The sequence below is a fragment of the Lactuca virosa genome, chromosome 3 (genome assembly GCF_052849685.1).
Source record: "Lactuca virosa cultivar CGN04683 chromosome 3, Lactuca_virosa_CGN04683_v6, whole genome shotgun sequence".
Classification (NCBI taxonomy): domain Eukaryota; kingdom Viridiplantae; phylum Streptophyta; class Magnoliopsida; order Asterales; family Asteraceae; genus Lactuca; species Lactuca virosa.
Genome location: NC_136428.1, coordinates 98,082,930 through 98,155,018, shown reverse-complemented (window position 1 = coordinate 98,155,018; position 72,089 = coordinate 98,082,930).

Here is a 72,089-nt window from a genome sequence, read left to right as displayed (position 1 = left end):
CTTTGGCAGTTTCAGCCCTTCCAGTAAGAAACTTTTCGTTTAAAACCCAAACTTTTCGCAACTTTTACAATTTTGGCCCAAAATCCAAAAAGTTTACATTTTTGATCCTTGTTTGGAAAATAAATCATTTTAACCCCTGAATTGGTTTTGTTTACCCTTTTTATCCCCTGTTTTGAGGAGTTTATCATTTCAGTCCCTTGAAAATTGTGTTTTTCGCAATTTTGGGCTCAATGGGCCGAAAAGCCTAAAAATTGGCCCATTAAGCTACAAATTACATTTCTAGTCCTTTGAAGAGCATAATATTCATAAGAACATTTATTTTACTTGTTTTGACTCTTTTGATCCTTAAGAAAAACCGTGAATGGCGATTTTAACCCAACTTTTGTTTATTTGACAAAGTAAGCCCAAAAATTGGTTTTATGTTGCAATATGTTGATTTTAATCTTAGAGGGTAATTTTCTTGACTTGTTTAGTGTAATATATCTTAGATCATGTTTGTTTTCCTTCTTGTGCCATATATCTTGAGATTTCTTTCCTTTTTGTTTACATATTTAACACGTAAACACATAAAATCACATGAAATCATACATAACATACACATACACATAGATCTACACATTTTACTTGTATTCTCCCCCATAAAACTTGTGAAAACCGAAAAGAGAGGGGTATGAACTCACCTTGAGTTTGTGGGTTCGGTTTTGAAGAGAAATGGAATAGTTTGATGTTATTTTCGGCTTTAGCAAGCCCTCCTTGGATAGATCTCGAACTTATGGAGGTTTTCTAAGAGTATGATCACAAAATGCTTAGAATGAATGATCTTATCATGGAAAGGAAGTTATACAACTTAGAGGTGTAAGGACTTACCAAGAATTGATGATTTTTGATGATGAAACTCTTCTTGAAGATGTTCAAATTCTCGAAAATTTGAGAGAAGATGTAAGAGTGTTCTTGTAAGTGTTTGAGAGAATTTGGAAGAGTGTGGGTGTGTGTGATGTGTTCTCGGCCGAAGACAAGGGGAAGAAGAGGGAAGAGAGAGATAAGGATGTGATGGATGCTTGGGAACATGAGATGGTTGCATGGAGGTATGTGTTGTTGCTTGGAAGTCCATGGTGTAATAAGGAGGTGGCTAACCCTCCTTATTTCATGAATTTCTATTTTTTTTTGTTTTCTTCTTGGGCCGAGAAAGAGGGAAGAAAGAAAATAATTTGGGCCTTTTGTGCTTAAGTCCATATTATGGGCCCATTTTGATGATTTTCGACCCAATTGGTCTTTGGAGATGGTTCACAGTCCAAAATAAATCAAAGTATGAGTTTTATGGCCCTTTGGGGTTAATTAAATTTGTTATGGCCCAATTAGGGTATTTTATTTCATTCTAGGCCCATTATGGCCCAAAATGTTAAAATAAATGAAAGTGGGTCCAATTAGAGCCCATTTAAGAGTTCTAAGCCCAAAATAGTCAAATTGGAAGCTTATTGGTCCATTAGGCCCAATAAGAAAATTCTAGTCCAAAATGGACTTGAACCGGGATTTTTAGGGTTTCCAACTTTTGTTGACTATTTGAAAGTTTGTATAGGGTATTTGATGGAATTTTGTTGTTATTGAATAAACACCATACATGTTTTCTAGTTTTAGCCACAATGTCATTCTTTGTTAAGTGTTTTACAAGGTATCAGAATTCCTGGTTGTGACATCATCCCCCCGTTAGAGGGAATTTCATCCCGAAATTCTTTTTAAAGTTAGATTCGAGAATGTAAGAATAGATGAGGGTACTTCTGCTTCATTTGGTCTTCGCGTTGCCATGTGAATTCTGGTCCACGTTTCGCGTTCCACCGAACTTTCACAATCGGAATGCGATTTTGCTTAGTACGTTTCACTTCCCTGTCCATGATTTCGACTGGTTCTTCGACGAACAGGAGATTCTCGTTGATTTCGATTACTTCTAATGGAATGACGAGAGTTTCGTCGGATAAGCACTTCTTTAAATTGGAAACATGGAACACGGGGTGTACACTGCTGAGCTCAGCGGGTAGCTGCAGTCTATAAGCCACTGGACCTATTCGGGCAAGAATCTCGAAGGGTCCAATGTATCGAGGGTTTAGTTTTCCCCGCTTCCCAAAACGAATCACCTTTCCAGGGAGAGACCTTTAATAACACCCTATCCCCGACTCTAAATTCCATGGGCTTTCGCCGCTTATCGGCGTAGCTCTTTTGTCTGTCTCGTGATGATTGCAGTCGGGCCCTGATTTGAATTATCTTCTCGGTCGTTTCGCGTATGATTTCTGGTCCCGTTAATGCATTGTCTGATGTTTGTCCTTTTGCTAACTGAGTGTCTCCTACCTCAGCCCAACACAATGGTGATCTATATTTACGCCCGTACAATGCCTCGAAAGGAGCGACTTTGATGCTTGAGTGATAACTGTTATTGTACGAGAATTCGATTAAAGGCAAGTGGGTATCCCACGACTTTCCAAAGTCTATCACACATGCGCGAAGCATATCTTCTAGCGTTTGGATGGTTCGCTCGCTTTGCCCATCCGTTTGTGGGTGGTAGGCAGTGCTCATGTCAAGTTGTGTTCCCATAGCTTTCTGAAGCGATTACCAAAAGCATGAAGTAAACCTTCTATCTCTATCCGAGATGATAGATATGGGCACTCCATGGAGTCTCACGATTTCCTTGATATAGATCCTCGTCAGAATGTTCCATCTTGTATGATTCTTTTATTGGCAGGAAATGAGCGGATTTTGTCAACCTATCAACTATTACCCATATGGCATCCAAACCATCAGTCGTCTTGGGTAGTTTGGTCACAAAGTCCATAGTAATCCTTTTTCCATTTCCACTCGGGAATTACTGGTTGCTGTAGTAATCCCGAGGGCTTTTGATATTCCACCTTTACTTTAGCACATGTGAGGCACTTGCTAACGTAAGTGGCAATTTCTGCCTTCATGTTAGGCCACCAATAATGTTGCTTGATATCCAAGTACATTTTATCCGAACCCGGATGGATGGAGTATCGTGTCTTGTGGGCTTCATTCATGACTACTTCTCTGAATCCCCCAAGTTTAGGGACCCAAATGCGGTTCATGAAGTAATATGCTCCGTCCTCCTTCACTTCGAGTTTTACAACACTGCTAGTTATGCCTCAAGGCAAATCAAAACTCATGAGGTCAATTACACCACGCACGACCTTGAATTAGGAGTAGTGGTGTTTGCTTTGAAGATCTGGAGGCACTACCTTTATGGTACAAAGTGCACCATCTTCACCGATCATAAAGGTCTTCAACACATTCTCAATCAAAAGGAGCTTCACATGAGACAACGGCAATGGGTAGAACTGCTAAATGACTACGCATACGAAATTCGTTATCATCCAGGAAAGGCCAACGTAGTAGCAGACGCCCTAAGCCAAAAAGAATACTTGGGCCGCCGAGTAAAATCATTGACCATGACCATCCATTAACACCTGTCCACACAGATCAAGGAGGCACAACTAGAAGCCTTGAAACCCAAGAACGTCGCATGTGAGGCTTTGCGGGGAATGGATAAAAACCTTGAAGTCAAGGATGACAGAGCTCGTTATCTCATGAACCGAATCTGGACACCGAAATGGATAAAAACGTTGTCATGAACGAGGCTCACAAGACCAGATACTCCGTTCATCCCGGTTCGGACAAAATGTATCTGGACTTCAAGAAACTTTATTGGTGGCCAAACATGAAAGCAGAAATCGCTACCTATGCGGGCAAGTGTCTGACTTGTGCCAAGGTCAAGGTAGAATACCAGAGGCCCTCGGGTTTACTACAACACCATTTGGGTGATCGTCGATAGATTAACCAAATCCGCACACTTCCTACCAATAAAAGAGACCGACAAGATGGAGAAGCTAACAAGGACGTACATTAAAGAAATTGTACGACTACATGGAGTGCCAATATCCATCATCTCCGATAGAGACAGCAGATTCACCTCATGGTTCTGGAAGCCACTACAAAAGTCTGATGGAGCACTACATCAATCCTATGGTGTACATGCAAACCCTAATAGCTTTGGATCTAGTTTGTCTAATGAACATGCAATTGATAATCCAAAGCCATAAACCCTAGATCTAATAAACTATAACTGAAATTAGGGTTTAGATCTTACCTTTGATTGTTATATAGCAATAACAATCAATCCTTGGCTTCAGAAAGCTTAGTGCCTCAAGTGTTGCACCTCTAATGGAGTCACAAACACCACTAAGCAACTTGGATGAAGAGGGAGGAGAGACGAGGCACCAAAAATGGCTAGAAACCCTAAAGGAAGTATTCCCCACCTTTTTGGGGCCATAAGGGTTCCTTATATATGCTGGCTATTAGGGTTTACATCTAGGAAACCGTAATCTGACTGCTTAAGCCCTAAGCAGCCCATGGACTCCCTCTTTAGAAGCCTTGGACGATTTCTAATGAGTTTCCCCATAGAATTCGTCCACTCCAACTTCTATGGAGTCCATTAGCCCATCTATGTAAATATCTTATAATTACACAATAGTTCCCTTATGTTTAATTAATCTCTTTTAGCCAAAAATTAATTCTTAATTAATTCTTGACTAATATTAATTAAACAATATGATTTCTCCTTTAATATATTATTCTCATAATATATTAATAAATCATAATTAAACCTTTCTCTTCTTAATTCATCCTACATATTGCTATGGTGAAGGCAACCCAAAAGGACCATGCTCATAATCGGGTCAAGTACATACCAAAATTGTTATGGACTTAGACACTAATCCAACAGTCTCCCACTTGGATAAGTCTAATAACTATTTTGTATAACTTCAGAACCTGATCAGCAATCGTAGATTTCAAAAGCCGCTGTCAACTCTGATCTTATCAGATACGTGTGTCCTTTAGATAAGGGATTATATATTCCTCCATTCTCAAAATATCGTATAGACACAAGACATGAATTTTAATCTTTCTCTCTATACTGTTTCCCGACTTCCGATTTATGACGACTGATAACAGACTACAATTGAACACATCAACTTAGTCCCGGCTTGGCCAAGCGCTTAGGGTGTCATCACTAAATCATCGAGGGGCCCACAGATATCGCTTTTATCCCACTTTGGGTAAAAGGAATGGATAAACTTCGACTCAAATGCTCGCTTGCATTTACTGATCGAATCACACACAACAATAAGTTTTATAACACCAAGTTACTGGTACGTTTTCTTATTATCAATGCGCAACCGACCAACAAATAACAACTCACACGTCTCGGTTTCAAGAATATACAATGTTATCGTCTCACAATTACTCATGATAAAAGCCATGAAGTAATTCAAGTGAGCGTGGGTTTGATCCAATACTCTAATCTTATTAAAGCACTCATGAACTCTACAGCAAACTTGTGCTATCTATAAACACTTAGACAATCTACAGATAGATTCATGACAGTCTTCCTTCATACCTACTTCCAACGTATGACCGACTGTGGAGGTTTGAATAACCCATTTATTTTGGAAGTCAAAACATGCAAAGTGAAACACAATAATAATATTTATCCTATATGGCCCCAAAACTTTTGAGCGTAAATAAAAACACTTTTATTTAAACACCATATTGATTACTCATTATTCATTGCTTACTGTTTCAGAAAATCAACTTATTACTCGAATTATAACCATAATTGTCCCATGCTCCAAGCATGCACACTTTGGTTTCCTATGGTCCATACTTTGTGAAATAGATCAATTGAAAACTTTTCCAATGAAACTCATTTCACAATCCCCAATCCTTATTATTAGTATAAGAATACCAAATTCTTGTCACGTTTAGATTATGCCAGATTCTAACATTTTATGCAATGATTCTTTCATAATGTCATAGCACAAAAGTCACCAAGACTCGGCTAATGAAATTACAAGGTATTCTATTGGAAATTGTTACAAGACAATTCCATAGACGTGAAGTCTCACATTCAAAGTACATTCCTTTGAACATCCTTCTCGCATAAAAGTTTCTAATCTAGACATATTTCTTAATATCCAACTCCCATTAATGGAAACATTTCCATATTTGCCATATGACAACTCATTCTTAATAGAATCTTATCTATTCATAATAATGTCAATATAGTCAATCCAGTACTATACTTCCAACTACTCACAAGCGACAAATCCTCAGTGAACCTTAAATCGTCCTTTGATAGTTGTTTAATTATTTTAGTCAAAACCGATTCTAGTCCCTTTTTCCCTCTTAATGCCCTAGGCATTTGGAAACTTTTAGAATGGTCAAATATTATAGCATATGCAATCGATCCTATACCCGAAGCGTATTGGACACGGTGCATAATGTCTCACATAAAGACGTGATACTTTATCATCCTTCTGCCATAATATTTTATGTGCCATGTTCCCACTATTCGAACTATGAAGAGGGATGCCATAATCATAATCGAATATTGAGAATGCACTATGTATCCTTGACTAAATTTATTAACATTTCTCGATCTAAGCTTTAGAATTTTGAAACGAAGTATAATATTCTCTCCCTTAATTATAGCAAAACAACTTTTCAACCCTTGCAACTTTGCAACGTGAATCTTTGTTTTCTATAATTAATATTGCTAACTTGCAATACTTACCACAATAATCATGCTCCCACTATCATGATGATTATTTTCTTACCAGCATAACACTTATGCTCCCACTAGCTTTGACATGTATTCAGAAAACAATTGAACTTCCAGAAAACAATGCTTATTGAATTCCTTAAGTTCATATTTCTAATACCTAATGCTTTGATAAGCCTTTTATCTAAGCTTTTTAAGCTCATACACCTTTGCCTTAGATATCTCACATGTGTGTCTAAACAATTCAGAATTTATGTTACTAAGTCCCAAATGTTCATACCAATTGCCAAATCTCACAATTCGAACTATGAAAAGGGATGCCATAATCATGATCGAATTTGAGAATACAATTTTCACAATTGCTATCTTCTTAAAATCTCTCTTAGTGAAAGCATTTCCTCACAATCATTTTCATGAAGGGGGGAAACCTTATGACACTTAGATTTTATGATGTATGTGTTCCTATCCATGCGAATTCGTTAAAACGAAAGTTTGCAACAAATCCAAAAAACCATATGTACTAAACTTGTTCAATCTTGATTTCTTGCCTCATGGTAACACGAGTGCCCAACATGTCTTCCAAGCAACTCACCCCTACATATCAATGTACTTTCCATTGATCAAGTTGCTTTGTCTTTATGCATTCAAATGAGAACTCATACAACTCACATACATATTTAGCTTAATTGGAATGGCACAGAAACCTCAAGTCGTGCGCTAGTGATGATTAACTAGGTTTACTCTTAATTTGTTCTTGAAACTTTTCAAGACCATTAAGACTCCCACTGACTCCTTGACATATAAGATTCTCTTGTCAAGAAACATTTCTTGACAAACAAATATTCAAGAGTTAGTGTAGCCTTTTGTCAAGTTTAACACTTCACACAATTGGTCCTGGTTGGTCTTTGTCTTATCCAAGACATCACAACTTACCAATTTCAAATGTGCAAGAATAAGAAAACTTTTCCAAATTCCACATTTGTCGAGTGTTATTAACCTACTTAAGACTTGTCACTCATGTCAGAATCTTGACTCTAAGACTTGATATTGGAACGAAGTATGATTGACTTCTTGATTTAATCATTTCTACAATTCTCGATTCCTCTTCTTAGACATGCAATTGCACTAAGACTCACTTAGAGCATCAATTGAGATATGGTTCTTAATCATTAAGACTTATCATAAAACACAATAAAAGGTACTCTCCCTTCTTCTTAGAATAGAGAAACTTTTATCTTTCTGTCTACTTGATTCTTCTTATTCATTCTGCTATTGATTGAAACTCTTTCAATCAACTCAGAATTATACTTAATCTTATAAGTATAACCATATTTACTAAACTTTAGTAAATCATGACGAATATTTTTATCACTCTTGTGGTGGACTTGATCAAAGCACAATCTAGTGTACTTGATCTCCCAGTCCTTCTCTTGACACTTTGTCAAAATAGTCGAATTTCCAAATATGAAGTTTCTCATTCATCACGCAACCAAGTTGTATGATTCCAAGTTTCTGTCCAATTGAAACTTGGGCGATGAGAATCTTCCTTTATTTGGCAAATTCTCGACATTTCCACAAATAACATAATTAAGAATCAAATCCATTATTGCTAATAATAGAAACAGTTAAACATCAATTTTTCATACACACCATTGCAAGGATAAATAAATAAGATAAAATCAAAATTTATTTTACTGCGGAAAAAATTTGTCCTTACAATGTAATTCAACTGAAAAACTATGCTATTACATATTTCTTATCAATCTATTCTAACTCTAGAGCAGCAGCTCAAAAAATCTGATCTTCGAATCCATGCGATCGAAATCCATTTCTTCATGATCAGATTCAGCACGCTTCTTCCTTAGGCTTCCTCTCTTTTCTTTGATCCTGCAAAACATCAAAATGTAATCTTATCACATCATGTATTAAGAATCAAAAATAGGAACTTACAGAGTTAGATAATGGATTTTACCTGAAGTAGAGCCATATTCCTTGACTCTCCCATCTCTTAGATTTGTCAGGTAGTTTGGGCAGCTTCGTCTCCAATGCCCCTTCTCTAGGCAATAAAAGCAAATGGACTCCTTTGGCACAGCATATGGGACAATCTCATGCTTAGTCCTTTCTGGACTTCCAATGTTGCCAGTGTCCATTAAAGTTTGGGAGTTTGATTCACCAGACAAATTTGCTTGACCAGCACGCCAAATCATTGCTGATTCAGCAGCTATAAGCAAATAGGTGAGATCAATGAGGGTCACGTCGTGTTCCATCATATAGTACTCTCTTACGAACTCACTATATGATTCAGGAAGCGACTGAAGAACCCAGTCAACAGCCAACTCACCTGAAATCTCGACACCGAACATCCTTAACCTGTCAATGTGTGACTTTATCTCCAGGATGTGTGCACACACAGGTTTCCCATCTTCGTGTTTACTTGCCAATAGGGCTTGAGTGAGCTTGAATTTTTCAAGCCTTTGAACTTGTGGGTTAGGGAGAATAATTGGAGGAGGTGGAGGAAGTGAAGCATGACTCTCATTTCCTTGATCGTATCATGGAACGTCATCTTCATTTGGAAAGCTTGTTCCAAGGGACTTGGGAAGACCATTGTAAGATTTAGACATCTACAAAACGGGAAAAAATTCAAGTTAGTTGATAAGAATCCTTGATGTAACACCCAAATGGAACATCAAGGCTAGGATCCAACACAATATTCTACAACCTAGAAGAGGGATGTCGTAATCTAGTTGCAGAACATTTGAAGGTAGGTAAATGACGATTTACCAATTCCCACCATGAAAAACAAAAATTGAAGTTTAAGTTTTAAATGAATTGAAACTCCTAGATCTTTTGAGATTCGTCGAACTTTTCAATGGCATGTTTAATCTCGATTATGCCCTTCAAATTTGCGACTGGGATGCCGAGGATCACAAACAAGGTGTGAATAACCATACGAATCTACGTGATGCACTCAATGATACTATCACCTAATCAATGTGCCGGTTAACCACACACGCTCCATTGATCTATGATAAACATCGAGCCACCCTTCACAACAAATGTCAACCCCAAATTAGTGTGTCGGTTAACCACGCACACTCCACTAACGTTTGACAAGGGTGCGAAGTGTAATTCCATGGATTAGCATACAATTTCACATTTTGCCTAAAGTAACTAGAATTTGGGAATTTGTAAAAGCATGTAGTTACTTTGTACTTCATTATACTTATAATGGAAGGTTTCGTCCTTATCCTACCCGTTCGGCTAACGACCCTCCACTAGTCAAGGGTGCGGTGGGTAAGAGTGGATACCCATTCAATCGCCATTTTATAGGCAATTTCCTTAAACACCCCTTATAGACCAGCTTCATGAATGAGGCCTACTAACGGTAAGACTGACTGTTTACTCATACATATACAATATTAGACTTTTAATGTTACATATAGTATAAGGGTGTATTTTATACTTTTAAAATACTAGGTGGTCTAATTTAATAAATTATACTTTTAATTTAATTAAATGTAAACCAAAACTTTATGGATTTACTAACTCTCTTTTAATTATACACTTTAATTAATTAATAAAACCATAAGGGTGTAATTTGAACTTTTTCAAAAATACGAGGGTTTTAGAATATAACATTTCAAAATTAAACTTTTAATCAACTTTTAAATTCCAAAACTTGAGGACAAGTTTTGAAACTTTTCAAAACATTTTGGATTAGAATTTAAATATTTCAAAATTAACTTTTAATCAAAAATTTAAATTCCAAAACTTGAGGGCAAGTTTTTAAACTTTTCAAAACATTAGGGTTTAACTATTTAAATTTCAAAAACAAAACTTTTAAGATCAAATTTAAACTATAAAACCTAAAGGGGAAAAATGAAACTTTTCACAAGATAATTCAAATCTAAATTACAAATAATCAATCTTTATCTAATAAAACAAAAGATTATCTAAATTTTGACAATTATCTTCTATTTTGGCAAGGATAATCTCCAAATATTGATAAAAATCGGATTTTATTAATAAAAAACGTTTTAGGTAATTATCCACAACCAAAATAGGTCAAAATCCCGAAATCAGCTCCATCTGACTCTCTGACTCGTCGAGTCAGGCTTGGACTCGTCGAGTTCACTATGGACTCGGCGAGTCACCCAGTTGACTCGGCGAGTCAAGTCGAAAACCTCAAAAAAATTCGATTTTCAAATTCACTAACAAACAGCCCTAGGCTCTGATACCACTGATGGGTTTTGAGCACTACATCAATCCTATGGTGTACATGCAAACCCTAATAGCTTTGGATCTAGTTTGTCTAATGAACATGCAATTGATAATCCAAAGCCATAAACCCTAGATCTAATAAACTATAACTGAAATTAGGGTTTAGATCTTACCTTTGATTGTTATATAGCAATAACAATCAATCCTTGGCTTCAGAAAGCTTAGTGCCTCAAGTGTTGCACCTCTAATGGAGTCACAAACACCACTAAGCAACTTGGATGAAGAGGGAGGAGAGAGGAGGCACCAAAAACGGCTGGAAACCCTAAAGGAAGTATTCCCCACCTTTTTGGGGCCATAAGGGTTCCTTATATATGCTGGCTATTAGGGTTTACAGCTAGGAAACCCTAATCTAACTGCTTAAGCCTAAGCAGCCCATGCACTCCCTCTTTAGAAGCCTTGGACGATTTCTAATGGGTTTCCCCATAGAATTCGTCCACTCCAACTTCTATGGAGTCCATTAGCCCATCTATGTAATTATCTTATAATTACACAATAAGTCCCTTAAGTTTAAATAATCTCTTTTAGCCAGAAAATTAATTCTTGACTAATATTAATTAAACAATATGATTTCTCCTTTAATATATTATTCTCATAATATATTAATAAATCATAATTAAACCTTTCTATTCTTAACTCATCCTACATATTGCTATGGTGAAGGCAACCCAAAAGGACCATGCTCATAATCGGGTCAAGTACATACCAAAATAGTTATGGACTTTGACACTAATCCAACAAAGTCCTTGGGAACCAAACTCGACATGAGTACATCATACCATCCCCTGACTGACGGGCAAAGTGAGAGAACCATTCAGACGCTGGAAGAAATGTTGAGAGCTTGTGTGATAGACTTTGGTATAGCTTGGGATACCCATTTACCACTTATCGAATTCTCATACAATAACAACTATCACACTAGCATCAAAGTCACGCCATTCGAAGCCCTCTACGGACGCAAGAGCAGATCACCTCTATGTTGGGATGAAGTGGGTGACACGCAGTTATCAAAGGGGAAAGTTACAAAAAGCACTCTCACCGGCCCCAAGATCATACGAGAAACTACGGAGAAGATTGTGCAGATTCGTGAACGATTAAAGGCATCTCGGGATCGACAAAAGAACTATGCAGATAAGCGACGCAAACCCTTGGAATTCCAGGTTGGTGCCCTCGTGCTGTTAAAGGTTTCACATTGGAAGGGGATGATACGTTTTGGAAAATGTGGGAAACTGAATCCAAGGTACATCGGGCCGTTCGTGATCCTTGCTAGAATCGGCCCGGTAGCATACAAACTTCGACTGCCACAAGAACTCAGTAACGTGCACCCCACCTTCCACGTATCCAATCTAAAGAAGTGTCTGTCTGACGAGGCTCTTGTAATCCCACTCGATGAAATTGAGGTAAACGAGAGTCTACACTTTGTAGAAGAACTTGTGGAAATCATGGACAGAGAAGTCAAAAGGATGAAACAGAGCCGCATACCCATAGTGAAAGTCCGTTGGAATGCCAAGCGAGGACCTGAATATACCTGGGAACAAGAAGATCAAATGAAACATACGCACCCACATCTTTTCCCTAGCTCATGAATACCCACTCTAGAACTAATTTCAGGACGAAATTCCCTCTAACGGGGGATGATGTGACAACCCTCAAGTTTGGTCAAACAAAGTCAACAAAGAATCAAGCGAGTCAACAAAATCAAAATGATTAAAGCCCAAAACCATTGGGATTTCGGTTACCACTAGACCGAAATCACATGTAATTTCGGTTGGGCCATGACCGAAATCACCTTGGTGATCTCGGTTTGGCTAGACCAAAATCACATGTGATTTCGGTTGATGCCTTGGCCGAAATCTCCTTGGTATTTCAAAAAATTCATGCCACTTTATTGGTGGATTTTTTTCCCAACGTGATTAATTACACAAACCAAGGCACATGTCACTTCACCTTATCCTTTTTGTTCCCTATTTAACCCATGCCAAGAACCTTTCCAAACATCCTTCGTAATCCATCAGTTGAACATTCTCTCCATTGTTTTTCTCTCAAGATCAAGACTACCTTCCAAGCATTTTCCAAGTTAATTCCTAGAATTTTTTGTAAGCATCCCTTGATTTATCTAGTGATCTACACTCTTTCATGCTAATATCACCTCATTTACACACATTATTATGTGCTAAAAACTCATAGGATACGACTACCCTCAAGTGTTCCAAGCTTGAAGACTATCGCTATCACATTTTTATCCCACCACAATCACAGTCAAGGTGAGTTCATACCCCTACATTTTCCAAGATTTTCTATGTTATAGGGGGGGGGGGGGGGGAATACAAGTAAAACACAAGAAAACTTGTGTTAAAAATACGAAATGGTTCTATACATTTTCCTACCGTTTATACAAAACTGTTAAATTCATAAATAGTTTTGCGTCAAAACTTGTGAACTTTTCATACAACGTTTTACTAAAAATACAAAACCACGAGAAACGATTACAAATAGTCTAGTTTATTCTTATACAAATATATATATATATATATATATATATATATATATATATATATATATATATATATATATATATATATATATAGGGTACATACAAAGGAATTCATCATTTCAGTGAAACAATTTTTATAAAGTATTATAGGTATAGTTTTGGGGGCATTCATACTATTTTACCCTTTCGGGACAAAGAAGTAATTATTTAGAAGTATAATTATTTTTACACTATGTAACCACCATGGAAGGGTAATACTTACATTAACAAGAAAAAGGGTTTTTAGCACACGTAAATCGGTTGATACAATTTTGTGAGACATTTGGCTTCACCGTACCTACAAGAGTACACATTAAGTCCTGCATTATAACCAGAGTCTCTTGTAGGGAGAGCGTGACACTTGTGTATAGATCTATACGAGATTGACAACCCCGCACCTGAGCTGCTAGCTACAGTTAGACTGGCCAGTCTAGGGTGTCAAATGTCATAACAGTTCCGACGCCTGAAGAACGTCCTAGCAGGCATTTCAGTCATTAGTATGGTTATGATAAATAACTTGGGGTATTAACAAAACATTTGGTTTATGGGGTAACATACATTAAAGTAGTTTTACATAAAGATAAAACTTCATAATACTATTTTCCAGTACAACACTATTTACATTTTTAGTCTTTGGACTTAAGACTTACAACTCATTTTAAAGAAAATAATGGATTTTCTGAAAGTACACTCTATCATTGTTCAAGGAAAAACTACCGATTTTTCTCATACAAAACGCCTATGAACTCACCAACTTAATTTTTGACACTCTTTTCAAAATTGCTTGTATTCTTAGGAAATCAGTGAACAGGTAATCAAAACATTTTTGGGGATGGAGCACTACATCATCACGTCCTATATTTTTGTCATATGTATTTGATGTCAAACAAACAATGATTTGAATACAATATAGACTTATAAATTATCAATATGATGGTTGTATGGCTTTGATCATTATTATTCAACTGTTATGATACTGTACATGAAAGTCATCCACCCCCAGACGTTTCCGCCGTTTCGCGGTTTGGGGGTGTGACAAGAGGCATTGACCATTAGACTATGACCTTGAGGATTCGACCTGCCTCCCTGTGTTATCCTTTAGTGCAACCAAAAAGTGAAAATATTATTTGCTTAAATCATTTGCAACATCGGTTTAAACAAACTGGCGTCGTTGCCGGGGACACAGTGCTTCTAATAGTTTGTATGCCAAGAACTTTTCGTATAGTTAAACCTCTAGTTTTTTATCCACAAATTGAGAAAAATGAAAGAAAACTGAAGAAAGGAGCAGCAAACCAAAAACAATCGATTGTTTTCTTTGGTTCATCATCTTCCTTACCTGCAGTAATCACCACACCACAGGAAATTCCGTTGTTTAATGAACCAGAACCTAGTTTTTGATCATTTCCAAAAGTACCACCATCCTCACCTTCCAAAATCCCATTTAAAAAAATACTCACCAACACCATAACCTTCAGAACCCAACACCCCAAAATCAACCATGAGTGGAGAGGAAGCAGAAAAGACTCTCAGAGAATAGGCAACACAAGAAATTAATCAGTAGACTCTCTTCATCACTTTTCTAGAAGCCTAGAATTTCGAGTTGAAATCTGGGTTGATACATCTTCTCCCTACATTCAGAGACTTAGAAAACGAAGAACCATATAAATTCCTCAAGGAATTTCATGTGGTTTGTTCCGGAATGAAGCCACATATCATTAATGAAAACCAGATAAAGCTAAGGGCATTCTCATTCTCATTTTAAGACTCAGCAAGAGAATGGTTGTACGAGCTCACATCCGAATCAATCACCACGTTGTAACACCGTAATTTTTCAAACAATTTTTCACTTTTAAAAATATAATTTCATTCACAAATATTCTCAAATCTCAATGTATCACATCTCAAATCCTTAAAAACACATCCCAAGATCAAAATGTATAAAACTCCAATAGTGTGTACTTATCATGCCGGCGCCTTCCCGCGATCCTCACTGGTACCTGAAACACATAACACAAAACACTGTAAGCATACATGCTTAGTGAGTTCCCCAAAATACCACATATAACACATATTAGCCACTCGAGGCTATAACTCTGTGGGCCCACTGGCCCTAACTCTGTGGACCCTCTGGTCCTAACTCTGTGGACCTTCCGGTCCTAACTCTGTAAACTCTGGAATACACACAACATAAATCACATAGAAATAATGTAGTGCAACACATCACATACATAGCATACAAGATACTATGTCACATAACTCTACTTACCACTCAAGGTAAAGTATAGTGAGAAGACTCACCTCGGGTAACTGGGTAAATCTCGAACTCGGTAAAATCTGGTCTAGCCCCCACCTAATCACATGGAATAAGCACTCTAATCAATACAACCGTCAAGGCTAGACTAATCCCTCTCTTAGTACTCTTAGAAGGGTAAAAGACCATTTTACCCCTCTCATGCCTCAAAGACCCTAACATTGACCAAACCCTAAAAGTCAACAAAAGTCAACGGTCAAACTTGACCTAGACTCGTCGAGTGCACTCATGAGACTCGGCGAGTACATGCATGTCCTCTTCGTCCCTGGTCCTCACTCGACTCGCTGAGTCAACCCTACACTCAACGGGTTATTACAGATCGCGAATCGCGGGGCAATCCGACTCGACTCATCGAGTCCCTTATGGGCTCGGCGAGTTCTTCCCATGAAAACACTCAAACAATCTTTTGAGGTCAGATCTGCTTCACCAACCAGTAGATCCAACCTCCTAACACTCGAAAGTCACGTAAAGGTTCAAACTTTACGTTCATGCAATGCTTATAAGACCAAAAATGGAGAAATAACCATTTAAATGGGGTTTTACTCTCAAGGCTCGCATGAAAGCTCATAAAGCTGGAAGCTTGGGACCTTTTGGACCTCTCAAGGTCCAGATCTATCATCTATACCCAAAGGGACCTCATATGCTTCACAATCTAACTCAAAATTGTGCAAAGGAAACCCTGGATTCAAGGAATCTATCAAATACACGAAATTGGAAGGAACTTGTACCTCAAAACGTGAATCTCAGTGTGAACAACACAGATCCAAGCTCCACAATCAGCCTAACTTGTTCTACCTCCTTCCTTCTTGCTAAAACACACAAGAAATGGTGAGTTAGCCTTCCTCTTGCACCACAAACGATCTCTCTGCTCTCTAGGGTTTCTCAGGGGTGAAGTGGCCGCAAATAGAGGCCATAAAGGCCTTTAAATAGGGCTCAGGCCCTGAGATTTAGGGTTTCACTTTACAGCGCAGACTCGCCGAGTCCACGCATCGACTCGTCGAGTCCCTCATTAATCCAGACAAGAATTCGCGATCCTACTCGGCGAGTCTGAGCGCCTACTCGCCGAGTCCCTCCCTAAAGCTCAAGGAAATACTTAACATAAGATACCTGGGAATCCGGATGTTACAATTCTCCCCCACTAGAATCAGACTTTGCCCTCGAAGTCTTGCTCAGCAAACAACTCTGGATGCTGCTCCCGCATCTCCAACTCCGGCTCCCAAGTCAGCTCGGACCCTCTTCGATGTTGCCACTGGACCAGCACCAGGGGCACCTCCTTGTTTCTCAGAACCTTGATCTTCCGATCCCGGATCGCGATTGGCCTTTCAGCATAATTCAGGTTCGCATTCACTTGAATATCCTCCAGCGACACCACCACCGACTCGTCGGCTATACACTTCCTCAACTGAGACACGTGGAAGGTATTATGAATCTGGCTCAACTCCTCGGGTAGCTCTAGACGATATGCTACCTTTCCCACCCTCGTAGTCACCCTGAACGGGCTAATATACCGGGGCCCCAGCTTGCCCCTCTTCCTGAATCGAATCACTCCTTTCCAAGGGGACACTTTCAGGAGTACGAAGTCTCCCACCTGGAACTCAAGCTCGGATCGTCGCCTATCCGCATAACTCTTCTGGCGACTCTGAGCCGTCAACAACCTCTGTCTAACCTGTTGTATCTGCTCGGTCATCTGAAGCACTATGTCAGTGCTTCCCATCACGCGCTGCCCTACCTCTCCCCAGCAAATGGGAGTCCGACATCTCCTCCAGTATAACAAATCGAAGGGAGGCATACCAATACTCGAATGATGGCTGTTGTTATAAGAAAACTCAGCCAACGGCAGATACGTGTCCCAACTTCCCTCGAAGTCCAACACACATGCTCGGAGCATGTCCTCGAGCGTCTGAATCGTCCGCTCACTCTGCCCGTCCGTCTGTGGGTGGTAAGTGGTACTGAAATGCAGCCTCGTACCCAACTCCTCATGGAACTTCTTCCAGAACCTGGAGGTGAAACGTACATCTCGGTCTGACACAATCGAGATCGGTACTCCATGCCGCGATACCACCTCCCTCACATACAACTCTGCCAATCTCTCTGCAGAAGAGCTCTCACTGATAGCAAGGAAGTGAGCGCTCTTCGTCAGCCGGTCGACAATCACCCAAATCGCATCGACACCCTTTGCGGTCCTTGGCAATTTAGTGATAAAATCCATGGAAATTTGTTCCCACTTCCACTGGGGAACCTCAAGTGGCTGCAACTTGCTGTGCGGACGCTGGTGCTCAGCCTTAACCCTGCGACAGGTCAAGCACCTCTCAACAAACCATGCAACATCCCTCTTCATACAGGGCCACCCGTAATCTTTCTTCAGATACAAATACATCTTAGTGGCCCCGGGATGGATCGAGAACCTCGATCGGTGCGCCTCCTCCATCAAAGTGGTGCGCGTCCCGCCTGCATACGACACCCAAATCCGACCCTGAAAGGTCATAAGCCCACGGCTATCGGTAACGAACTCAAGTACCTGTCCAATCACCCGCTCTCTCTTGCGGTTCTCCGGTCTCACGGCCGCTGCCTGGGCCTCCCGAATGTTGTCCAACACCGGAGTCATCACTGTCAATCTCAAACAAACATCTCGTATCGGGGCACTCTCCGCCCTGCGACTCAGGGCATCAGCTACAACATTAGCTTTGCCCGGGTGGTACAGGATCTCACAATCGTAATCCTTTACCACGTCCAACCATCTCCTCTGGCGCATATTCAGATTGGGCTGATCCATCAAATAATTCAAGCTCTTGTGGTCCGTGTATATGGTACACCGAACCCGATATAAATAGTGACACCAGATCTTGAGGGCGAACACAACTGCCCCCAACTCCAGATCGTGGGTGGGATATCTCGTCTCATGAGGCTTCAGCTGCCTCGATGCATACGCTATCACATGCCCTCTCTGCATAAGTACTGCACCCAACCCTGATATCGATGCGTCACAATACACCACAAAATCCTCCATCCCTTCCGGGAGGGCTAACACCGGGGCTTCGCATAACCTCTGGCGAAGTGTCTCAAACGAGGTCTGCTGCTCCGGTCCCCACGAAAAAGCCACACCCTTCCGGGTCAACCTGGTGAGAGGCACGTCGATCTTGGAGAAATCCTGGATAAATCTCCGATAGTAGCCAGCCAACCCCAGAAAACTCCTGATCTCGGTAGGGGATCTCGGCACCTCCCAACTCATCACCGCCTCAATCTTGGCCTGATCGACCAATATCCCATTCTGGTTGACGAGGTGTCCTAAGAACTGGACCTCTCGTAACCAGAAATCGCACTTGGAGAATTTGGTGTAAAGCCTCTCCGATCTCAGGCATCACCACGAACTCGTAATGCCCATAACGAGTCCTGAACTCTGTCTTCTGGATATCCTCATCTCGCACCCTCATCTGGTGATATCCAGACCTCAAGTCTATCTTGGAGAACCAAGATGCTCCCTGCAACTGATAGAACAGATCATCAATCCTCAGCAGTGGGTAACGGACCGTTAACTTGTTCAACTCCCGGTAATCAATGCACATCCGATGTGAACCATCCTTTTTCTTGACAAAAAGGATCGGCGCTCCCCACGGCGAGCTACTCGGTCGAATAAACCCCTTCCCCAGCAGCTCCTGAAGCTGCGAGGATAACTCCTGCATCTCTGGCGGCGCAAGGCGATAAGGCGCTGCCCCCGGAACCAAATCGATGCAGAACTCTACCTGCCTCTCGGGAGGCACGCCCGACAACTCCTCGGGGAAAACATCCGGGAACTCACGCACTATCGGGACCTCATCGGCCGACCTCGGTCTCTCTGCATCTACTCTCGTATCCACCACATAAGCCATAAAACCACTACAGCCCTGCTGTAGGCTCTGCCTCGTTCTAGCGGCCGAACAAAATGCTGACCCAGAACGGGTACCATCGCCATAAACCGTAAGAACTCCCCCACTAGGGTCTCGTATGGTCACCAACTGTCGCTCACAGTCGATAACCGCTCCAAACCTGCACAACCAGTCCATGCCCACGATGACACAGACATCTCTCATCGCAATCGGGACCAAATCAATCGGAAACTCAACGTCGAAGATCTCGAGTACACATCCTCGGATCACATCAGTGGCATACACCACTCTCTCGTCAGCTATGGAGACTCGCAAAGGTCGACTCAACACCTCTCGACAGATACTGATGTGCTGACTAAAGGCTAACGACACAAAAGACCGAGTCGCACCCGAGTCAAATAACACCAAAGCAGGTATATAACTCACAAGAAACGTACCTACGCATATCATAATATAAGCATAACACCATAATCTCAAAATAAATAGATGAAAGAACACATACCCGCCACAACATCTGGTGCTGCACGGACCTCCTCCGCTGTCAACTGGAAGGCTCTCGCGCGAGCCTTTGGCGCCTCGGCCTCACTGGCCGACTCTCTGCAGCTCGAACGGCAGCAGGGGCAGATCCCTGTGATACTCCCTGGGCTGACCCCCGCAACTGCGGACACTCAGCCTTCCGGTGTCCGGTCTGGTTGCAATGAAAACAGACTGCAAACCCCTTGGGGCAATCCTTGGCCATGTGCCCCTCCTTGCCACACTTGTAGCAAGACCCTGCTCTGCAAACCCCCTCATGACTCTTGTCGCACTTGCCACAAGTGCGGCTCTTCTGGTTCCCTGATCTCGAATCGGCGGGCTTGGCCCGCTTGGCTGCCGGCTGGGACTGTGTCGGTCGCCGATCCCTCCCTTGAGACTCCGCCTCCTCCCTGGCCTGAGTCTCGAGCTCAATCTCCCTCTTCCGGGCATTTACCTGAAGCTCGGCAAATGTCCGGTACGCCGAGTTCGCCACGAACTCGTGGATGTCTCTCCTCAAAATGCTCAAATACCGACTCATGCGTGCCTGATCGGAAGACACGTGCTTAGGGCAGAACATCGCCCTCTCATGGAACATCCTGGTGATCACTGTAACAGACTCGGTACCCTGCTTGAGGGTCAAGAACTCCTGGGCCAAACGTTCCCTTTCCACCGGGGGAACATACTCATCACGAAACATAGCGGTGAACCTCTCCCAGGTCACCGCGGCAAGCTCTGCAGAAGAGTAGTGCGCTGTCACAAACTTCCACCAGTCCTTCGCTCCCAAGCGAAGCTGGTTCAGCGCGAACCGAACTCTCAGATGCTCCGGACAAGAACACGTATAGAAGCATCCCTCAATATCAGAAATCCATCTCATCGCAACGATTAGATCCTGCGTCCCATCAAACTCTGGTGGCTTCGTGTTGCTGAACTCTCGGTACAACAACGAGTCACCCCCCTGCGGTCTCGCAGCAGCGACGGCTGCGGTGGCTGCAGCAACAGCAGCATCAGTAAGAGCAACGTAACGCTCGTCAAAAGTCTCGATCGGGGTGGTCTTGATAGACCGAAACATCTCTGGTATCTCGGATCGGATGGCAGCAGCCACCTCCTCATGAATCAACCTACGAATCTCCTCATCACTAGTACCACTGCCTCCTGGATGGTTGCGCGTCCCAACCATGATGTCTCTGAAATACAACACAAAAGAAATCAGAGACTCGCTCGAGTATACTCGCACTCGATACCCAACGCTACTTGCTCTTTAGTACCCTAAGGATTCTTACTTGGACTGGTCACCGATCCGGTGTTTCCAGTAGTACGGGCCCTTATACTACCTTCCACAGCGCATTGGTATTCACCCCAAGTCCTCCTCCTAGGATCCCAGATCACAAGTACTCTATATCTCACTAAACTCAGGCTACTCTCTGGTAGACCACTCATAAGCTCCTCGCTGCTACCTACTTACTCTCGAAGTATCTCATAGTAGCAATAACTCCTAGGCTAAGGCATCACAAATCAGGCCCACTCTAGTCCTAACCATGAATACCTAGCCTACCCTAGCATGCATAACATACCACATAATATCTCATAACACATAATGTAAGGGTATTTTGGGAAATCACCGTTCGGGCGCTGGCTGATCGTACACACTGCTCTGCTCTGCTCTTTTCAAAATCCTTTTACTCTTTTAGAAAAATTTTGTTTTATTTCGAAAAATTCCTCAAATCCTCAGTTTGAGTTCAAATGCGCTCGAAGGTGCATCCGAATCCCTCAAATCAAGGCTCTGATACCAACTTGTAACACCGTAATTTTTCAAACAATTTTTCACTTTTAAAAATATAGTTTCATTCACAAATATTCTCAAATCTCAATGTATCACATCTCAAATCCTTTTGGACCTCTCAAGGTCCAGATCTATCATCTATACCCAAAGGGACCTCATATGCTTCACAATCTAACTCAAAATTGTGCAAAGGAAACCCTAGATTCAAGGAATCTATCAAATACACGAAATTGGAAGGAACTTGTACCTGAAAACGTGAATCTCAGTGTGAACAACACAAATCCAAGCTCCACAATCAGCCTAACTTGTTCTACCTCCTTCCTTCTTGCTAAAACACACAAGAAATGGTGAGTTAGCCTTCCTCTTGCACCACAAACGATCTCTCTGCTCTCTAGGGTTTCTCAGGGGTGAAGTGGCTGCAAATGGAGGCCATAAAGGCCTTTAAATAGGGCTTAGGCCCTGAGATTTAGGGTTTCACTTTGCAGCGCGGACTCGCCGAGTCCACGCATCGACCCGTCGAGTCCCTTATTAATCCAGACAAGAATTCGCGATCCTACTCGGCGAGTCTGAGCGCCTACTCGCCGAGTCCCTCCCTAAAACTCAAGGTAAATACTTAACATAAGATACCTGGGAATCCGTATGTTACACACGTGGACTAAACTCTCGAAATGATTTTTTGAAAAATATTTTCTAGAAACGCGAGTTTCAAGCCTTTGTCGCGAGATCCTTGGTTTCAAACAAGGAATACCATTACATACATACTAGGAGAGATTCAAAAATTTGTTGGTTTGATGCCTGCAACAAAGGATAAGTGATTATCAGTTCTAAATTTGTTTTTGCAAAGGCCTGACACCCATGGAGCGATGTCTGATAAAAGCTTCAAGTGGCGGTTCTCTAGACGATATGACACCAACAGAAATCCAGGAGCTGATCGAGAAGTTGGCTATTGAGTCAAAATACTATAGTAATGAAGACAAATGGTATGCTGATCAGACACGAGGTGTCCAAGAAGTCAACTCACTTCATTTTGAAGCTCAAATATCTAGATTGACGAAAGTTTCTCTTTTGCTGATGAAGGAAAAAGCAGCTACGAAAAAACAAGGTGGAATCTGCATAAAGACGGACCATCTTACTGATATGTGTCCATTACTGCAAGAAGACACTGATGTGGTAAAAGTTGTTGGAGGGTATCGACAATTTTTTTTTCAACAAGATAATCAAGGTTGGAATGGTAATTTTGAACAGAAACAACAATTTCAGCATCCGTCTGGATTTCAGCAGCAGTCAAATTTTCAGCATCAATATAATTTTCTGAATCAACAGAGTTTTCAGAGTCAGAACTCGCATCATCAATCTGGAAACTCTAGCATGGCCTTGGAAGATATAGTAAAAAGTCTTGCCACGAGAACCCGTACGTTACAGAACAAAACCCGAGCTAGTGTCAAGAATCTAGAACAACAAGTGTCTCAATTTTCCACTTTTATGGGTTGACTGGAATCTTAAGGAAATTTACCTGGACACACTGAAAACAACCTGAAGCACAATGCGAGCGTTATTTCCTTCAGAAGTTGGAAGAGTTACGAAAATAAAAGCAGATCTTAACCAGAATAGGAAGCTGAAAAAGAATCTGAAGTAGTTTTGGGTGATAGAGAAGATGAAAAGGTGGCAGAAAAAAAGACTCCCAAGCAAACCAAGCTAAATCTGAAAGTGTACAAGCCATTTGTCACACCCTCGATCTGGTGGTGGAAACACCGAGCGACACGACATTCTTGAATGTTGGCTTATTGAAGATAATTGCATGTCGAGTATGGTCTTTAATCATCATCTTCTTCGATAATCTAAGAGTTGTCCACACTCTTTGGTTTGGATATTCTTTTGTTTCTGTTCTTGACCTAGGAGTACATGTGATTTTGAGAGGGTTAGCATAACGTTGGCGAGTTCACAGGTTTGGTAAGCATGAAAATATATTGTCAAAGTTCTTAAGTTAGCACTCGTTGTATTCTCATCCTAACAACGTGTTAGCGTAATTCCTTGTATTTTGGTAATAGGATTCATATAGTTTAATGACTAAATCTGAATCCTGATTTGGATAGAGGATGTAAATTCTTACTTGTCACTTTATTTCATGGTTAGTATTATGATAATATTCCCCCAAGGCTTTCCTCAATAATAGTGGATATTTAGTTTAATGAGCACATTTCGAAATCGTTTTCTTGAGTTTGAGAGTACTATCAATACTTTCTTATGTTGGTTCCTAGTAGTAGTCTAATATAGTTAGTTTTAGTTTAACAAAGTTACGATGAGTTCCTATAATCGAGCTATGGTTGTTGATCCTGAAAAACCACGACGCTTCATCAGACGTCGCTATGTGTTTAGAAAGTTATGTAAGCTTCGACTTGATGTCGGGTTGTAGCTAGCAACCATAGGTGGGAGTGTCAATCTTGTATAGATCCATACATATCTCTCCCGCTCACTTAAGATTTAACGATTATAGGCCGGCAACACGTTGAAAATCTATCAGCGTGTTGATGAATCGTGTCTCATATAACTCTTGGTATGGGGGCCTCCATATATATATATATATATATATATATATATATATATATATATATATATATATATATATATACATAATCAGTGTGTTTTGTGTAGCCGAGTATTTGGGCAGAGTAACACTAGGTACTAAGCTTATCTAAAGGGTTGCTATAATAACGGGTTTTAACGTTTCTTGGTAACTGGCCAACATGACAACTAGGTATGATCTTATCTATCATAGTGGTTTAGCATAACGACTAGTCATAGTATTAGCTAAAGAGTTTGGGTAGAGTATCTACCAGGCATAGTATCATCCTAATGTTATGAGCATAATTATCTAACTACAATCAACAATAACTATGTGAAGTTGCGTTTTAGACATGCACCCCCCCCCCCCCCGAAAAGATTTGGAAAATGGGGTCGTGAACTCACCTGTATTTCATGAAACCATTGATGTAGGGTAGAAAAACCATAAGTTCGGCACTAAAGAGGCGCTCGGGAGTCATTGGCATGAATTTTAAGAGAGAGAGATAGAGAGAGAGAGATGTGTTGAGGTATGAGAAGGGATCAGTCGATACTTGCTATTTACAGTAGTTTTGGGATGTATGTCGCGCAAATGCGTGCGAACCGTATGATTCTATCATGTGCCGTCCTCTCAGTGTGTCACGTCACTCCGTTTCTAGACATATCAAGTGTCAGGTGCGCGCAAGCGCGCGTGGCGATAATATTGAAACTTTGAAATTTCATAACTCTCACATACGAACTCCAATTTCTACGATTTTATATATCCTTGTAGATCTCATCGTTCTCTACAACTTTCCATTTGGTCGTTTTTGTTGGTTTTGAATTTCGTTTTTCGACTAGTTTTTATTATTGTTATAATTTTATAAAAATCATAACTTACTCATATGACTTCCATTTTAGGCATTCTTTGTTCCCTAATTCATACTTTAAGTACTACTACGATTTTCTAGTTGGTGACTTTCCCCAAAAGTCGACCAATCTCCTTTTAGTTTTCGTCATTGTAACTTTCTAAGTACGACAAACATTTATTTACTATAAATGTCATATCTCATACATGTCGTGTCGGATTGTTGCGAAATTTATATTTCTTGAATTGTGGTAGCGTAAGGAGTCTAATGATGCTAAGCTGCTCTGAAAGTGACACGACTTTTTGCGCACTTATTTTCGAGCCTAAGGTTTGACATCAATAAGGGTGGTAGTTGAAATTTCAGGCGTTTGCAAGATTGTATTATCGTGTTTTAACGTTGGCTATCGACGGCGGTTGAGGACGTATTTCTTGGGTTGTCACATCCTCCCCCATTGAAGTAAATTTCATCCCCGAAGTTCAACTTGTAGTGCCTGACACAAAGGCACTTGGTTGGGTTTTAGCTTTTGGAAATTTTCTCCTATGGCTTAGTCCTATAGAGGTATTATCTTTTCTTAAGGTTTGTTTTCGCAATGAGGTTGGGAACCATTTTGAGTTATGTCGGGAGGCTGATGGTAAGGTCCATAAGTGTTAAATGTTCAATCCGTTTAAGTTTTAAATTCTATCAGGTATTCGACGACTAGTAAAGGGTTGAGGTAGTTGGATGTGTATTCACACTCTTAATTTCTCAATTTCTTGTCATTCTGCAATCTCATCATTTCTATTTTTAGCACTGCTTATGGTTTTACTTTGAGTTGTGGGTTGTTTTGTACTAGATGTGGTGGTTCTCCTTATCAATTTATCTTACGTTTATGTTACCTTCAGGTACTTGTCCTATCTTAGTTGGCTATTGCAGAGTTTGCTCACGGTTTTACTTCTCACCAACTGGTGTAAGTTCTTTTGAGATGTTGGGGATCTACTTAACCTAGCAGTTTGTCGTGAATATCACAAATTTGCGTTATTTTGAATGACTAATCTAATATACTTACTGACTAAGTCTATGGGTAGTAGTTGTTTTCATGAGAGTCGAATTCCTATAATTCCTAGCTGTATGGCCCTTCGTGCCATATGTTTTCAGTTTTTGTGTTTCTATTCTTTTTTTACATGGTGGCATACGTATGGATTCATGGACTGGGAGTTCCTCTAGGGTTACAGTATATCTTTCCCTAAATGGCGTGTTCTATCATAAGTGGTTAGGGCCTTCTTAACCCTAGTAGATGTTCAAGTCTGTGGGCTTCCATCTTTTTGTGTGCTTTTTTGTTCCTCAAATCCCTATCTTTGTCGATTTGGCGGTGTTTATACTTACTCTAGGTTTGACATGTGTTTCTACATTTTTGGGATTACTTTTGTGGGTAGAGATCTATTATCATCCAATTTTTTTTTTCATATTTTTCTAAAGAACGGTGGAAGCATTATTCATTCCTACGATTCGGATCTTAGTATTCTACTAGTTGAGTAATATATTATGTGTGGTAATCTTAACATAACTTTTGTTAACATCGTTGTGGGTTCGTGTGATGGTTTCAATTCCTTTTTCCTAAGGGTTTAAGCTAGTTCCTCCTTTGTCCTCGTGGAAGGATCCTGACTGGCTACTCATGAATTTCTGGTAGACGTTTCTAGGTTGCTACTATGTTAGGGGTATCCTCCTGTAATTTTTCTTTTTCTTGTTTTCGCTTAAACATTTGTGTTTTAAATTTCAAGTTTGTATTTGGTTTCTTAGCAACCTGTCTGCTTATCGCTTTCCAGGTAGGGTTTTAAGTCCTTTTGTCATTCTTTATTTGTTTGTTAATTTAAGTTCATAGCTTTTTGGTGCATCTAGAGCTCATTTGTGTTGAGGAATGGGTATTCTAGATGATTTTTCTAGGGCTTTAAGTTGCAAGAGGTCATAAAAATACCATCAAAATAAAATAAAATTTATTGGTTTCTTGGGATGCGTGTATGGCATGTGTGAGCGTCGCGCGCACTGGGGACATGTATAAAAAGGGTGTGCTGGTCCCCCCGTGTCGACGTGCACCTCCGATTTCTTTCCACTTTTCACGATTCTGAGCCCCACACGAGATTTGCACGTCGTGCTTTCCAAGTTTTGTCATTTTCCTCTATCTGATTCCTCTTCCTTCTAGGTACACGTGTTCAAATTCCTAACATCTTTCCATTGATAATGGATTCAAATTTCCCGTTTTTAGGTTTTTGAGAATTTTGGGATGTTTCTGATTTTTAGGTGATATTGTGATACTGATGGGTTTAATATCTAGTGTATCGAGCGATTTTAGTAGTTCTATATTCGATTGTCGTTAAAAACTTGTTATACTGCCCCAACTTGAAGCATTTCGAGTTTTTGGGAAAAACTTAGGGTTTTGTGTGAATCCAGATGTCTATTGTGTTTTAAATCGAATTGGTGGCATAATAAGCTTATAGGAGTACCGATTATCGAACCCTAATGCTTCTTAGGTTGAAAATTAGATGAAATCAGGCCTGAATCCCGATCTATCATCGTCATGTTCTTGAGGCGTGTGGTGCATATGAAGATGCCCGTGATGCATCTTCAAATGCACGTCGTGCGTTATAAATTTGCGCGTGAGGGGCAAAATTTTACAGATTTTTCTATTTTCAAGTTTTATTTCAATTTACTAATGTTCCTAATTAATTTTCTCAGGTTCCACGATGAACAGACGAGAACGAGATGGGTCGTTTCCTCATGACTGGCCGACACACCCGTTTCTATCATTCCCGAGTACTCTTCCTGACCGAGAGTCTTATATCGGGAGGGGTTCTGTGACAACCTGAAATTTCTATCTTGTAAAACCATTCAATTCAATCAAAAGTCAGACTTGTTTATGCTTTCTTCTAGTATTGTTAAGGGTCTGTTTGAGTGTTCTAAGCCTAGTACATTCAAGGATTGGGTGTTAGGAAGTATCTACTAGAGTTCATTGTGCAGCATTCAAGCCGGAAAACTCCAACATTAGGAGTTTATGGCCGTAAACTAGAGATTACGGCTGTAATCTCTTGCTTGGCCGTGAACTCCACCCATATGTATGATATTCCTTCATTTTTCCTTCACTTCTCACACTTCCAACTCAAGAACACACATTTCTCACTCAAGTATCATCAAGAATACTTCTAATTCTCGTCAAATTTGTAAGTGATTCTTCCATTTATAAGTTGATATCCTTCTTGATCTAGTAAAACCCCTTGATTTCATCCGTGAATTCATCTCTTTTGGGTTAGATCTTCAACAACACCAAGAACACCAAGAACACACACTAGTTTCTTTGGGCCGTGAACGCCCCTTCAAGCTTCCAAATCGTAAGTATCCTTTCCATATACTTGATATTCATTAGAAGCTCTTGATTTACACCCTAGAAACAACCATTTTAGCATGAAAACCAAAAGTTTACGGCCATAACTTCTCCCTTGGCCGTAAACCCTTCTCAAGAACATCAATAACCTTGAACACCATGGCCGTGAACACATCTAGGCCGTAAACACACCCTTGTGAGTGGCCGTAAACACCTTTAGTACAATCATGTGTGATTGTAACACTTCATTCCAAGTGTTTCCTAGTCCCTAAGGTTGTTCCCTAGGAAGATTAATTGTTGCATACACTAATTCTATCCATATACGTGTCATTATTTGCTTAATAGGATCCATTTGTGCTCGAGACTTCACTTGACACTTAGCATCCTATATCGATCTTACATTCGAATCACTCACTACAGGTGAGTTCATACCCCCATATTTTCATAGTTTTTACTGTTTTAAGGGGGGGGGGGATACAAGTCTAACACAAAGATTTTGTGTTATAAACAAATGGTTTCAAATATCTTATCAAAATGGATTTCAGTTATCATCGAATCAAATGGTTTTCAAAGATTGTGTTAAAATGACATCAAGTCTACAAAAGTATTTCAAAATATTAAACTTCTTTTAAATGATTTTATATACTTATATTTTTCCTCATAAATCATATATATATATATATATATATATATATATATATATATATATATATATATATATATATATTTATTTATATAAATAAGATTTAAAAGGCTTGGGACTGATGAACCACTTTGGTTCCTTTTCCTTGTTTGGATGTGGGATCATAAGTATCGGTTATTTGTTCGAATGTCGTTTAAATTTTACTTATATATAATTGTATATGTATATAAGTATAAAAGCTATTTCATTTAATTCAAATACCCTTTGTAACATGTTGAGCAAGGGGTTGCATTCATGAATACTCAGTATCAATTCAGAAAGTACATATAAATTATAATAGGTATAATTGATGATTCATAGAACATTAATTCACGATTCAAGTATACTAAAGTACATTGTTTTACAAGAACAAAGGTTTGATTCCTTTCATATACATGTTAAGAATACTAATTCAAGAACATACTGTCAATCATTTATTTCAGAATGATTGGGTTTTCATAACTATTATACATCTAACATGTATACGCTTTTTATGAGTCATTTGATACAGGTTGTTTAATTCATTTAAACAATATAGTTAAAGTCCTGGCATTATAACTAGAATCTCCAGCCGGGGATCGAAACAATGTGTGTATTGATCTATATTGGGCTAAGAGCTCTGACTACAAGTATACTTTTTTTAAAAAAACATAATTTTTTTACAAGAAGTATGCTAACACTCATACCTACAAGTACAATATCACAATCATAAGAACTTAAAAGTATTTGGATGTTGGACATTACAGTCAAACCTGGGCAGTTATGTAATCATATCTGGGATTAATATAGCCTGATAAACTATATTGATTTGAGATATGACCAACATGTGTTTGGGAGTGATAGTAGTGTTTCGGCATGTCTAAAACTTACCAACTATACATATACTGAAGAACTCCAGAACAGAACATAATGATTAAAATACTATAGGGGTATTTTCGGCACTATGTACTAATAACAAACATGTGAAAACAATAGAACAATTGAGGGTAGAACTATGAATATTAAGAGTATATTACAATTATATATAATTAAAGTTATACAGACTTAGAATATGTGATCTAGCTTCATTTCATGTTCCTTGTTTGGTTGTGGATTTAGAGTCGGGTCATTTAATCGAAGGTCGATTATACCCAAGTTATATATAATTAATATACACATTATAGTTATAGTAATACCTAGATCAAGTCATACAGAATACATTACTTGTTAACTGTAAGTCTCTCTCGTAGAAACTTGTATCCTTGATCTATCGTTACTAACTATATTCTATATCTCTTATCCCTATTCTCGCTTAGATATCAATGACTGGATTTTATTTACCTAGAGACCCGTACTTTCCCGCTCAAGGATAAGATGCAGAGCCAGAAGAGAATCATGAAATTCCCTTAGATGATGATTTTGCATAAAATTTTCCTGAAGACACTGATTCCGAATCAGAAGCCTATAATCCACCACTAGTTGCCCAGAATCCTAATCCACGACAAAATTTCCAAGGCCCGATGCCTTCGTGGGCTGAGAACTTGGGGAGTTGGAGCCGAGAGCAAGGTCAACCCTTACCCTACAACGGAGACCGAAGCTTTTATAACATAAGTGAGGGAGGCTCTGCAGATAGAATTCTTCCTATTTTGGTTCGCCGAGTGGCTCGAAATGTTGAGCTAGGCGTGGCAGCCATTCAACAAAATGTGGAGCTTGATGCGGACACGAATGCCAATACGGATCGTATTCGCAATCCTGAACTTGCTCATAATAGGGCAATGAGAGACAATGAGGCTCTGCTGCTAGAGCTAGCGATAACTCGAGCTGAAGTCATAGAGCTCCGAGCACGCCAGACAGTGTATGAAAGACATCTACTTAATGTGGAGCGTCAGCTGGCCGGATTGAGGGTTCGCCCGAGTGATGCCAGTCGCCAGTAGGAGATGCTCTACTAATCCTTTCTTTTGGTTTAAGAAATGGATTTTACTCTATTCGCTCTCTGTTTACTCTTTTGTTTATAGTTAAGTCTGCGAATATGTTCTAGCGTTATTTTTCATTTTTTTCAGTACGACCGCGAAAATTTCATTTTCGGTAGGTCGGGTTGATGTCGATATTTTTCCCGGAATTTGGTGTATTGTAGACCTGTTTAGGGTCAAGTTTTCCAGACTTTGTGTAATCAATATGCCAATATAATCGACATGCATTTTCATACCTTTTTGATAAATAACCACTCAATTTCATATTATCCTGTTGCAAGTTGTACTTGTAGTACACTTCTATTTCCAATTCATTACAAGATTCATGTTGAACTAAATGTTTTAGTTCAGAGATATCAAATTCATCTTCACTCTTGATATCTTATCATCTTTTTATCTTTTAACTTCTATAGTAAAAGATGCATCCTCGGAGAAACCCAAGACGTAACAATGTCAATGAAGCACCGACACCACCTCCGCCATGACTTCCTCAATTCGACGATGCTATGTTTCAAGCGGCGGTCACGGCAGCTATTGCAGCTGCCATGTCTCATATCAACACTCCTGGTGCTAGTGGGTCAGGAGCTGGTGCGCATCCTTCTAAACATGGCAAGAGTCATGGGCACTCACGAGAGTGTACTTATAAAGATTTCTCGAACGACAAACCCATGACCTTTAACGGGACTGGAGGAGTTATGGCGTTAAGACAGTGGATTGAGAAGATAGAAGCAATTTTTGAAATCTGCTCCTGTCCAGAGAATGGCAAAGTCAAATTCGATGTTTGTACCTTTTCGGATAGAGCCTTAACATGGTGAAACGGCCATGTTAAGTCACCGACTCTGGTAGTGGCTAACTCTATAAGCTGGGAGAACTTAAAAAATATGTTGATGCAGGAATACTGTCCGAGAGGAGAAATTCAGAAACTCGAGAAAGAGCTATGGGGTCTTACAATGGTTGGTTCGGACATAACAACCTATACCAATAGATTCTGTGACTTGGCAATTATTTGTCCAGAAATGGTTGCTCTGGAGAGCAAAAAGATCGAGAGATATTTGGGGACTGTCACCCCAGATTCAGTCAAGTGTCGTAGCTTCCAGGCCTGTTACCTTTGACAGTGCCAAAGAGCTGGCACAATCTCTTATAGACCATGGAGCCCGTCAAAACTCAGTGATTGTTGCACCAGAACAACTGAAGGGAAACAACAACAACAACAATAACAACAACAATAGCAAGAAGAAAGGCTGGAACAAGAGGAAGGGCAAATCTTCTCAGGAATCCTCAAAGAAGCAACAGCTGGTAGCAGTCAATGCTGCTACTGTACCTACTACTATTCCGGCTAACCCTACACTAGCTAAGCCTTATGCTGGTAACCTCCCCAAGTGCAACAAGTGCAATTTTCACCATAACAGAAATTGCCGAGAAATGCAGTGTCGTAACTTCAACAGAAAAGGGCATACTGCCCGATTCTGTAGATCACCACCCCAACCAATTAACCAAGTACCTGCCGCTGGAGTAGGTCAAGCATGCTACCAATGTGGTGATGTGGGGCATTTCAAGAGAGATTGTCCAAAAGCTGGAAATGCCGGTGGAGTTGTGAGGATTTTATCTTTGGGTCACGAAGAAGCAGTAGCAGACCCTGCAGTGGTCACGGGTACGTTTCTTCTCAACAACACTTATGCATGCATTCTATTTGATTGTGGTGCTGAGAAGAGATTTGTGATCCATAATTTCAAACATTTGCTAAATCAAAACTCCCACCCACTAAATGAAACTTTCACAGTCGAAATGGCTAAAGGGAAATCTGAATCCACCAACGATATATACATAGGATGTACTCTTACCTTGAATAACTTTTCGTTCCCAATAGACCTTATGCCGGTCTCTATCAAAAGTTTCGACGTCATAATAGGTATGTATTGGTTGTGCCCTAACCATGCTGACATCCTATGCTATGAAAGAGTCGTTCGTCTGAACTTGCGAACTAACGAAACTCTTGTTATTTACGACGACAAATCCGGAACGAACCTTCAGATCATTTCTTGCATCAAGGCATAGAAGTACCTTCGCAAAGAGTACTGTGCTTTCTTAGCTCACGTGGTAGACAAAAAGCAAGAAGTGAAAGACATCGCGAGCATTCCTGAGGTCTGCAATTTTCCCGATATTTTTCCCGACGATCTTCCAGGAGTGCCTCCCGAACGACAAGTCAAATTCAGAATCGACTTAATCACCGGGGCTACCCCTGTATCCAAATCCCCCTATCGTCTTGCACCTTCTGAAATGCAGGAATTATCCAGCGAGCTTAACGAACTCCTTAGCAAAGGTTTCATTAGAACAAGCTTCTCACCCTGGGGAGCACCGGTTTTTTTTCGTAAAGAAGAAGGATGGATCGTTCCGTATGTGCATAGACTACCGCAAGCTGAATAAACTTACCATCAAGAATCGATATCCTCTGCCTCGCATTGACGATCTGTTCGATCAACTTCAAGGTGCGAGCTACTTTTCGAAAATAGACTTAAGATCCGGGTATCATCATTTACGGATTTTGGAGGATGACATTCCCAAAACCGCGTTCAGAACTCGTTATGGTCATTACGAGTTTGTAGTGATGCCATTCAGATTGACGAATGCACCTGCTGTGTTCATGGATCTAATGAACAGAGTGTGTCGTCCATTCCTGGACAAATTCATCATAGTCTTCATTGATGACATCCTTATCTACTCAAGAAGTGAAGAGGAACATGGCCAACATCTTCGTCAAATATTGGAAACTCTTAGATCAGAGAAACTCTATGCGAAGTTTTCAAAGTGTGAATTTTGGATCAAGAAGGTTGATTTCCTAGGTCACGTGGTCAGTTCAGAAGGAATACACGTCGACCCTTCCAAAATAAAGGCAATTGAGAACTGGTCAGCACCCAAAACACCTACAGAAATCCGTCAATTCTTAGGTCTTGCTGGCTACTATCGCAGATTCATCCAGAATTTCTCTCGAATCGCTAAACCTCTTACCACCCTGACACAAAAGGGTGTAACTTTTAGCTGGGGAGAAAAGCAAGAAACAAAATGCACAATATTCACGGAGACATTACTTATATGGAACGAAATGCACAATATTCACGGACCATAAAAGTCTCCAGCATATCTTCGATCAGAAAGAGTTGAACATGATACAACGACGGTGGGTGGAGCTACTGAACGACTACGATTGTGAGATTCTTTATCACCCTGGTAAAGCTAACGTAGTAGCTGACACACTTAGCAAAAAAGAATACTCGGGACGCCGAGTAAAGTCGTTGACCATGACAATCCATTCGCATCTGTCCACACAGATCAGAGAGGCTCAACTCGAGGCCTTAAAATCTGAAAACGTGGCAGGTGAAACCCTGAGAGGAATGGATAAGAACTTCAAAGTCAAAGATGATGGAGTCTATTGTTTCATGAACCGAATCTGGACACCAAAGTTCGGTGGTTACAGAGACGTGGTTATGAATGAAGCACACAAAACCCGATACTCCATTCATCCAGGTTCAGACAAGATGTACCTGGACCTCAAGAAACTATACTGGTGGCCTAACATGAAGGCCGAAATTGCTACCTTTGTGGGCAAGTGCCTTACTTGTGCCAAAGTCAAGGTAGAATACCAGAAACCTTCAGGTTTATTGCTACAACCTGAAATCCTTGAATGAAAGTGGGAGTGGATTACAATGGATTTCATAACTAAGTTACCCAAGACATCGGGTGGTTATGGTACTATTTGGGTAATCGTTGATAGATTAACCAAATCCGCACACTTCTTACCAATCAAAGAGACCGACAAGATGGAGAAATTAACAAGAACTTACCTCAAGGAGATCGTTAGACTGCATGGTGTGCCAATATCTATTATTTTAGACTGAGATAGTAGATTCACTTCTCGTTTCTGGCAGTCTTTACAAAAATCTTTGGGAACTAGGCTGGACATGAGTACAGCCTACCATCCACAAACCGACGGGAAAAGTGAGAGGACGATTCAAACTTTAGAAGACATGTTGCGAGCTTGCATGATAGACATTGGAAAGGCATGGGATACTCATTTACCCCTTGTCGAATTCTCTTACAACAATAGTTATCACACTAGCATAAAGGCTACTCCTTTCGAATCCATCTATGGCCGCAAGTGCAGATCACCTCTATGCTGGGCTGAAGTGGGTGACACGCAGCTAGCTAGAAGTCAAGTTCTTGACAGTACTCTTACTGGTCCGGAAATCATTCGTGAAACTACGGAGAAGATCGTACAAATCCGGGAGCGACTTAAAGCTTCCAGAGATAGACATAAAAGCTACGCTGACAAAAGAAGAAAACCTTTGGAATTCCAGGTTGGTGACCGCGTCATGTTGAAGGTCTCACCCTGGAAGGGCATGATACGCTTTGGAAAGCGTGACAAGCTGGATCCAAGGTATATAGGACCATTCGAGATTCTTGATAGAATCGATCCAGTAGCTTACAAACTCCGACTACCCCTAGAACTAAGTAACATACATCCTGTTTTCCACGTCTCTAACTTGAAAAAGTGTTTATCCGATGAGACTCTTGTAATCCCAATCGACGAAATCGAGATCAACGAGAGCCTCAACTTCGTGGAAGAACCAGTAGAGATCATGGACCGAGAGGTCAAGCAAACGAAACAGAGCCGTATCCCGATAGTGAAAGTTCGCTGGAATGGCAAGCGATAACCTGAATTCACTTGGGAGCGTGAGGATCAAATGAAACTGAAATATCATCATCTCTTTACTTAGTTATTTGTATTTGCTTAAACTCTAATTTCGGGACGAAATTCTCTCTAACGGGGGGATGATGTGACAACCCGAAATTTCTATCTTGTAAAACCATAAATTCAGACTTGTTTTTGCTTTCTTCTAGCATTCTTAAGGGTCTGTTTGAGTGTTCTAAGCCTAGTACATTCAAGGATTGGGTGTTAGGAAGTATCTACTAGAGTTCATTGCGCAGCATTCAAGCCGGAAAACTCCAACATTAGGAGTTTACAGCCGTAAACTAGAGATTACGGCCGTAATCTCTTGCTTGGCCGTGAACTCCACCCATATGTATGATATTCCTTCATTTTTCCTTCACTTCTCACACTTCCAACTCAAGAACACTCATTTCTCTCTCAAGTATCATCAAGAATACTTCTAATTCTCGTCAAATTTGTAAGTGATTCTTCCATTTATAAGTTGATATCCTTCTTGATCTAGTAAAACCCCTTGATTTCATCCGTGAATTCATCTCTTTTGGGTTAGATCTTCAACAACACCAAGAACACCAAGAACACATACTAGTTTCTTTGGGCCGTGAACACCCCTTCAAGCTTCCAAATCGTAAGTATCCGTTCCATATACTTGATATTAATTAGATGCTCTTGATTTACACCCTAGAAATAACCATTTTAGCATGAAAACCAAGAATTTACGGCCATAACTTCTCCCTTGGCCGTAAACCCTTCTCAAGAACATCAATGGCCGTGAACACCATTGCCGTGAACACCATGGCCGTGAACATCTTGGCCGTGAAAACATCTAGGCCGTAAACAAACCCTTGTGTGTGGCCGTAAACACCTTTAGTACAATCATGTGTGATTATAACACTTCATTCCAAGTGTTTCCTAGTCCCTAAGGTTGTTCCCTGACAAGATTAATTGTTACATACACTAATTATATCCATATATGTGTCATTATATGCTTAATAGGATCCGTTTGTGCTCAAGACTTCACTTGACACTTAGCATCCTATATCGATCTTACATTCGAATCACTCACTACAGGTGAGTTCATACCCCCATATTTTCATAGTTTTTGCTGTTTTAAGAGGGGGGGGGGAGGGATACAAGTCTAACACAAAGATTTTTTGTTATAAACAAATGGTTTCAAATATCTTATCAAAATGGATTTCAGTTGTCATCAAATCAAATGGTTTTCAAAGATTGTGTTAAAATGACGTCAAGTCTACAAAAGTATTTAAAAATATTAAACTTCTTTTGAATGATTTTATAAACTTATATTTTTCCCCATAAATCATATATATATATATATATATATATATATATATATATATATATATATATATATATATATATATATATATATATATATATATAAGATTTAAAAGGCTTAGGACTGATAAACCACTTCGGTTCCTTTTCCTTGTTTGGATGTGGGATCATAAGTATCGGTTATTTGTTCGAATGTCGTTTAAAATTTACTTATATATAATTGTATATGTATATAAGTATAAAAGCTATTTCATTTAATTCAAATACCCTTTGTAACATGTTAAGCAAGTGGTTGCATTCATGAATACTCAGTATCAATTTAGAAAGTACATATAAATTATAATAGGTATAATTTATGATTCACATAACATTAATTCACGATTCATGTATACTAAAGTACATTGTTTTACAAGAACAAAGGTTTGATTCAAAACTAATCAAGAGTATACATCTTTCATATACATGTTAAGAATACTAATTCAAGAACATACTGTCAATCATTTATTTCAGAATGATTGGGTTTTCATAACTATTATACATGTAACGTTTATACGCTTTTTATGAGTCATTTGATACAGGTTGTTTAATTCATTTAAACAATATAGTTAAAGTCCTGACATTATAACTAGAATCTCCATCCGGGGATCGAAACAATGTGTGTATAGATCTATATTGGGATTGACAACCCCGCACTCAGACTGCTAGCTATAGTCAGGCATACACGCCTATGAGTGACAGTTGTTATCAACAGTTTTAACGCATTCATAGCGTTGGGTCAGACCATCTAGTCAGTATTGTTATAATAACTCATTAAAAAGATATTAACAATACGTTAGTGTATAATTAATGAAACATAAGTACATTTTCAAAGTACTAGTTTTACAAGATACAAATTTACAGTATTACATTACAGTTTACAATAACAGTTGGTGGAACCAGGCACACTCACATATAGAAGTTTTACATAAAGGAATACAAAAACAGAACATTGGTTTACAAACTAAACGGTTTTATGAGATTAAAACTACTTTTCATATACATCAGAAAATATAGGATTTTCTGGAACAGTTTACATATTCAAGAAACATAAAACATTCTTTCAAATATAAACACTTATGCACTCACTCAACTTTATGTTGATACTCTCTTTTCAAATTACTTGTATTCTCAGGGAACCAGTAGACATGTACTCCCCGAGCTTTTGAGAAGACGGAGCTATTTTGAGTCTTGTCTTCTTCTTTTGTATAACTATTTTGGTTTCAATATACAATGATGAGACACATGTAAATACTTATACTTTTTAAATACAGTGGTTGTTTGTACTCTGATTACTATATTGCATGTGTTGTGATACTACAAATGAAGTCATCCACCCCCGGACGTTTCTGTCGTCTGGTTTGGGGGTGTGACAAGTTCAGAGTTGTTAACTAAGCAGATCGGCATTCCACAGTCTCTAAACTGGTGTATTGCAGATGACTTGGGTTTGACGGCGCTACTGGAGTCGTTTCTTATGCGATCACATTCTGATGAGACAAGTCTCGTGACTTTTGTCAGTCACGCATGGTTCCATGTTTTAGAGTTCCGAGAGGTCATATTTAGGGAGCTTGTTATAGAGTTCCTTTCAACTGTCCGGTTCAATTGGGACACCAATATTTGGTCAGATGACTCAGCCTTATATTTCAAGTTGGGTGGAGTTGCCTGATCTTGCAGTTTGATAGAGCTTAGACATCATGTGGAGATATATCCTTCCGAGAATGCTGATCATCCTTTCTTGGAGTCCTACATGGACAGTTGTATTCCCTCGGAGTCGAGGGAATACAACCATTTGAGTGTTTGGACCCTTGCTGTCAGAGATTACGTATCGAGGTCGGCGAAGGGGAGCAATTTCAGATCTCCTTTGCACCAGTTCATGCACCGTTTGATCGCCTCCACCATTCACCATCGTGAGGAGCACGATAAGGTACATTCACTTGACCTTTTTCCTATGTGGTGCCTTCTCCACACTGATGTTCATCTCCACATTCCTTACACCGTTGCCTCTTTTCTCTCCTCCAATCTAGCTCTGGGCGCTCAGCCACGAAGTAAGATTTGTGGTGGCCATTTCATCAGCCGCTTGGCTTGGTCTTATGGGATTCATACCCATTGGATGACTCATTTTCCCCTCTCGGAGCTGGACAAGGCGGCTCTGAGGCATTTATAAGGGGTTTCTCATGGGCCAGATCGGATTTTAAGGATTCCTCCTGACGATGTTGATGTGCCCATCCGTCAGGTGGATCCGGAGCACCGAGAGGAGTGAGCGTTTGAGTAGGTTTATCGTCAACAGTGAGTTCGACACGCTCCCCCTGCTACTCAGCGGGGTCCGCAGCCTGAGATGGATATAGGCCATTTGTCTAGGCGCAAGGACGATCTGAGTAGGAAGGTACATGATGTCCATCATTTCCAGCAGTGGATGGCGGGGGGCTATGAGCGATTGGTTCGCTTTTCAGGGATTTTCTTATCCCCCTTACCAGCAACCGAGCGATTGGGCGGGTAAATCAGGGACGCATCATGATGATGATGAGGGTAGATTGATGACGATGTTGATGGTAATCGACATGACGTAGAGTATGTAGATTAGTTATGTTTATTTATTGTTGGATATGTAGAACGCTTTCTGGTACTCTTATTTTTGTATGTTCTAGCGGTGATGTATGGGCGTAGATACCTTCTTTTGGGTAGATGACTTTATGATGTATTTATGTGGATTTCTTTTGATATTTGTATATATACTTTATATCTTGGTTGGTTTATCATTGTATTTGTTTTGTGCCATTTTGGATTGCTCAAGCTTTTAATCTATTAATTACCATATTTAGGTTTAGTATTGCATTAGACCTATACAAAATAAAACATAGCTGATCAGTTCTATGTCTAGTCTTGGTTTGACTAATGTACTATTTAACTTATCTAGGGTAGTTAACCTAAAATCTTGATTCCATAGGAATTTTATTGTGTGTTTTATTAGTTTATGGTTTTTCACTTCAAGGCTATCAAATAAGGATCAGACACGTGAGAAATACATAAGGGCAGGACCCTTTTAGCATATACCCGTTCCGTAATCCAGCAACCCAAGTGATACTTCAAACTAGTCACCTATCATTGAAGGCGTCTATCGGTTGTGTATTTTGATAATATTTTTAGTTGTAGATCTGAGGACATGTCATTATAGAGTATATGTCCCTAAGTTATAGTTGTATTTCCTAAAGAGTTACTAATTTGCTATAACCCTTTAGCTCTGATACCAATCTGTAACACCCTCATCCTGGTGGTGGAAACACCATGCGGTGCGACGTTCCGGAATGTTAGCTTATGGAAGAGGATTTCCTGTCGATTATGGTCTTTAATCATCAACTTCTTCGGTAGTGTGAGAGTTTTACACACTCTTTGGTTTAGATATTCTTTTGTTTATGTTCTTGATGTAACATCCGGATTTCCAGGTATGCTATAAAGTTCATTTATCTTGAGTTTTATGGAGGGACTCGGCGAGTAGGCGCTCAGAGTCGCCGAGTAGGAGCGCGCATTTCTTGTCTGATTTAATGAAGGACTCGACGAGTCGATGCGTGGACTCGGCGAGTCCGCGCTGTAAAGTGAAACCCTAATTCTCGGGGACTGTGCCCTATTTAAATGCCTTTATAGCCTCCATTTGCAGCCAATGCACCCCTGAGAAACCCTAGAGAGCAGAGAGAAAGCTTGTAGTGCAAGAGGAAGGATAATTCATCATTCTAAGTGTGATTTTGAAAGAAAGAAGGAAGGAGGACAAACAAGGAAGATTGAGGAGCTCAGATCTATCACCCATTTGATCAGAAGAGGCTGCTAGAGGTACTAATCTGTGCTCAATTTCGTGTATTTGGTGATATACTTGAATCTAGGGTTTTCTTATGCCTTCTTTGGCTTGGATTCGAAGTATGTGAGGTCCCAAGGTGGAGTTCTTCTTAGATCTGGACCTTAAGAGGTCCAGAGAGTCCTATCTACCTTGTTTTTTGCTACTCCATTAGAGATATGACCCTAGAATGCCATTCTAGAGGTTATTTCACCCAAAGGAGCTTATTGGACATTGCATGAGTGTAAAGGTCGGACCTTTACGTGATTACAGTGGTTGGGAAGGCCAGATCTATAGGTTAGAGAAGTAGATATGACCTCAGAAGGTCATTTCAGTGTTGCCATGGATGCAACTCGCCGAGTCTATAATGGGACTCGACGAGTCGAGTCGGGGTTGCCCCGCGATTCGTGACAGGTGTAACCTGTCGAGTGGGACGATGACTCGACGAGCCAAGAGAGGCTAGAAGGATTTAGAGAACCCACATGGACTCGCCGAGTCACCCTTGTGCACTCGACGAGTCGGGTCAAAGGTTGACCGTTGACTTTCGTTGACTTTAAGGTTCTGGTCAAGACTGATTCAAGAGAGGTCAGAGAGGGGTAGAATGGCCTTCTACCCAATCTGTAGAGATGAGATTATGAGAGAATATTGATCGAGAATGTTATTTGAATAATAGGAGGAGGCTAGGTCGGGACGTTGAGCACGAGAGTTTATCCGACTTCATTGAGGTGAGTCTTCTCACTATACTGTAGCTGGAAGGGTACCTATGTGTGACCGGAAGGTCTTGTATGCTATGAGATGTATGTGCTATATGCGGTTATGTGATAGGTATGTGCTATGTATGTTATGTATGGTATGGACCGGAAGGTCAAGATGACATGGACCAGAAGGTCAACAGGTTACGGACCGGAAGGTCAATACGGGTAGGACCAGAAGGTCTACCGGGATTCGGTACGGAAGTCCCCTGAGACACATGGATCGGAAGATCCTACAGAGTTATGGCCTGGAAGGGCGTATGTGTTGTATGTGGTATCTTGGGGAACTCACTAAGCATTTATGCTTACAGTTGTTATCTTATGTGTTTCAGGTACTAGCTAGGATCGCGGGAAGGCGCCGACATGATCCGTACACACTTATGGAGTCTATGTTATTGAGATTTTGGGACATGTTTTGTTATGACACAGTGGATACATTTTGTTTTGTGATTATCGTGTGATTCAAAGTATGATTTAAAAATGAAAAATTGTTTTGAAAATTTACGTTGTTACACTTGAGCTAGGAATACATGTGATTTTGAGAGGTTCAACATAACGTTGGTGATTTCACAGGTTTGGTAAGTGTGAAAATATTTTTTCGAAGTTATTAAGTTAGCACTCGTTGTATTCTCATCCTAATTCAGCGTGTTACTGTAATTTCTTGTGTTTTGGTAATAGGATTCATATAGTTTAATGACCAAATATGAATCCTGATTTGGATAGAGGATGTAAATTCTTACTTGTCACATTATTTCATGGTTAGTATTCTAATAATATTCCCCTAATAGTCTTTTTATAATATTGTAGGCAGTACTTCTCAAGGCTTTCCTCAAGAATAGTGGATATTTAGTTTAATGACCGTATTCCAAACTCATTTCCTCGAGTTTGAGTGTACAATCACTACTGTCTTAAGTTGGTTCCTAGTAGTAGTCTAAGATAGTTAGTTTTAGTTTAACAAAGTTACGATTAGTTCCTATAATCAAGCTATGACTGTTGATCCTGAAAAACCATGGCGCTTCAATGAACGTCGCTATGTGTTTAGAAAGTTATGTCCGCTTCGACTTGCTGTCGTGTTGTAGCTAGTAACCACATGTGGGAGTGTTAATCCCGTATGGATCTATACATATCTTTCCCGATCACTTAAGATTAAACGATTATAGACCGAGAGCTAGTTGAAAACTATCAGCGTGTTGATGAATTGTGTCTATAACATCACAAAAATTGTGAGGTAAAATTTTCATTTTTAATTCAACCATTAAAAACCCCATTTAGTATTACCAATCATTCAGAATTATAACAATGTATAAACAGTTATCAGAGTAGAATCCCAAAATCATAAGGTTGCGGAAACATGGGTGGATGCAGTGCAGTCATGCCAGACCCTTCTCATTGGTACCAGAAGTACCTAAAACAGAAACTGAAAACCGTACGTACAAAGCTTAGTGAGCTCCCCCAAAATACCACATACCATACAAACATACTGCCAAGTATATCTGGGTGCTTGCATTCCCCTTCGGTCACTTTCAACCGGACACTGTCAAGCATATATGGGTGCTTGCATTCCCCTTTGGTCTATTTCAACCAGCTACTGTCAAGCATATCTAGGTGCTTGTATTCCCCTTTGGTCTATATCAACCGGATACCAGGTCTATGTCACCCCCTATCACTGCCACATAATACCATATCAAAGGAATCACATAGTCATCAAGCAATATATGCATAACAGATGATTATCACAAAGACCATCATCACACTAGATGCATAAACCAGAGGGTCGACATTGGTGCCTTCGACCCACAGACACACTAAAGGAAAGTCACCTCAAGCCGTTGAATCTCTCAAATAAAATATCGGTCTGCTGATCCGGAAAGTCCCCGCGCGCTAGCACCATCAAATAACATCCAATTAATAATTGGATCTCGACCCATAATCAAGAATATAAATTGCTTTCCTAATGACCAGGGTAAAAGACCATTTTACCATTTTCTTACTTGGCCCAAAACCAAAGCCCAACCCATTCGCTCAAAAAGCCCAATTCCTAATGGGATCCCAAGGCCCAATATGGCCCAACTTCCTAATTGGGCCTAAAAACCATCATGAATATAATTCCAAGAAAGACCATAATCAATCCATGGCCCAAAGTCAGAAGTCCAATGGCCCAACAAGGCCCAATCTCTAAAAGGTCCAAAATAGACGCCCTGGGAAGTACGCCCTACGTACCAGAAATGTACGCCCTGCGTACTCGCCGCTGAAGCACCATGTACATGTATCAAATGCATGAAACTCACATTACGCTGAGCGTACCCTCGTACATACGTCCAACATACTCGTCAGAGGTTCAAAAGTCCATAATAAGCTCTTAATGGTTAAGACAAAAGCATCCAAGCACTTATCTTAACCTTAAATGATGTCTTAAACCATAAAGTCGAAACCTTTAAGCCTTTGCGTGGATAAAGAGGGCTAAATCTCCAAAATCCTTACTTTCACAACACTCAAAACCACTTAAATCTTGCATGGTTCTAAGGAAACGATCAAGCAAACATTTATATGACTCATAACACTCCAAGACCTCAGAAAGGACAACTAATATGCTATGGAGTACTCCATACTCACAAATATCCAAACTTTGGGACAAAAAGCTTATGAAACTATGCCATAACAAGATCTAAGAATAGGGTCATCAAGTTTGAAGCGTTATACCTCAGGAAGGTAGATCAAGATGCACAAGGCCTGGATCCACAAGCTTCAAGCAATCCCACTCTTCTCCAAGAAGCTCCTTCTTCTTCTATGAGCACCAAAATGCATGAAATACCACCAAAGGCTCAAGAACCACACCAATAGGGGCTAGGGTTTCGTTTCTAGGGATTAATGGGATGGAGGTTGAAGATATGAGGGTTTAGTGTTGAGTTAAGGAGCTTAAATAGGGTCCAAGAGCCTAAATTAGGGTTTAGGTTTGACTGGATTACGCCATGCATAATTCTGGTGTGACATCCCCATTTTCACGGCCAGAAAAGACCGATTTCGTTTATGCTTTTTAAAATAAAATCTGAGTAATCTTTCAAAAGGTGTTGCGGAATTTGTCCCCAAAACAAAATATGATAAAAATTTATCAAATCATTTCTTAAAGAAATGTATGTTCATTATATTATAAAACCTCGGGATGTCATGTTCCGATACAGACCAAAAGCATAAACAGTACGATATAGGCCTTACGACAGTTATTTACATCTACTAGCCTATAATCCAAAATCCCTCGTCATCATCCAACTATGCTCTTGTTCCACTAGCTGTAATATAAAAGTTGAGTGGGTCAGGCTTGGGAGCCTGGTGAGCATATAGGGTTTTCAACCCACAATAAATAAATTTATTAATTTTCATCAACCAACAATAAATTTATTAATTTCATCAACAAACAATAAATTTATTAGTTTCAACAATCAACAATAACCCTGATTACCCGTTCCCGTTATCCTCACTTTATGTCCCTAAACATCTAATAAAACGGACCTAGCTTAAGGATCATCATCGGACTAACAACACTACTTAAGGGATACTTGTGCAGTTTCTTAAGGTTCCACCCTAAGAATCCTCTAACATTCACTCATTCATTCCAAAGGATTGTCCTAAGGAATAGGCAGAAGTCCATCGTTGCCAATAGCACAGCTGCCAATGTTCTCTATTAGGCACAACTGCTAATGTTATCCTTTAGGCGCAGCTGCCAAGATATTTAGATTACAACTGGTGAACACGTAGTTTAAAACATCTGGTAAACACTCCGTTCAAAAATACTTAATGAACACCTGGTTCAAAAACACCTAGTGAACACTCAGTTCAAAAATACCTGATGAACACATAGTTCAAAAACACCTAATGAGCACATAGTTCAAAAATATTAGATGATCACATAGTTCAAAAACACCGTATGAACACATAGTTCAAAAATACCTACAGATTACGAGCCTGTTAACGTTCCACTGGACTGTCTAGAAAATTCTGTGGTCGTCATCTATATTCCGTTAGATGACTAGAACAACGTTAACATTGAGACCTCTCATCATTTTATTTCATCAAACATCAACTATTTCATCTACCCATGTTATACCCAACATATTTGTAGATAAAAATACATATACAATTTAAATCATTCTAAACATGTACAAAACATTCATTCAACATCCATCTCACATATATATATATATACACACATAGCATGTATTTTATATAAAAGACTTCATATATATATGTGTAAGATGAAAGTGACTATACACTCACATGATAAGACGGCGGTTGGACAGCACTTCGTCCCTTAAAACAATCTTTTTAGATGAAATCGGGATGTTTTCTTAAAAATCGGGCTTCACGCGGGCAGAGTTTCGACTAAAAAAACTCTTTTTCTTGGAGACTTCGGGCTCTCGAGGGCTTTCTTATGATGCTAGGAAGGTATTCTAGGCGTGGGGTATTTATTGCAACTTAAAAGAAAGTAGAGGGTGGAAAGGTATAAAATTTGTAAACAAAATTCGGATGGTCTCACATTCTATTTATAGTGGCTGAAGTCTGGCATTACGATGGGCGTAACTTTCTAGTACGCGGGGCGTACTACTTCACCACCCACTACGTTGGGCGTACATCGAGTACGCTGGGCGTACCGTGATACGTGGCTCCAGACGTGTCAAGTGTGCGAGATACGTGTTGCATGCGAGGGAGTAGGCGACGTGGCCAATTACGGACCGTGTACACATAAGTACGCTGGGCGTACATACTTCGTACGGTGGGCGTACTTGCAGTCCCGAAGTTTGTGCCTCAAACTTCAAAAATTCATATCTTTCTTATACGGGTTCCGTTTTTGATGTTCTTTATATCCACACGTAGGTGAAATTATACTCTACAACTTTCGTTTAGACTCTGTCGACTACTTTTGAATTTATTTTCAAAGTTATATTTTTAACAGGCCGGAACAGGAAAAGTCCGTTAAAATTCATAACTTCTTCATCCGACGTGCGTTTTTGTCTGTATTTTTACCGTTGAACTACTATCCACAAGATCTTCGATTCTCGTTTAGGCTGTGTCGGCTAAAAATCACTCGATCTATATTTCGAATTCCGGGCTGCATACTGTTATGCCAAATCTTTAGAAAATTCATAACTTCTTCATACGAAGTCAGATTTGGGGATTCTTTTTATACACGCTCTCGGTTTAATGTATACTACGACTTTCAATTAGATGGATAAGGCTAAAAAGCACTCTATTGTAAATTCACTTTTTACGTCACACAGCGTCGTGCCGGTTTTGTCGCGAAACTTCGACTTGTCATAACTTCTTCGTTATAACTCGGATTTCGGTATTCTTTATATCTCCGGAATCCTTGTTTCAACCACTACAACTTTCTTCATAGATATCGGCTATATCTAACATTTTTTCTTTCGACGCTTATTTTTATCCTTAATTTATTATATCATAATAATTAAGTATAAAACACATAATTCATTCTTATTACTTCAAAACACGTTACAATAGTTGACCTAGACTATTACATCGTCTTTAATGCTTAGCCCAGAAACACGAGCGTTACAATTCTCTCCCCCTTAGAATGATTCCGTCCCCAGAATCATACATCAGCAAACAAATGCGGATAGCGACTCATCATGTCACTCTCCGTTTCCCAGGTGAGATTTGGCCCATTCGTATGTTTCCATCACACAAGCACTAAATCGACCATCTTACGTCGTAACTTCTTAGTCTTACGGTCAACGATTGCCTCTGGTTCTTCAATTAACCTCTTGCTTTCATCCATCCTTAACTTAGAAATTGGAATTATGTTGGGAACTTCTCCCGTGCATTCTCTCAAATAACACATGTGGAAAGTGTTATGAATACCATCTAGTTCTTTTGGTAGTTCTAGCTTGTAAGCTTGGTTCCCAATCCTCTATAGAACTTTAAACGGTCTAATAAACCTTGGACTCAACTTTCCCCGAACCACGTAACATACTCAGCTTAGTCGGATTCGATTCGATATGACCTCTAGGGTCGGAATATCAATCATCTTCTTAGTCATTACCGAAACGATGGTAACGACATATTTGAACAAAAACGAAATCAATTAGTAGCTTCTTGGTAACTTTGTGACTTTCCCTGATCCAAGTGTGAGTCCTGTGCTTCCAGTAGTATAGGCCTCTACTACTATTCACAACTACTCATACTCGTCCCAAGTATTGTCTCGCAGTTTTCCAAGTCACCATTCAAAAATTCCACATAATCATTTGACACATCAGGTAACAAAACGAAGGTTTATATTATTTGTTGAAACGATTACAAAGATGTTCTAGTTTAACTTATACTATGCCTCTTATAGGCTACACTACCAGATTCTATTGACTACTTCATATCTTGATCTTAGGATCTAAAGTCCTTACTCCTGATTCCTTGCATTGTTATTTGCTTCATCGAAGGATCATTTGGAATGCCTTTGGCTTTGGCGGTGGATTTGGCCTTGCTGCTTCATTCTTCTTTGGGCAATTCTTCGAAATATGCCCTCATTCTTTACATTCGTAACAGACCCTCTTGCTGGATATACACTCATTGGCGTAATGCCCAGACTTTCCACATTTGAAACATGTCACCTCCTCGCCACATTTTCCAAAGTGTTTCTTCTTGCACTTATCGCACCATCTTGCTTCACCTCCTCCTTCGAACTTTGAACCAGACCTGCTCTTCTTGTTGGATTTTGATGATCCATAGAACTTCCTTTTCTCGCCAACATCAGCTCCTTCCAGACCCCTTTCCTTTAACTGGGTCTCAACATTTTTGGCTGCTCTAACGGCTGCCTTCAACGTGCTCGCTATTTTAACCGTCGAGCCAAAGTCTGATGGCAATCCGTTAGCAAACTTCTCTATCTTGGTGAGTTCAGTCGGCACCAAGTATGGAAACCACTTCATCTATTCGGTGAATGTTGTGGCATACTCATCTACACTCATCTTCCCTTTCCTCAGGTTTTGAAACTCATTGTTTAGGTCTATCAGATCTATTTCGGAGCAGTATTTCATTTTCAACTGCTCCATAATTCTTCCCAAGACATCCTCAGGGCTTCTCCCTGTAGCATCGTATCTGCCAATAACTTCCACCAGCTTAAAACTCCGGTCTTAAGTTGTGTGACTGCAAAGACGGTTTTCTGGTTATCGCTACAGTTTCACCTTTCAAATACCATCTCCATTTCGGAGATCCAGTCCATAATCTTTACAGGCTTTGGGCTTCTTGAAAGACTTGGTGGTTTTGCGCCCAAGAAATTATTATACATAAGTCCATATCTGTTGATTCTCCCCTCCGGGTCATTCCTTTCTGCCACTGGGGGTTTCGCTTGACTGACAATCCTACTATCGTCCCCTTCTTCTGACTGCCCGTCATTCAGTTCAGTTTGTTCGACAGGCATTGAGGGTTCATCCTTATTATTACGCAACAGTTGTCTCATTTCTTCCCTTTGTTCGACCATCATAGTCCGAATCATGGCTTGTACTCCAGCCATTGTGGCTGGCTCTGGTGCAGCTTCTACTATCGACACCTTCTCAATCACTTGGGGTTGAGGTCGCTGATTTCTGTTTTCATTTGTGTTTCCAGCTCCGCTTCGGGTTGTTGCCATTTTGATCTATACACCAAATTAGGCGAATTTAGATCTTTATTCACGATAGACGTTAAATCCTCCTTATCAATTCGAAACGTTACATGCTAGTTCTAATATCGTAATTAAACGCTTAGAATCCTGAACACATAAGGTTTCCAGATCCGGTCGGCAACAAACCATAGATCTGAACAAATAATAGCATATAAGGCATCTTTATAGCTATAACATAAATCATTTAACACATAAAAGCATTTTAAGCATCTTTCCTAAAATAAAGTAGTGCTCGTGTCTAAAATATAGTAGACACTCATCTCACAATCATCGCTTAGCATTCTAAGTTTAAGTCCAGAAATCCTACAAATTCCTAGTTCGCTTAAACTAATGATCTGATACCAATTGTGACATCCCCATTTTCACGACCATAAAAGACCGATTTCATTTATGCTTTTTAAAATAAAATCAGAGTAATCTTTCAAAAGGTGTTGCTGAATTTGTCCCCAAAAGAAAATATGATAAAAATTTATCAAAGCATTTCTTAAAGAAATGTATTTTCATTATATTATAAAACCTCGGGATATCATGTTCCGATACAGACCAAAAGCATAAACAGTACGATATAGGCTTTACGACATTATTTACATCTACTGACCTAGAATCCAAAATCCCTCGTCATCATCCAACTATGCTCTTGTTCCACTACCTGTAACATAAAAGCTGAGTGGGTGAGGCTTGGGAGTCTGGTGAGCATATAGGGTTTTCAACCCACAATAAATAAATTTATTAATTTTCATCAACCAACAATAAATTTATTAATTTCATCAACTAACAATAAATTTATTAATTTCAACAATCAACAATAAACCTGATTACCCGTTCCCGTTATCCTCACTTTATGTCCCTAAACATCTAATAAAAGGGACCTAGCTTAAGGATCATCATCGGACTAACAACACTGCTTAAGGGATACTTCTGCAGTTTCTTAAGGTTCCACCCTAAGAATCCTCTAACATTCACTCATTCATTGCAAAGGATTGTCCTAAGGAATAGGCACAAGTCCATCATTGCCAATAGCACAGCTGCCAATGTTCTCTATTAGGCACAGCTGCCAATGTTATCCTTTAGGCTCAACTGCCAGGATATTTAGATTACAACTGGTGAACACGTAGTTTAAAACATCTGGTAAACACTCCGTTCAAAAATACTTAATGAACACTTAGTTCAAAAACACCTAGTGAACACTCAGTTCAAAAATACCCGATGAACACATAGTTCAAAAACACCTAATGAGCACAAACTTCAAAAATATTTGATGATCACATAGTTCGAAAACACCGAATGAACACATAGTTCAAAAATACCTACAGATTACGAGCCTGTTAACGTTCCACTGGACTGTCTAAAAAAGTCTGTGGTCATCATCTATATTCCGCTAGATGACTGGAACATCGTCAACATTGAGACTTCTCATCATTTTATTTCATCACAGATAAACTATTTCATCTACCGATGTTATACCCAACATATTTGTAGATAAAAATACATATACAGTTTAAATCATTCTAAACATGTACAAAACATTCATTCAACATCCATCTCACATAAATAAACAATATATATACATATAGCATGTATTTTATATAAAATACTTCATATCTATGTGTAAGATGAAAGTGACTATACACTCACATGATAAGACGGCGGTTGGACAGCACTTCGTCCCTTAAAACAATCTTTTTCGATGAAACCGGGATGTTTTCTTAAAAATCGGGCTTCACGCGGGCAGAGTTTCGACTAAAAAAAACTCTTTTTCTTGGAGACTTCGGGCTGTCCAGGGCTTTCTTATGATGCTAGGAAGGTATTCTAGGCTTGGGGTATTTATTGTAACTTAAAAGAAAGTAGAGGGTCGAAAGGTATAAAATTTGTAAACAAAATTCGGATGGTCTCGCATTCTATTTATAGTGGCCGAAGCCTGGCATTACGCTGGGCGTAACTTTCTGGTACGTGGGGCGTACTACTTCACCAGGCACTACGCTGGGCGTACCGTGATACGTGGCTCCAGACGTGTCAAGTGTGCGAGATACGTGTTGCATGCGAGGGAGTAGGCGACGTGGCCAATTACGGACCGTGTACACATAAGTACGCTGTGGGTACATACTTCATACGCTGGGCGTACTTCCAGTCTCGAAGTTTGTGCCTGAAACTTCAAAAATTCATATCTTTCTCATACGAGTTCCGTTTTTGACGTTCTTTATATCCACACGTAGGTAAAATTATACTCTACAACTTTTGTTTAGACTCCGTCGGCTAATTTTGACTTTATTTTCAAAGTTCTATTTTTAACAGGCCGGGACAGGAAAAGTCCGTTAAAAATTCGTTTGTCTTTTTACCGTTGAACTACTATCAACAAGATCTTCGATTCTCGTTTAGGTTGTGTCGGCTAAAAATCACTCGATCTATATTTCGAATTCCGGGCTGCATACTGTTATGCCAAATCTTTAGAAAATTCATAACTTCTTCATACGAAGTTAGATTTGGGCATTCTTTTTATGCACCCTCTCGGTTTAACGTATACTACGACTTTCATTTAGATGGCGAAGGGTAAAAAGCACTCTATCGTAAATTCACTTTTTACGTCACACAGCGTCGTTCCGGTTTTGTCGCGAAACTTCGACAAGTCATAACTTCTTCGTTATAACTCGGATTTCGGTATTCTTTATATCTCCGCAATCCTTGTTTCAACCACTACAACTTTCTTCATAGATATCGGCTATATCTAACATTTTACTTTCGACGCTTATTTTTATCCTTAATTTATTATATCATAATAATTAAGTATAAAACACATAATTCATTCTTATTACTTCAAAACACGTTACAATAGTTGACCTAGACTATTACATCGTCTTTAATGCTTAGCCCAAAAACACGGGCGTTACATCTGGTACGTCCATCCTACTCCAAAGAGCACTCGCGACTTCCCTCCCTAGTACGCCCAACGTACTAGGCTTAACCTTTAAACCTCCAACTTCCTAAAGCCATAACTTCTTCGTTCTAGGTCAGATTTCGACGATCCTTATATCCACGGAAAGGTAACGAAAAAATCTACACTTTTATCAACTCATCCTTGCCTTAAAACGTTCCAAGCTAAAACACAAAATTCATAAAAGGCCCGGAAAAACACTTTGCGGTTAAACCCTTGGGTTCCGAAACACAACCGAACTCTGATCACCTATCCTATAATACCCACATCAAAAAGGGTCTAAATTTCTCTTCCCTGAAGGCCCGAAGCCATATGATAACTGATCTTCGGGTTGCGGCCCCGAATAATGGAACGATACGAAACCGGGTGTTACAACTCTCCCCCACTTAAATTAGATTTTGTCCTCGAAATCACTTCTTACTATTATCCAGCTACACCAGACAACTTGAACAGCCCAAGCCACAATTCCGATACGAATTGAGAGAACACTCACACCCACAACAGCATCCCAAAATTGCAACCGAACCTGGCCTTAGCTGGGCCCTCAACTTCTTACCACAAACAGATCTTTACCTTACTAAAGTTAAAACATGAAGAAAAACCATTGCAACCCTACCCGAAATCCGAAATTCTAAAACCCTGTCTGACTCCCTGACAGACCGCCCACTCTGAAACACTGTCAGATCATCTCCACTTCGCATTCCAAACTGGTCATAATACTTTCAACCCTTGATTATATTGTTGGTTCAACTGGGAACAGAATCACTGACCATCTACTGTTGCCGAAAACATTTCACTTGATAAAAGGCTTAGATAATCCTTCGAGTGAAAGACTCATCCCTACAACGGTTAGACTCAAACGAGGGCTGCGCAGTGGGGACGGATCAATTAATTTGAGATTATTTAACCCATGCATCAATTGTGTTAATCTAACCAACTAATAAAGTGGTCCTGAATACTAGTCCCAATCAATAATACTACCTCAGGCTTATCTTGTTGTCCCATACACTTCTGATGCAGCCAAGACCTCCCTGGTCTCATACTTACCTACCCATTACCAGACAAACCAGATTTCCAACTGGTTGTTGAGGCTAACAGCGTCACACAATCGCACCACACGACCTCCAAACGAGGGTCCTATCTGACAAGGGTTGACCTAGATAACTTGCTATCCTGGCTCTAACAGCCCTTCCGATCCAACCGATCATAACCCACCATCAAACTCGATACAACCAAGTCCACTTGCTAAGTGAATGTTACATGTCCAACTATAGTCTTAAATAACAACTGGCCTCATACGGCCCACGATATTCCTTAATTTCACAAATGTTATGGCCTTCCTACAGTATCACGATCGGTCCTGCCATGGGCTGATCTCACCTAGAGGGAACTACGAGCCAAATCATAGATTCAGTACACCCTCACAGCTGCTCAAGTATCAGGTGAATGTTACGGGCCACCCTGCAATCTTACAACACTCCTATTATGCCATGGTCACCGCCCATGGTCTTACCACACATCTACCATTCTGACCAAAATCTGTTGGGTTTTGAGCACTATAACACTCCTATGGTGCACATGCAACCCTAAATGCTTTGGATCCACGTTTTCTCTAATTATACATGCATTTTCTTTTTCCAAAGCATTCTCCCTAACTAGCATACAATTGAAGCTATATAATATAAAACATAGTGTGGAGGCTTACCTCTTGAGTAGAGTAGAGTTCTTGACCTTTGAAAGCTTGAGCACCTCAAGTGTGATGCCTCTATTGGTTCACAAACACCAAAATGCAAGAGGAGGTTTTAGGAGATTAAGATGCTTGACTCCAAAGAGGGTGTAGCCGATTTTGGCTTATGGGGTCACTATTTATAATGTGGTAGACACTAGGGTTACACTTTGTAAACCCTAATGCTCCATGACTTTTCACATTCTTATGCTCCATGGGTTAACCTCCATGGACTATCCATGGATTATCTTATTGGTTTAGCCCAACCATATAGTCATGGATCATTAGCCCACATTACAAGAATCATTAATTTACATAATCAATCCCCATATATTTAATTAGTCTCTTTTGATCACAAAATTAATTCTAAATTAATTATTGATCAATACTAATTAAATAATATTAATATATTATACCTGTAATATATTAATAACCTTATTGTCAAAAATCCTTCCTATCAAATTGCACTAGTGAAGGCAACCCAAAAAGGGACCATGCTACAATCGGGTTAAGTACATACTAGTAATAGTTATGGGCTTAGACACCAAATCCAACAAAATCATCCTAAGTCGAACCCGCATCTGACTTTATCCCAACCAGGATTTCAGGTCATGCTTCGAACCCTGAAGCCTTAATCAGTCAAGAATAGACATAGAGGCTCTAACACCACCCCCGACCTGGATCCATCCATATACCCACCATGCGTCACCACTGAAGTGCACTGAAACACAAATACTCTTCCTTGTGCAAACCCATAGACCAACGATTTTCCCCCATTTAGACTCAACTGCGCTCTTCCAAACCACAACAACTTATGAATTCCCAATCCATCTCACAACCTTACAATTCAAATAGTCAACAACCTAAGCTCACCAAAACAAACACTCCATTACTAACCAATCTTAGTGATCATACACATCCCAAAACAGATCTACACTTCCCGAATCTCGAAGAGCACGATAGCCCCAAGTACTTCCATTGATACATCTCCCAATCGTTAAGCCACTTTAGCTCACGACAAAGAACTATAACCCTTGACCAGAACAGACAGGTCACCAATCCAACTATCCACTTGCCGGAGGACAGATATACTCAAAGTTCACCACTAGCTACCATTTGATTTCTGTTGTCAATCCTAAAGGTTGAGACCACCCATACGAACAACACCTCCCCATTCCTTAAGAGTGATACATTAGCACTTATCATCTCCTACTGATAGTAGCAGTTGAGAAATTGAGCTTTAGAATGGCTAGCTTTCCTTGACCAGCCAAGCCCAATGTTTATACATTCCAAGACAGGGTGATTATTCCCAATACCTCAATGAATATCACGATCCTAAGCACTTAGAGAAATTCCAATGCGAACCTGCTACTGAACACGATATGAAGGTATGAACTTGGTAACTACTGATATCATGCCTATGATCAACCCATTCCTTATTGCCTTGAAACCATGAGGAACCCATACCTACCCTGCATCCGAACTCGACATGTCCACCTCGCAAATTTCTTGACTCCTTGTTGAAACTACCAAGTATTGGATCATTTGCTGATCTTTTCTCGCTTCATTCTTGTTTTAACAACAATTAATGACTCCCACATTGCAATCCAAATCTATCTCACCTAAACATCTCTTAAACACGGCTTTTGGCATGCAAATTGGCATATGAAGATTCTCAAGATAAAATGTCTACACCATCATGAAGAAAACCATAATTTCTAGGTGGAGCCTTAGATAGGCCACACATAGCGTCTCACACACAAATATATAGTCATAGGAACTAATAATAATAGCATGAAGGAAGTGAATACATCACATACCTGCGATGTCAACTGATGGAACGCGGATTCCCTCAGCCTGGGACTGTAATGATCGGCTTCTCACCGCAGGAACCTCCAGCATGCCCTCGCGGCCATCAGTGATCCTCAGAGTGGCTGGAGCAGGTGTCCCCGCTGCTCCTCTCCTCAACTTCAGCCAATCGGCCTTCTTGTGGCCCACTTGGTTGCCGTGAAAACACATTGAAACCGATTGCCGAGGGCCATCCCTACTGAAATGACCCATCTATCCATAACTGAAACATCCCCTTCCTGTCTCCCGACAGCCTCCTGCATGGGTCTTCCCACCCTTGGCATGACGGCCCCGACCCTGCTGGCCTCCCAAAAGTGAATTCTGAATCCTGGGCCTCTTCGCCTGGCCCACCATGGTCTGAATCTTCTCTGCCTTCCTCTTCTCGAGGTGTTCTAAATCAATCTCCTGCTCACGGGTACCAGCAATCACATCATTCAGGGTCTTGCACCCTGACAGGCTCACAAACTCCTTTTCCAACGGCAACACTATGATGGTTGGTGCAATCTCTACCCTAAACCGGGTCACAAACTCTTCCCAAGACATAGCCTCCAACTCAGTAAGCGTAAGCGATTGTGCAATCAATCCCCAATAACTCTTTAACGCATGATGCAAGAGATCTAAGGCAAACTGAACCTTGGCATTTATGGGATAGGGACTAGTGTGGAAGACACCTTCCATCTCCTCAATCCAATGCGAAATCAGAACCCTGGCAGTCCTCCCACCAATTGGCTCATCACCAGAGCCTGAACCAATGTCACACCCCAAAACCGGAACGGCGGAAACGTTCAGGGGTGGAGGACATCATGTACAGTATCACAACAATGCATAGTAGTAAACAAGAAACAACATCATCCATTGCATTAATAATATAATGTAATACAAGTGTGTTATGTCAAGTTAAATAGACACCAAAAATATGAATCAAAATAAAAGATGAGTCTTGAACGAGCTCCATCTTCTCAAAAACTAGCACCGGTACCTGTCTACTGGTGACCTGAGAATACAAGTTATTTTGAAAGAGTTTATCAGCTTTAAAGCTGGTGAGATCATAAGTATATTAGTGTCTGTGTTTGTATGAAAGTGTTTGTAAGTATGTAATGTATAACTACCAAGGCATCTAGTGGTCGTGTGTGTGTCTCTTGTAAGAGTATGTATTTTCCCAAATCTGACTATCATTAACCAAAAATATAGTTTTGACATTACTGTTTATTGTGTGAAGATCAAAAAGTGAATGCAATGGGAAAATGAAATAGTATTGTAGTGTTGTATTAAGTAACTACTGCTGTACTAACTACCTTAACCCAATTGTTATTTAAAGTACCATGTGATCGGCCTGTACCATGCTAGCGACTATAAACACGACGATGTAAGACGTCGGAAGAAATGACGTTTGGCACCCGTGGACTTGCAAGTCCCACTGTAGTGAGCAGCAAGGTGTAGGATAGTCAATCCAGTATAGATCTATACAGAAACTCAACGCTCTCCATTCAAGGAGATTCTGGATACAAAACGGGCCATGACAGGTGATGCCATGCTCCGTTACGTGGCTCACATAATTGTATTAGTGCACTTGTGAATGTATTGTATGTACTAGCTGTATTGTATGTTCTCTCTCTGTCTAGTATGTATGTATGTTCTCTCTGTATGGTATTGTTTGTTTCTCATCATAGTATTCTCTATCTGTATTTTATGTTCTCTCTGTATGGTATTCTTTGTTTCTCATCATAGTATTCTATATCTGTATGTTATGTTCTCTCTGTATGGTATTGACTCATGTATGAACTGACTCTTTGTATGTTTCACTGTTCTAGTAATAGTATTAGTATCTTCCTAAACTATACCTATTATAGCTTACTAGTAATGTTGTTTTAATGTATGAACATGTTTGTATACCTTTGCTACCCAAAGGTATTGAATAGAAAGAAGTAACCTTTTATATCTATATACATATACATGATATATAACTAGGATTCAAACGACCTTCGGACAAACAACCGATACCCTAAGTCCACAACCAAACAAGGAACAAGAAGTAAGGTGAGCTATCAGTCCTAAGTCCTTTAAATCCTACTTATATAACTATATCTATATAGATACACATTTAACAGAATATAAATTTAAAAGAGTTTAATAAAAGCATTTGGCATGTAAAAGAGTTTAATAAAACAGTTTGAAGTAGTTTGTTTGATAACACAGTTTGAAAAGTAAGAAATCCACTTGTTTGGTAGTTATTAATCACATGTGATTGATAACATAACTATAATAGTTCAACTTGTATTCCCCCCCATAAAAGCATTTAAAAACATTTAAAATGTTAATTAAGGGGTATGAACTCACCTGTAGTGAGTGGTTTGGATGAACGGATGGTATAGGATGCTAAGTGTCAAGTGAAGACTTGAACACACACAAGGATCCTAGTTAACATACAATAACACATATATGTATCCAATTAGTCATTTAACAACTAATTAATCAAGTTAAGACATCCTAGGACATGTAAAACACTTTATTTAAGTGCTATAAGTACTAAGGATTGCATCTAAGGGTTGTAGGGCCTTGCATTTGAGTTTAAGGTCCAAGGGTAAACTCTTTTGGAGTTTACGGTTTTGGGACCAACTCCCTTGGAGTTTACGATCGTAAACCCATGAGTTTATGGGCGTAAACTCATGGTAACTCTACCATTTCGTGTTTTGAGGTCTTAAAGGTCATAAAGAAGCATCCTAACTTCAAGTCCAAGCCTTAGGAAGTGATTGTGGCACCATTTCACCCCTTTGTGGAGTTTACGGCCCATGAACCATTTCTCCATGAGTTTACGGTCGTAAATCCATGAGTTTACGGCCGTAAACTCTAATGGTCCTTGATGTTTTCGATGTTTAAGGTCCCATACACTTCAAGGATGTGATCTAGACTAGTATCCATGGCTTGGTAAGGGACTAGGGCACACAATGGCCCTTTCATTAGGGTTTACGGTCCAAGAACATGTTTGGACCGTAAACACCTTTGATCTTGTGTTTCTTTGTGTTTACTAGTTGATTAAGAAGTGTAACAGGCCTTATAACACACTAGGGTAAGAGTACTTACAATAAAGAAGCTTGAAAGGGTGTTAAAAGTCCAAGAACACTAGTGTGTGTTCTTGGTGTTCTTGGTGAAACTAAGAACACTTAAAGATCTACACAAATGGAATGATTTCATGGATGAAATCATGTAAGATCACTAAATTAAGTAAGATATCAACTAATTAGGGCAAGAAACACTTACAAAGTTGAAGATCAAGAAGGAAAATCGGATGCTACTTGAGAGGATTTGAGTTCTAGTCTTGAAAGTGTGAAAAATGAAAAAAATGACTAAGTGTCACTTTTATACTCCATTAGAGTTTACGGCCGTAAACACCTTGTTTGGGCCGTAAACTCCAAACTCTTGGAGTTTTGGGACTTTATTGATGCACAATAAACCCTAGGGTATCCTCTCTCCTGTTATCTCTTGAAGTACTAAGCTTTAAAACACTCAAACTGACTCCAAAAAGCTTAACAGTTAGCAGAAACAGTTCTGACTTCTATTGAAGTGAATGGTTGTACAGAATAGAAATTTCAGGTTGTCACAACCAAAACCTATACCTTCTCCATGCATGCTCATCACCATTCTGAAAATTAATTATACACATGATCAAAAAAAATACCCTAATAACCCTCATCCCACCGGCTTCCTAGATTCTTCGTGACTCTCCTCGAGTCGAGTATGGATCTTGTGCTTTCAGTAGTATGGGCCTAATAGAGCCTTCCACACCTATACATACTTTTCTCAAGAATCATACCGACTCCTCTAAGTCACCTTCTTAAAATGCTACTCCAAATACTCGCTACGCAGCGCAACTAACCCACTAAAACACTTCCTAGGCTCTCCTAGGGTCCCTCACCTCACCCCGCCATCAGCTGCTGAAGAACACTCACCAACGTTAACTAACTATTTCATGAATATAATCACATGCTACAAAGCTTAAATAATCCTTCGAGTAAAAGACTCAACCCTACAATGGTTAGACTTAGACAAGAGTTGCGTAATAGGGTCAATTCCTTCACTCTGAGATTATTTAACCTATGCAACACGTGACATGTCATATTCACTTAGTAGCTAGCCCACATCACTAAGAGTTCAACAAAGCACAAAGCAAGTTGCATTCGGGCATTGGGAAATCTAACCAACGTACCAACTAATCAAGCCATTCTATCAAATTATCTGAAAGCCATACTAACATGCAATTCTAAAATCTCAATCAATCAGGCATATAAAGGCATCTCTCCTAACATGAAATCATGAGCAGATCTTTAGCCCTAATCTACATGAAATTCTCATAACATATAATCATAACAAACATGTATGGGTATTCTGAGATTCACTTACTTGGACTCGGACGATTGCACGCATCACAACCCCTTCATTTATTAGAAAATCCGTTAAAATAAACATTTATTTCATGAAAAATTCACCAACCCCTCAGTTTGAGTTCAGACACACCCGAGAGTATGCCCGAATCTCTCAAACCAAGACTCTGATACCAACTTGGAACATCCCAAAAATTGTAAGGTAAAATTTTCATTTTTAATTCAACCATTAAAAAACCCATTTAGTATTACCAATCATTCAAAAGTATAATAATGTAAAAACAGTTATCAGAGTACAATCCCAAAATCATAAGGTTGCTGAAACATGGGTGGATGGACTGCGGTCACGCCGGACCCTTCTCATTTGTACAGGAAGTACCTGAAACATAAACTGAAAACCGTAAGCACAAAGCTTTGTGAGCTCCCCCAAAATACCACATACCATACAAACATACTGTCAATCATATCTGGGTGCTTGCATTCCCCTTCGGTCTCTTTCAACCAGATATTGTCAAGCATATAATGGTGCTTACATTATCATTCGGCCTGTTTCAACCAGCTACTGTCAAACATATCTGGGTGCTTGTATTCCCCTTCGGTCTATTTCAACCGAATATCGGGTCTATGTCACCCCTTATCACTACTATATAATATCATAGCAAAGGAATCACATAGTCATCAAACAATACATGCATAGCAGATGATTATCATGAAGACCATCATCACATTACAAACATAAACTAGTGGGACGACATTAGTTCCATTGACCCACATATACAGTGAAGGAAACTCACCTCAAGACGCTGAATCACTTAAATAAAATCTCGGTCTGCTGATCGGGAAAGTCTCCGTGCGCTAGCACCATCAAATAACATCCAATTAATAATTGGATCTCGACCCATAATCAAGAATCTAAATTACTCGCCTAATGACCAAGGTAAAAGACCATTTTACACTTTTCTTACTTGGCCCAAAACCAAGGGCCAACCCATTCACTCAAAAAGCCCAATTCCTAATGGCATCCCAAGGCCTAATATGGTCAAACTTCCTGATTGGGCCTAAAAACCATCATGAATCTAATTCAAAGAAAGCCCATAATCAATCTATGGCCCAAATTCAGAAGTCCAATGGCCCAATCTCTAAAAGGTCCAAAATAGATGCCCTAGGGAGTACGACCTACGTACCAGGAACGTACGCCCCACCTACTCGCCGCTGAAGCACCACATACAAGTCTCCAATGCATGAAACTCGCATTACGCTGAGCGTACTCTCCTACGTACGCCCATCGTACTCATCACAGGTTCAAAAGTCCATAATAAGCTCTTAATGGTTAAGACAAAAGCATCCAAACACTTATCTTAACCCTGAATGATGTCTTAAACCATAAAGTCGAAACCTTTAAGCCTTTGCATAGCTAAAGAGGGCAAAATATCCTAAATCTGTACTTTAACAACACTCAAAACCACTTAACTCTTGCATGGTTCTAAGGAAACGATCAAGCAAACAATTTTATGACTCATAACACTCCAAGACCTCAGAAAGGATAGCTAATATGCCCCGGAGTACTCCATACTCACAAAGATCCAAACTTTGGGACAAAAAGCTTATAAAACTATGCCATAACAAGATCTAAGAATAGAGTCATCAAGTTTGAAGCTTTATACCTCCAGAAGGTAAATCAAGATGCACAAGGTCGAGATCCACAAGCTTCAAGCAATCCCATACTTCTCCAAGAAGCTCCTTCTTCTTCTATGAGCACCAAAATGCATGAAAAACCACCAAAGTCTAAATAACCACACGAGCGGGCGTTAGGGTTTCATTTCTAGGGTTTAATGGGATGGACGCTGAAGATAGGAGGGTTTAATATTGAGTTAAGGAGCTTAAATAGGCTCCAAGACCCTAGATTAAGGTTTGGGTCTGACTGGAGTACACCATGCGTAATTATGGTATACCCAGCGTACTCCAAAGAGCACACGCAACTTCCCTCCGTAGTACGCCCATCGTACTAGGCTTAGCCTTTAAACCTCAAACTTCCTAAAGCCATAACTTCTTCATTCTACGTCCGATTTCGACGATCCTTATATCCATAGAAAGGTAACAAGAAGCTCTACACTTTTATCAACTCATCCTTGCCTTAATAATTTCCAAACTAAAATCCAAAATTCATAAGACGCTCGAAATAACACTTTGCGGTTAAACCCTTGGCTTCTGAAACACAACCAAACTCAGATCTCCTATCCTGTAATACCTAAATCCAAAAAGGGTCTAAATCTCTCTTCCCTTAAGGACCGAAGCCTTATGATAACTGATCTTCGGGTCACGGCCCCGAATAATGGAACGATTCAAAACTGGGTGTTACAATGTCTCATCTATCTCTTCTTGTCGGGCCCTCCCCTTTTCGGTCGTGTTGCGTTTCGCGTTGTATTTATACGGTTTTACTTATTACATATATATATATATATATATATATATATATATATATATATATATATATATATATATATATATATATATAAATTAGTTTTTTTGCGTAGCCGAGTATTTTGGTCAGAGTAACACTAGGTACTAAGCTTATCCAAGGTATGGCTATAATAACGAGCTTTAGCGTTTCCTAGAAACTATCCAGCATGATAATTATGTATGATCTTATCTATCATAGTGGTTTAACATAACGACTAAGCATAATATTAGCTAAAAGGTTTGAGCATAGTATCTACCACACACAATATCATCCTAATGTTATGAGCATAATTATCTATCTAAAATTAGTAATAACTATGTAAAGTTGCGTTTTAGACATTTATTCCCCCCCCCTCTTGGAAAGATTTGGAAAATGCGGTCGTGAAATCACTTGTACTTCATGAAACCATAGATGTAGGGTAGAAAAACCACAACTTTGAAACTAGAGAGGCGCTCGGGAGTCATTGGCACGAATTTTAAGATATATATATATATATATATATATATATATATATATATATATATATATATATATATATATATATATATATATATATAGAGAGAGAGATATGTATGTGTTGAGGTGTGAGAAGGGATCAACTGAGACTTGCTATTTATAGTAGTTTTGGGTTGCATGTCGCGCATTATGCGCCATACAAATGCGTGCGAACCGTACGATGCTACCATGTGTCGTCTTCTTAGTGTGCCATGTAACTCCGTATCAAGTGTCAAGTGTGTGCGGCGCACTACGCATGACCGTGCGTGACGGTATTATTAAACTTTGAAATTTCATAACTCTCAAATAAAAACTCCGTTTTCTACGACTTTTATATATCCTTGTAGATCTCATATTTCTCTACAACTTTCCTTTTGGTCGTTTTTGCTAGTTTTTACTACTGTTTTTCGACTAGTTTTATTACTGTTATGATTTAAAAAAAATTTAACTCTCTCATATGAATTCCGTTTTCAGCGTTCTTTGTTCCATAATTCATACTTTAAGTAGTATTACGATTGTCTAGTCGGTGACTTTCCCAAAATTCGACTAATCTCCTTGTAGTTTTCGTCGTTGTAACTTTGTAAGTACGACATATATTTATTTACTATAAATGTCATATGTTATCCATACCGTGTCGGGTTCTTGTGAAATTTATATTTTTGGAATGGCAGTAGTGTAAGGAGTCTAATCATGCTAACCTGCTCTCTAAAAGTGACGCGACTTTTTGCGCACTTATTTTTGAGCCTATGGTTTGACATCAATAAGGGTGGTAGTTGAAATTTAAGGCATTTGCAAGATCGTATTATCGTGTTTTGATGTTAGCTATCGACGCCGGTTGAGGACGTATTTCCTGGATCGAGGAATTTTCTTGATTCCTTGTAACTTAGGAAACCTTACTTTTTCAAATTCCATGTTTGGTTTAGGTGCATCAGTCAATGTCCTCCCACTATCAGTTTTTGAAAAAAAAATTGGGAACTTTACAAAAGACCGGGACACTCATTCAGTTGTCAGATCACTCGACAGTACACCCAAAAGGTGTATTGCAGGATGTTCTCATCAAAGTGTGTGAGCTTATTTTTCCCACTGATTTTATATTCTGGACATGGGCGATTTAGACGTATTAGATAAAAACTCAATCATTCTGGGAAGACCCTATTCGAAAACTGCTAAAAAAAATTGATGGTTTTGCTGGTACATTTTCTATGGAGTTTGACGGGGATGTGGTGAAATTTAAAATAAATGATGCTAATTTTACTTCTGATAAATTTTTTATTAATTATCTGGATACCAACAGTCCTTTATCTGATGGCTATTGTGAGTTTTGAAATGTTTCCGTGCAATATTTATTTTTACACAGAAATTTATCTGATAATACATCAAACGAGCTGAAACAAAATAAGCTTGGGGAGGTGAAAGAAAATGTGATCTCTGCTGAAGGAACTGATAAGAAGATGATATAAAAATCTAAGCTTGGGGAGGATGAGGGAAAGGTTATTTCTCATACGAAGCTGAAAAAGAAAAATAAGAAAAAAGAGAAGATTTTTGGAAAGAAAATCAGAAAAATAAAGAGAATAAAAAAAAAGTATGTTGATAAAAGTCTGAAGTCTTTTCAGTTTGCTATATAACCACTAGATCCACCCATTATGCCACAACTGAAGGGATCTGGAGTGAGGAAGAAGAGCATTGAGTTTCATAGAAGTCCCAACCATACCATTTAACATATCTGGTTGGGCAAAATTGAGCCAACGACTTTAAAAATGGGCGGATTTCCAGGAGGCAACCCATGTAGTTTTAGTTTATTTTTCTGCTTTCAATAAAGTGATGGTCGCGGTCCCAAGCAAGCTTGGGGAAATAAGAGAACTTTCAAAGTTGTTGAAATTCAAATTTTTCGCCAACATCTTTGTCAAAATCAAAAATTTCTGCAAACATGTCAATGTACATTCTTTCCTAGTTGCACACTTTTGTTTTAATATGTTTTGTTGATCAGTTCATTCCTTTCTGAGCATTCAGGAAAAGACGTCATTTTAAGTTTGGGAAGGGGGTTAGTGTCAAAATTTGCAATTTTGTTATATCATTTTAAAATTTTTAGTTTTCTAGTTAAAATTTACAAATTTTCTTTTTTCATTTTATTTTGTGCACTGGATTTGCATTTAAAAATTTTCAAAAAAGTCCAAAAAAAATTTTATGTTTTTATTTTTATGCATTCATAAAAAAACCCAAAAATATTTATAGTGTTTATTTTCTGTATAAAAAAAAGAAAAGAAAAAAAAAAGCAAAAAGAGGACATTTCAAAGACAAATCTGGCGCGAACGAAAAACTGTGTGATATGATATTTGTCATTCTCATAAAAGTGTTAGTATAGGAGTTGGGCCCCTATGGGTGGGCTCACTGCATCATGGACAACTGATTTCATGTGACATGTTCTTAATGATGCGTCGAACTTGGTTCTTAATTATATAGTCTTGAGGACATAAAATTTTAAAATATGTTATTTTCACTTGCAAGGCTAACTAAGGTATAAAGTTTAAATAAAAGTTACAATTGGTTTATTGGTTCACACCGTCAAGCTTCTTCCTGACTTTGAGAATCTTTGAAAAATGGAAGGTATTGTGATGATCGTCTAGGTAGTGATTCCATTGGAGCTTTCCTTGGTGTTAAGTCTAATCATGTGGACAAAAAGATTAAAGTATTTTTAGTTCAAGTTTTTAGTTTCCTTCATTTTATTCTAAATTCTTTTTAGGCCATATATGTCTTTCCATTTGTTTATAATGTTTGATCTTTTTATTACTTGGGGGAAAATAAGGTTCAAACCTGGGGAGATTTGATAGATGCCATTTTATGCATCTTTTAGGATAGTTTTTATTATCATTTTGCATCACATCTTATGACATTTGTGATGGGGTTTTGAGCATTCTAACAATCCTAAGGTGTACATGCAACCCTAGAAACCTTGGATCTATGTTTATCTAAAATACATGCAAAATACTTTTTCCAAGGTTCATAATCCTATCTAGCATACATGGGGAACTTTTTAACATAAAAGATGGCTAGAATTACATACCTTGTTGTTGATTTGATTCCTTGAAAAACCTTGAGAGCCTAGCACCCTAAGTGTGATTCCTCAAATGTTTCACACAACACCAAGTGCTTTGGAATGACTTTGAGAGAATGTAGAACACTTCTAAATTCGGCTTGCCCTCTCTTGCAACTTCATGTAGCCGATTTTGGTGGATGTCATGTTCTTTATATAGTGTGTTACACTTAGGGTTAGACCATGTAAACCCTAATGTAACATGGCTCTTCATTTCCATGACCCATGGGTTTGTAACTCCCATGGAGCATCCATGGAGCATCCTATGGACCTTAGCCCAACTTGATAATCCATGGAGCATCTAGCCCGCTATACAAGTATGGATGATTTACACAATCAACCCATATATTTAATTAGTCTCCTTTTGATCACTTAATTAATTTTAGATTAATTCTTGATCAATACTAATTAAATAATATTATTAATATATTAGAACTTATAATATATTAATAAACCATAAGTGTTATTTCTCTCATTTAGTCTATCCAAATGCATGATGCCATGCAACCCAAATAGACCATGCCGGGTCGGGTCAAGTACATACCAGAAATAACTATGGACGTAGACACCTTATCCAACAGTCTCCCACTTGGATAAGTCTAATAACTATAACTGCAAGTATGACTTCAGGAACCGATCAGCAATCGTAGCTCTTTTCAAGGTCTCTCGGAACTGAGAAGATGATGTTACGCCATTTAAGATAAGTGATCATATAATCCTCTATTCTAGATATCAACCGGACAAATACATGGAACAATGTCTTACTTATTGTCCAGCAGTTTGTTTCTCGATTTCCGATTTGTTTGACATAGAACTTAATTGAACACATCAATTTAGTTCTGATCGGGCCCGGTACAAAGGTCAAAACAAAATCATCGAGGGCCCAGATATCGCTTCTAATCCAAAAAGGAACAGATAAACTTCACCTCATATGCTTGTTCTACTACTTATTAAATCACACACAAAGGCACGTTTTATAACATCGAGTTACCAATGCGTTTTCGTTCGATCAATGCATAACCAACTCATAGGAAACAAGTCATATCTCTAGATTTGAAGACTTATACGATATTACTGTCTCACGATCACTCGAGATAAATTCCATGAAGTGATACCAGTGAGCGTGGGTTGAATCCAATACTCAGAACTTATGAGCACTCATAAGTGTTGTAGCATCTCTTGCTATGTCTAACCACATAGCCCTCTACAAGCCAACTTCATGACAGTCTTAATTCATATCTACTTCCAACATATGACCGACTGTGGATAATTTGAATAATATGTAAAACATAACATAAATATTCTGGAAGTCAAAACATGCAAAAGAAATAATAGTAAACGATCGACACAAGATAGGAAAACTTTACTCATAAATAAACACACCTTTTATTCATCATCAAATGTCAATTACACTTTACAAATTTCAAAGTTATCTAACTACTAAAACTAATATCATCCTTCAGTCGTACGCGCCTTGCATGCTGGAGATGCTTAGCCCTACTCAGTCCCTTCGTGAGGGGATCTGCTGGGTTCTCATCCGATGATACCCTCTTTGACACGAGGAGTCCTTCTTATATTCGATGTCTGATGAAATGGTATTTTCTGTCAATGTGTCTGGATCTCCCGTGATCCCTTGGTTCCTTGGCTAAGGCAACTGCACTTTCACTATCACATAAAATTTCCATAGGCTCCTTTATAGCTGGTACTACTCCAAGGTCTCCAATGAAGTTCTTCAGCCATATTGCCTCCTTTGCTGCCTCACTTGCTGCTATATACTCTGATTCACAAGTTGAATCAGCCATTGTCTCCTGCTTGGAACTTTTCCAAGTAACTGCTCCTCCTTTTAAGGTAAAAACCCAGCCTGACTGAGAGCGGAAATTATCCCTATCAGTTTAAAAGCTAGCATCACTATACCCTACGACTCTCAAGTCATCACTCCCACCAAGGGTAAGGACCCAGTCCTTAGTCCTCCGCAGGTACTTGAGAATGTTCTTTACCGCAGTCCAATGAGCCTTGACATGATTCCCCTGATATTTGCTAACCATGCTCAAAGCAAAGGCTACATCAGGACGAGTACAGGTCATAGCATACATGATCGAGCCTACAGCAGAAGCATAAGGTATTCGACTCATTTCTGCTATCTCAGCCTCGGTACTCGGGCTCTAAGTCTTACTCAATCCGGCGTTACTCTGGATGGGTAACTCTCCTTTCATGGAATCTTGCATGCTGAACTCTTCAGCACCTTATCCAAGTAGGTACTCTGACTAAGTCCAATTAGTCTTTTACTCTGGTCTCTCAGAATCCTTATCCGTAGAATATAGGTAGCTTCTCCTAGGTCTTTCATAGCGAAACACTTCCCAAGCCAGGACTTCACTTCCTGCAAGGTTGGGATGTCATTTCCTATGAGTAGTATGTCATCCACATACAATACCAAAAATCTAACTATTCTCTCACTAGCCTTGACATATACACAAGATTCATCTTCACTCCTCGAAAAGCCAAACTCTTTGACTTTCTCATCGAAGCAAAGATTCCATTTGCGAGGTGCTTGTTTCAATCCATAGATGGATTTCTCAAGCTTACACACTCTACTAGGGTACTCTGTACTGACAAAACCCTCTGGCTGACTCATGTAAACATCCTCAGCCAACTTTCCATTAAGGAAAGCGGTTTTGACATCCATTTGCCATATTTCAGAGCCATGAAATGCAGGAATGGCTAACAATACCCTAATAGACTTAATCTTGGCTACTGGTGAAAAGGTCTCATCATAATCAACTCCCGGAGTTTGAGAAAAGCCCTTTGCAACTAGTCGCGCCTTATACGTGTGTACATTACCATCCATGCCGGTCTTCTTCATGAAGATCCATTTGCACCCAACTGTATTACGACCTGGTACATTGTCAACCAAGTTCCAAACTTGATTGTCATACATGGACTGTATCTCGCTGTCCATTGCCTCTTTCCATTTAGCAGACTCGGGGCCTGCCATGGCTTCCGCATAGCTGTTAGGTTCATCCAGACTTACCAGTGTCTCATCACTGATAAGTGTCTCACCTTCCGCAGTAATATGGAAACCATAGTAGTGCTCAGGTGCATTCCTAACTCTTGTGGAACGCCTCAGAGGTACATACTCGTCAATTGGATCAACAAGAGTTTCCTCCACAAGTTGACTGCTAGGGTTTGAGGTTCCTTCACCACTTGACTCTTGAATTTCTTCAAGGTCAATTTGCCTCCCACTGTTTCCTTGGCTTATGAACTCTCTCTCTCTTTCGAAAGACACCCTCCTTGCTACAAAGACCACATTCTCACTAGGTCTGTACAAGAGGTAACCAAAGGATTTCAGTGGGTAGCCGATGAAAATACACCTCTCACTTCGAGGTTCGAGCTTATCATGAGTCTCGCGTCTCACGAAAGCTTCCCAACCCCAAATCTTAATGTGGGCTAGATTAGGAACTTATCCAGTCCACATCTTGTGGGGTGTTTTGGCAACCTTCTTTGTAGGGACCAAATTAAGGATATGGCGGCAGTCTCTAAGGCATACACCCAGAATGAGATTGGTAGCGAAGCTCGACTCATCATGCAACGAACCATGTCCAACAAGGTTCGATTACGCCTCTCATCTACACCATTCAACTGTGGTGTCCTAGGAGGTGTCAATTATGAGACAACCCCACATTCCTTAAGATAGTCGAGGAACTCTGTACTAAGATACTCACCACCACGATCGGATCGAAGCATCTTAATGTTCCTGCCCAATTGATTCTCGACTTCCTATTTAAACTCTTTAAACCTTTCGAAAGTCTCTGACTTATGCTTAATTAAGTAGACATATCCATATCTACTATAATCATCTGTAAAAGTCACATAATAACGATTAGCATCCCTTGTGGCAGTTTTGAAGGGTCCACACACATCTGTGTGCACTAGATCCAACAAACTTTCACCCCTTTCACAAGAACCAGTAAAGGGTGACTTTGTCATTTTTCCAAGTAAGCATGATTCACAACTATCATCTGACTTTAGGTCAAATGACTCCAAGACTCCATCCTTTTGGAGTTGGCCTATGCGTTTCTTGCTTACATGTTGAAGACGACAATGCCATAATGATGCTTTATCCAAGTTATTATTATTAGTAGAATCAATACACAACACATTATTTCCTAAGTTATCTACAACAGACACAACTTCATACACACCATCACAAGGTAATGCTTTAAAATAAAACACATTATTAAAGAAAGCATTTATTCCACCAACTTCATTATTAAAAGAAAAGGTAAACCCTTATTTGTACAAAGCATGAAAGGAAATAATATTTCTTGCCATTTCAGGCGAATAACAACATTTATTCAAATCTAAAGTAAATCCACTAGTTAGCAACAAAGTATAAACTCCAATCTTGGTGACAGGTGAAGCTTTCCTATTCCCCATGATCAAGTTTATCTTTCCATGCTCCACATTCTCACTTCTTCTTAGTCCCTGCAAATCAGAACAAATATGAATACCACAGCCGGTATCAAGGACCCAAGAGTTAGAATAGGTTGAGTTATTAGATAATATAGTGTAAATACCTGCATGGTTGGGTTTCACTTTCCCATCCTTCAAATCTTGCTGGTACTTTGGGCAGTTCCGCTTCAAGTGCGCCTTTTCATGGCAATAGAAGAATTCAGCCTCTTTTGGATCAGAAGAAGGAGTGACGAAACATTTCTTGGTTCCTCTTGTATAGGAGCCATCAAGGGTCTTACCCTTGGTACCCTTCGAAGGGTTCTTCTTCTTTTTCCCTCTACCTTTCCCGATTGCCAGGACAGGTGCGGATCTTGGAGTAGGAGTAGGAGTGGTAACAACCGACTTACCTTTAAGACCACTTTCGGCGGTCTTCAAGAGTCCTTGAAGTTTTCTGAAGGTGAATTCTTCCTTGTTCATGTGGTATGTCATGCGGAATTGATCATAACACGATGGTAAGGAGTGCAAAATGATATCTATTGCTAACTCCTTGGGTAAGTTAACATTTAGCTTCATCAAACCGTCCACATACCTTTGCATTTTCTGCATGTGGCCCGTGATGGGTTCACCATCCTTCATTCGGGTTGTTATCATGGAGGAGATGATTTCATATCGCTCTTGACGAGCGCTATGATGGTCGTGGTCAATCAAATCCTGGTGAATCTCAAAAGGATAGTAGTCCTCATAGGACTTTTGGAGCTTGGATGTCATAGTGGCCATCATGATGCATGCCACTTTGGTAGCATCTCTTTCATGTGCCTCATATTCAGCAAGCTCCTCAGGAGTAGCAGTCGGCTCCGGTACCTTAAGCTCCTTGTCGAGAACATATTCTTTGTTCTCATACCGAGTAACCATCCTGATGTTCCTGATCCAATCTGTAAAGTTGGATCCATCAAAGATGACTCTCCCACAAAGGTTCATGAGAGAGAAGGAGACGGTAGGGTTTGAGCCAGAAGCAGCATTGTTGGAATACATCTGAAAAAGAAGAAAAGACAAGTTTAGTTTAGATATAAAGATAGTCCTTAATAAAACACCCAAATGTAATATTAAGGCTAGGACCCAATCACA